The 72,089-nt window shown below is 42.1% G+C and overlaps 1 protein-coding gene across 1 annotated transcript; it reads right to left on the bottom strand.

The window, feature by feature from the left end:
- Positions 1-20,293: 20,293 nt before the first annotated feature.
- Defb1 (defensin beta 1) lies at positions 20,294-35,122 on the bottom strand. Its single transcript, XM_013122443.3, has 2 exons — positions 34,886-35,122; positions 20,294-20,523 (listed from the first exon to the last, which is right to left on the bottom strand). The coding sequence occupies exons 1-2, from the start codon at positions 34,941-34,943 to the stop codon at positions 20,375-20,377; spliced, it is 207 nt and encodes a 68-aa protein (XP_012977897.1). The 5' UTR covers positions 34,944-35,122; the 3' UTR covers positions 20,294-20,374.
- Positions 35,123-72,089: the final 36,967 nt, after the last annotated feature.

Here is a 72,089-nt window from a genome sequence, read left to right as displayed (position 1 = left end):
GCTCCCTCCCCTCCTCCCTTGCCCCTCCACCAGCCCCTCAGACCCCACCCAATCCCCACACCATCCCCAGGGAGGGTGAGGCCTTCCATGGGGGGAATCTCTAGAGTCTGTCATTTCATCCAGGACAGGGCCTAGACCCCCCCCCCACGTGTCCAGGCTGAGAGAGCATCCCTCCATGTGGAATGAGTTCCCAAAGTTCATTTGTACGCCATGGTAAACACTGATCTATTACCCAAGGCCCCAGAGATTGCCCAGGCCTCCTCACTGATACCACATTCAGGAGGTCTGGATCAGTCCTATGCTGGCTTCTCAGAAATCTCTCTGGGGTCCAAGAGCTCCCGCTTGTCAGGTCAGCTGTCTCTGTGGGTTTCACAGTTTTGACCCCTTTGTTCATCAATCCTCCCTCTCTGTCACTGGGTTCCAGGAGTTCAATTCAGTGTTTAACTGTGGGTATCTGCGTCTGCTTCCAACAGTCAATGGATGAAGGTTCTAGGATGGCATATAAGGTATTCATCAAACTCATTATTAGGGAGGGCCATTTAAGGTAGTCTCTCCACTATTGATTAGTTTGCCAGTTGGTGTAATTCTTGTAGATATCTGGAAATTCCACGAGTGCCAGATCTCTCCTCAAAACTATAATGACTCTCCCTATTATGGTATATCTCATCCTGCTCTCCTCTATTCTTCCCCTGATTCAACTTTCCTGCTCCTCCATGTCCGCCTCTCTCCTCCTCTTCTCCCCCTCTCTTTTTCCCGGCTCCCTTTCCCCTTCCCCCATGCTCCCAATCCCCTCAGGATAGCATACCTTATTCCCCTTCTCTGGGGTACCATGCATATCTCTCTTGGGATCCTCCCTCTTTCTCAGGCTCACTGGCAGTGGGACTGCAGGCTGGCACCCCCCTGATCCATGTCTAAAATCAATATATGAGTGAGTACATACCATGTTTGTCTTTTTGTGACTGGGTTACCTCACTCAGGATGGTTTCTTCTAGTGCCATCCATTTGCCTACCAATTTCAAGATTTCATTGTTTTTTATTACTGAGTAGTACTCCATTGTGTAAATGTACCACATTTTCTCTATCCACTCTTCAGTTGAGAGGCATCTAGGTTGCTTCCAGGATCTGGCTATTACAAGTAATGCTGTTATGAACATAGAGGAACAAATGTCCTTGTTGTATGAATGTGCATCTTTGGGGGGATATGCTTAAGAGTGGAATTGCTGGATCTTGTGGTAGACTGAGTCCCATTTTCCTAAGGAATCTTCATACTGATTTCCAAAATGGCTGTACAAGTTGGTACTTCCACCAACGGTGGAGGAGTGTTCCCCTTTCTCCACATCCTCTCCAGCATAAACTGTCATTGGTGTTTTTGATTTTAGCCATTCTGACAGGAGTAAGGTGACATCTCAGAGTTGTTTTGATTTGCATTTCCCTCATGGCTAAGGATGTTGAGCACTTTCTTAAGTGTCTCTCAGCCATTTTAGACTCTTTTATTGAAAATTGTCTATTTAGTTCTGTACCCCACTTTTTAATTGGATCCTTTGGTGTTTTGGAGACTTGCTTCTTGAGTTCTTTGTAAATTTTAGAAATCAGCCCTCTATCAGATGTGGGGTTAGTGAATATCTTTTCCCATTCTGTGGGCTGCCTTTTTGTCTTGTTGACTGTGTCCTTTGCCTTGCAGAAGTGTCTCAGTTTCAGGAGGTCCCATTTATTAGTTGTCGATCTCAGTGCCTGTGCTACTGGTGTTATGTTCAGGAAGCAGTCTCCTGTACCAATTCTTTCAAGGGTACCTCCCACTTTCTCTTCTAAGAGGTTCAGTGTGGCTGGATTTATGTTGAGGTCTTTGATCCATTTGGACTTAAGTTTTGTGCATGGTGATAGACATTGATCTATCTGCAGTCTTCTACATGCCAATATCCACTTATGCCAGTACCATTTGTTGAAGATGCTTTCTTTTTTCCATTGTATAATTTTAGCTTCTTTGTCGAAAATCAGGTGTTCATAGGTGTGTGGGTTAATATCAGGGTCTTCGATTAGATTCCATTGGTCTACCTGTCAATGTTTGTGCTAATACCATGCCGTTTTCAGGACTATAGATCTATAATAGAACTTGAAGTCAGGGATGGTGATGCCTCTGGATGTTGCTTTGTTGAACAGGGTTGTTTTAGCTATCCTGGGTCTTTTGTTTTTCCATATAAAGTTGATTATTGTTCTTTTAAGGTCTGTGAAGATTTGTGCTGGAATTTAATAGGGACTGCATTGAGCCTGTAGATTGCTTTTGGCAAGATTGCCATTTTTACTACATTGATCCTAATTGTCCAAGAGCATGGGTGATCTTTCCATTTTCTGGTATCTCCTTTAATTTCATAAAGTGTTTTTTAAGACACCTGAGGATACTTGATTTAGTTGTTTTTGTGCCTTGATGACTCAGGTTTCATTAGAACAAGACACAAAAAAGTCTTAGGAAAGACAATTTAAAAACCTGATATTCCTCTTAAGTCTTCTTGTCTTCTCTGGCTCCCAGGACAGAAAGTATGGCACAGTGGTGGGCCCACATGGCCAGATATGTGAGCAGGAAGCAGGTTTAGAATCTGGAGGAGGGAAGCCAGGGAGAAGGGAGCCACCATCGTTTGTATAAGCATGGCTGGCACATGTGTGGTTTATAATCTACTTTGCATGATTTCTGTAGACTTTGGACTAGGGATGGTCATTTGTTGCTTGGTAACTCCCCATGGAATGAATAGAGCAGGACTTGGATTTTATGCACACGAGTTCAGAAAAGCCTAAATATGATAAGATTTGTGAATATATTGCATGACTTCTTTCCCCCACAATGTCTGTTCAGGTACTTTGTCCATTTTTTATTTGATTTGTAGCTTTCTTGCTATTAAGTCATATCAGCATCTTAAATTGTTTGGTTATTTATTGTATTATATTAGATATGTGGGTTTGTTGATAAAAATGTAATGAATACGACATTTTAAGCCTTTGGCAGCCTTGCTTTTGACCAGGTTATCTCTGTGCAGTGACCCTTCATTTCCAGCCCCACATTTGTTATTCTCTTTTGAGTTTAGTCAAGAGATCCATTTGGTCTGAAGCTGTTTGCTTCTATGGACATTTTCTTTTATTAGAGCGGTGGGTTCAGGTTGCTCCATTGGCTTCTGAGTTCTGTCCTTACTCTCATTTAATTTGCACCAAATGGTTCAATTATGACAACAGATGCCAGCAGCTACCTTTAAGACACATTCTAACATATCAGAGGCCTCTGATTGTGACATAATCAACTGGTCTGCAGTGCATTGCATTATAGCTGGTTGTGGTTTGGATCTGGAATACACCCTGAAATCATGTGCTTCTGCAGACTTGATCTTTAATGAAGTGATGCTCAAGGTGCAGCTCCTTATACCTGATTGGATCAGAGGATTCCAACCTCAAAGTACATTAATTCATTAAGGGATGCAGAAGAGATGTTAAGTGGCCCCAATTATGTGTATTCATGTTTGAGTCTTTGATTTTGGTCCATTAGGTCCAAACATCTGTTTTTGTGTCAGTACCATATTGTGACTCTGTAATATATCTTAAGATCTGAACTGGAAACCCCTCCAGCATTTGTTCTTTTTGCTCAGGATTGTTTTGGCTATCTGAACTCTTTTGTGTTCCTTATAAGCCACAAACAAGCAAATGACACCCCACCACCCCCCAAGAACCATTTAGGGTAGTTTTTCCTATTTCTGTGAAGAATGATGTGGGAAATTTTTATTGGGATTGCATTGAATCTTTAAATAGCTTTTGCTAAAGTGGTCATTTTCCTAATACAGTTTTACCAATCCATGAGCATGAGATGTCTTTCTATATTATAGCATCTTTCTTTATCTCTTCACATGTTTAGAGCTGTCATTGTAGAGGTCCTTTACTGTCTTCTAAATTTTTTCTTTTATTGAAATAGATTTTTCCCTCACATAATATATAATGATTATGGTTTGCCCTCCCTCTACTCCTTTCAGTTCCTCCCCACTTACCTCCAATCCATGGTCACTCCCTTTCTGTCTCTCAGAAAACAAGCAGGTTTCTAAGGGATAGTAAAATAATAAAATCATATGGTAAAACAAGAGCTAATACATTGAACTTGGACAAAACAAAGAGAAGGAAAAGACCCCAAGAGAAGGCACAAGAAACAGAGGCCCTTTCCCTTTTGGTTAGGTTTGTTTCTAGACATTTTATTTTCTTTGAGGCTATTGTGACTAGGAGTGTGTCCATGCTCTCCTCTGTGTGTTTGTTGTTGATGTATAAAAAAACTTATTGATTTGTGCACTTCAATGCTCTGCAGATTGTTCTTATCAACTGCAAATGATAAGATGTGTCAGTGCAGACGGGAGAAAATCAGAACCGTTAAACAAAAACTGTGAAACTATTTATTGCATGGAAGTTTTTCCAAAAGTTGTTGTACAACAATATCATACTAATAACACCATGTGTTGTAATTTAAGAAAAGCAGCATGTGAAAGAAAGATGTTATGCAACAGGGTTCAAGCAGAGGGATTTTTTATTAGGGAAAGAGGAAGGGGAGACTGGCCTCCAGGGACAGGAGCAGTAGGAGAGAGGAAAGAAGCACAGAGAGAGAGAGAGAGAGAGAGAGAGAGAGAGAGAGAGAGAGAGAGAGAGAGAGAGAGAGAGAGAGAGAGGATCAGAGAGAGAGAGGGAGAGAAAGAGAGAGGAGGATGGAAGGTAGGCAGGGCCCTTTTTAAAAGGGAATATAGTGAATGTGTACATGTGGTGCTCTTAGTGGCTGCAGCTGAGGTCAATCTCTGGGGCCTCTGGTAGTGGCTCAGTATTTATCCCTAGCATACGAATCGAATTTAGGAGCCCATTCCACATGGAGGATGTGCTCTTGGCCTGGACACATGGAGGAGTGCCTGGGCCCTGCCCTAGATGATATGACAGACTTTGGGGATCCCTCATGGAGTGCCTCAACCTCCCTGGGAAGCAGTGGGAAGATGGGATGGGGGGCTGGTGGGGAGTGGGGAATGAGGGGAGGGAGAGGGAGCTGGGATTGACATAAAGCAGGCTTGTTTCTAATTAAAATAAAAAATTTAAAAAATGTTGTTACCCTATTAGGGGAAGGAGGGGGGGCAGTGCCTCTCTTAGGAATTAAAGGCTATCAATAAAAAGCACAATGCCAAGTATGGATTGCCTCTCTTCAAGTTGTTGGTTGTTGGGGGATCACAGACCCTCCAAATATTACAGTTGCTCTTGATTACTCTCTAGGACTTGATAGTAAGACCCTATTGTTGAATGAAGTATGTCATTATATACTGGAATCATAGAGCAGAGAGAAATCAAGCTAGTAAGCACTTCTCCATGGTTTCTGTATCAGTTTCTTCCCTGCTTGAGTTCTTGCTTTGACTTCTTTGGATGATGGCCTATAAATCATAAGATTAAACAAACCCTTTTCTCACCAAGTTACTGTTAGTCTTGTTTTACCACAGCAATAGAAACCTTAGCTAGGACACTATTTAATCTCTTAATTTGTCATGGGTCTGTTTATATTGTTTAATCTCTTCCTTGTTTAATTTGACTAAGTGTAGAAATCCATTCATTTCTTTTAGGCTTTCAGCTTAACAGAGTACAGGCTTTTACTAATCACTCTGAAGAAGGGCTATTGCTTTCAGGTAGCAGATGGAATCTTGCTCTGTTTTATTCGTAAAACATCCCCCTGACTCACCTGCCTCTGAATATTTCCAGTTTGTACTGTTACAAGTATGCTTCCCATTTGGTGCTCTGCTGTTTCCAAATCCATATCAATATTCTTTAGAGATCCGCTTTCTGTTAAAAATATTTATATTGATATGTGCTTAAAGAGAAAATGTATAAGTTAAATGACTAAAATCTTATATGAATAATAAAACAGAGTACTGGACTCCTAGTGAATTTCAGAACAAAACTAGTTATTAATACTGGAAAGGTATCTTCAAAGAAAAGCAAAATCAAGTCTTTCAGAGGAAGGGACCCATAACTATTGAAAAGTTTTACTGCTAATCTTTCTCCCTTATCTATGTGCTACCATATTGTCATGTTCCATGAGCAGCTATCATGAGCTGGCTGTTATCAAAGCAGACCATTAACAGTGAAAGGCCTGAGCAGGATATCTTTACAGTGCATGAGTCCTCAATGTCATAGGTCCTTTCCCCTCCTACTTGTGATTCCTCCTCAGGGTACAACGAACCTAGATTGTTTCTTACATTTTCAAGTGAAGCAAGGCCTTAAATGTGTGTAATTCAAACCGTTGTTTGTAGTTTACCCAGAATGCCTGGCTCCACTTTTCCTTGGAACCAGTACCTCCCTCTTCCCAGTCTTTCCCTGCAGGGGGTAGATTTGAGTGAAATCTGCCACCGGAGTCTTGAAAGGACTTCTTTTAGAAGAGATGCTGCTGCTTTTACTTAGTCTTTACAATTGGTGGAGGTGAAGGGTAAAGTAGCTGTGACAGATTAAGGAGACAGCAGTTTTGTGTGCATCATCAAGATCTGTAGAAAAGTCACCCGAAGAAGGGATAGGTGACCCATTCTCAACCTCTCATGGGTGTCTGCAGGTCTAATAGCGAGGAAGGGTCAATGCTTGATGTGACTGTGTCCTTAGAGAGATCTATGACACATACCCAAGCTATGGACTTTTGAGAGCGAAAAGTACTGATCTAACAACCGAGGCATGAGCTCTAGAGACAGAGAATCAGGTAGGACAGCTTTAATGTGTATAAATGAGAGACCAGTCCTAAGGCTAATAACCCTGCCTAAGTACCAGAAGAAGAGGTGGTAGTCACGCCTCTTCAGATGATCCCTATCTGTGAGCTCACTACTGAGAGCTCATTACTGGGGACATTCTCTGCCAGGCCCCAAGAGGCACTGAGGTTTTGTTTCGCTGGCCGTGTCGGCTATCCCAGGTGCCACCCAGACTCTCATTACTCCCACTTAGGGTTATTCATAAAAATCCACTGGTTGTGACATTGCTCAAGTGCTGGTATCTTTGCCTTTGACTCTGCTCACATTTCAACCCCTCATTTGTTATCCTCTTTTGAGTTGAATAAAAAGACCCATTCAGTTAAAGGAAGTAATGTTTCAGAGAGTACTTTATTGGAGCAGTGGTTCTATATTATTCAGTTGGCTTCTGTCTTCTGTCATTTATTCCCAGTTGATTTGCAGCAAAAGATCAATCTGTCATAACAGAAGCCTATCTGAGGGTGAAGACTGTCGCACCCATGGGGAACACACCTGCCTCCTTGAGAGGAACAAAAGTCGGCGTTTCCAGAATTTTGGGAGTATGTTTCTTTACTTCCACCTGCAAGGAGAGAACAGTTACCCCAAGATTTTTGACCTGTGACTATAACCATGTCATCATATATTCAGAGGCAAAGCCATACATATTCTATAGCTCACAAGAGAGTTTCCAGAGGAATCTATGTATACGTATAGTGGGGCCACTTAGGAAAATAGACAAGCATACCATTCCATCACCAAGAATGAACGGAAGGGCGCTGCTTAGAGTGTTCTTGTGTTGATATACACCCAGTTGTAGAGGGAAGTTGGGTTATTTCAAATATGTTTAGTACTTCATCTCACAATCCCTCAGTGCATAAACCATATGCTCAGAATGCCACAGTGGGCACTCCATCATTAACATACTGTGAACTGCCCTGTTTCCTTCCCTTCCATTACACAGATCCTTCTCACTTGAACATAATCGTCACATAGCCTCAAATGCTATTTCTGAAGAATCTTCTGACCCTTTTCTTCAAGGCAGGCTACCTGTATAAATGCTACAGGCATCTCCAGTTGGAATTTATTTTGTTTTCTGCCCTATTTGACAGAACCTCATAGTTAGATAGTAACTAAATCTCTCCTCTCCTGAGTTCAGTGAGGAACAAACCTTTGCATGGTTTCATGGTAAGTGACCTCCACACAACCATTTCCCCAGCCTTAACTGCATAATGGTTCAGTTGCTGTGGTTTGGATCTGGACTGTATCCCATGTCATGTACTGAGGGCCTGAGTGATTGATGATCAGGGGCAGGGCTTAAAATTTTAATACACTGCTTAGAGCTGACAAAAACTTAGTGGAAGGAAGAACATCCATATTAGTGTGTCTTTGGTAGTTACACTTCTGCCACATCTCTCTCCTAATTTTGCCTCTTCTGATCCATATCCATCATGAATTGAACAGCCTCAAGCAACACACTCCACTGCCAGGGTGTACTGCCTCTGATGAGACCCAATGAGATGGAGCCAGATCAACTTAGACCCAAATCCCTGCTACTCTGAGCACAAATAAATCTTTCCTTTTTTATTTTCTATCATGTATTTATTCAGAAATCAAAAGCTGGCTGACAAATATGCTCACCCTTCTCTTCTCTAAATTCCTGAGTGAACCCCAACATGAAACTTACTCAGAATGTGACAGTACTTGGAGATAAGGTCTCTAAAGAGGTTATTAAAGTTGAAGAATAGAATGGAGTTGTTAGTATACACCCTAATCCACAGAGACCAGGGGACCCATGGGAAGAATGAAAATGCAGTGCAGACACACAGGAGAAGTCAACTGCATTCTGTAAGCTGTGACAAGAAGTTGTAAGTGAGAGCAGCAACATGGAGGTCACTTGGCCTCAGGTTCCATTTAGAGTAGCAGTTCTCAACTTGTTGGTCATCCATAGGGGTCACCTAAGACCATTGGAAAACACAAATATTTGCATTACATTCATAACAGTAGGAATTACAGTTATGAAGTAACAAAGAAAATAACTTTTGATGTGTGTGTGTGTCTTCACCACAAATTGAGGAGGAACTGTATTAAAGGGTCGAAACATTAGGAAGGTTGGGAACCACTGGTCTACAGAGAATCAGTGACAGCCATGTGGAGAAGGCATGACTCCCATTTGTTTGCTTGTTTGACCTGTTCTCAAAATCACTTCTGTAAGCACTGCGTTGAGGAATTAGTTGGCTATCTTCTTTTAATCCAATATCAAATTTGCAGATTAATATCCTGTAGTTTAATCTGTTTACTTAATACTGCTCAATGATTTTCATGGACTAAAAGAGCCATATATTTTTAGATTCTATTACTAGTTATACAAATCTGAAAAATATAATTAAAGAATTTCTAAACAAACAAACAAGCAAAAAAAAAACCAAACAAAAATCAAAACAAGAGAAAAACTAAACTAAATAAGCCTCCATTGTAAAAGTTTTCTAGAATATGGCATTTGTTGTGGTGGCCTCAGCTGTGGGCCATCCTCACCCTGGGAGACATGTGCCTGATGGAAGGACAGTTCAAACATTTACTGAAGTGTTCCTCTTGGAAACTGGCAGCGAGGGCCTTTTCTTTGGTGAACATAATCATTGAAAAGAAGATGGCCGTTTGGATTTTTTTCTTTTAGAAACCTCTCATTTTCTCCTCTATACATTCTCCTAATTTTGGGTATCTCTTGAGGCCCAGAGTAAATACGGAGTAACTTAGCTGCATCCTAGCAAAAAGGGCAAAGGAGACCCCGCTGCTTTTTTTTCAAGATTTATTTATTTATCACATATACTGTTCTGCCTACATGCTAGAAGAAAGCACCAGATTGAAATGTAGATGATTGTGAGCCACCATGTGGTTGCTGGGAATTGAACTCAGGACCCCTGGAGGAGCAGTCAGTGCTCTTAACCTCTGAGCCATCTCTTCAGCCCTGACCCCACTGCTCTAAAATGTGCTTACTGGGATCTAAACCTGACCCATGGGGCAACCATGAGCCAGACTCCATGTTCACATCATCATCATCATCATCAATATTTTGCTTCTCTTCACTAGGGTAACACTGGAATAGATAAGAATGCAGAGAGAGAGAGAGAGAGAGAGAGAGAGAGAGAGAGAGAGAGAGAGAGAGAGAGAGAGAGAGAGAGAGAGAAGGAAATCAAACATCAAGTATTGCTGTGTTACTCATCATCCATGGGTACTTTCTAGACCTGAAAAAAAGCAGGAAGGCCCCAGAGGTACCCAAACTAAGCTATCATCATTGTTCCCTTATACCCACCAAGACTAGATAGGAAGGCCCTTGCTGAAGGCCCCACAAATGTTGCTCTTAAGACACAGGAAAATAAATTTTAAAGTGATCAGGAAACTCCCTTCCTGATGGCTAGCTTTCATAGTGCTACAAAGTGCTATGCAAGCTGTTGAGTGAGAAAAGACATCCGTGGTTTTACTGAGTTGAGTGTTGGGCCTTACATACTGCTACAAGAACTCGCCAGACAAGTTCTGTGCCTGTTGGTACAATAGTGGCAAGATTGATTTTGGGAGTAATAAGTCACTCCCTTGATTGTATTTGAGACCCAATCCATAGGAGAGAACTCATGCCTGGCAATGTAAACATGGTCAAAATTGTGGTTAATGAGGTATGGGCCCTCGGTGAGAATTCTCTGTTGCTGTTTTGCTAAGTGGCCATGTTGTTAAGCCCTTTGTAGATATTTCTATCTACACATTTGAGTTGCTCTTAAATGTGGTCGAGGAAGCATCTCATTGAAAAGATCAGTGGTTAATGCAGACTCATAACTCTTCAAAATACAATTGTGAATACCTAGCTATAGATGGAATGGACACCTACCAACTTCCATGTCCAGGCTCAGGGAATATCATGAAAGACGGGGTGAATCTAAAGTAAGGCCCTGAGGATGTACAGTAGTGCGTGTGAAATGCTGGCCTCTGGACATGACATGACTGCTACACACATGAACTCACAGAATCTGTGGTTATCTGTACAATGCTTGCATAAGATTAGGAGAGTTAATAAATCTAGCAATTAAGATGGAGGGTCTCTATATGTACCAAATCTAATTGAGTATTTAATGGTAACTAATGAGTACTAAAAGAGGGAATGTCACTTTTGCTTGGAGAGGCAGGCTTTGGTAGGCTTTTCTTGCCTTAGTGGATGATGGCCTTATTATACAAATTGGATTATGGACCACACTAAGTGTACTTAATGTGTTACTTAAAAAACAACAACATGAAATTTGGAGGGAGATGGGAGACATGCTGGGGGTACAGGGGCTGCTGGAGGAAGCAAACAGCAGATAGTTATGACCAAGATACATGATATGCACCAAGTCACCATGAAAGACTGACCTGGGATAAATAATTCCTTGATTCCTCCTGCAGGCTTGTGTATCAGGGGTATGGTGCTTAGGCTTGGAGGATCTTCTATCCTCTGACTAGATGATGATATCATCTGGACAGGAGAATGTTGAGTAGAGTGTCCTGTGGTCCCCTGAATGCCACCTCATTTGGTGAGTTGCATGTCCTGACTAACATGGTCTGTTGGACCTGCTTTAAAGTGCCCAAAGAAGCAGCAAATAGGACAACTTTCTCTCACAGTGAGGAGTCACACTGAGACTAAGCAAACTCCTTTCCATAGAGTGTATTTCCTTAATGTCCAGGACAATGATGGGCACTGGAAGATGCCAGTATCTTCTTGCAGCTAGGGCTGCTTTCCAGTGGATACCTTATGGACTCTGAAGGGCACTGACTCAGGACAGTCAACAATGGATGTACTCTTGTTGGTCCTATGGCCTAGAACTAGCTTCCATCGATTTTCCTTAGTCTTGTACCCAAGAACTGGGGCAGTTGCTCTGGGAATTTCTGAGACTTACCCTGGATCACCAGGAGGGAGCAAATGTAGAGCATCAGTATCAGAAAGTAGACAATCTTCATGGTTACTGCAGGCTAAGCCCAGCATGCAGAGATGACAAGAGACCCCTTGGGATGAGTGGACAGAAGCTTCCAGACAGCTGTTGTTTACATGGGTTTTTGGGGTTACACAACCCCATCTATAAATTGAAGGGAGATGTTGCAATTGAGAAAAGTTCCAACAACCAATTTACAAATGTTTGCCTTGAGTAGTCACGGAGCACTGTGTGCTCCAGGTGATTGATTTTTCATCCTTGTTATTAAATAGATACATCTTGTGAGGCCTGTTATGTTTTCCTTGTTAGGAGGAGTTCCCGGTAAGACACCCATCCCATGATCTCTTCTGTCAGAATGGTCATACAGCCCATGAGAGAAAGCCCAGCAGTCCAAGTGGGTGACTTCCTGTCTCTAGGCTAGTGTTAGTCTCCTGTATAGTACTGTTATGGTGACCAGATTGAGGAAATGGACCTTCCTCCAGTAAAGGCTATTTTCTCATCTCTATGTGTAGAACTTTTCTGTTCAGGATCAAATAGAAGTTTCTTTTTTACAACTGCCTATGCATTTCTGAGATATTTAAACTGTCTTCCCAGAGGCCATCCCATAGCACATTTCCTAGGGGCTAAATGGCCAAGTAGGAGGAGCTGTCACTGAGTTTGTTAGTGTTTAATGTCCTTTATAGGTTCATTAAAATCATTTTACATTGATTTCCAGTATATTCTGTGAGTATCCATCCCAGTATCTTAATGAGAGATCCAATAATACACAGTAGTAACTGCTCTTGTGCATTCAGAAAGTGATGTGATTATTAAGAGGACAATTAACTTGCAGAGTTAAACATGGGGCCTGGAGTCTGGAGAATAGGATTTGGAGCTCAGAGACCAGGAAGGACATCCAACCTGTGTTACAGAAATGGTTTGGTCAGGCCCCCAACTTTTAGCCACTGTGCTTGAATCATAATATATCCTATAGTATCTGCTGCTACCAACAGCAGAGCATCATGATGAAGCAAGTGAACTCATGCTACTACCTTCCCTACAATAGAGACATGAAGAGGAGGGGATGGGAAAAACAGAGAAACAGACAGAGAGATCATATTGACATAGGGGTAGAGTCACACTGAGACAAAGTAGTGCTATCAAAGGGTAAAGGGGAATTATGAAACAAGAAGAGTCAAATTATTAAATTGGGGTGGGATGGCATGGCAAAACATCCAACTTATTAAATTGGGGGCTATATGGGGTAACAACACTGCTCCTAGATACACAGGCTAATAAATATAAAAGCCCAATGGAAGTGCAAGGGCCAGGAAGGTGTTTTCATTTTAGGATTTATTGGCCAGTGGGGTCTCAAAAACTTCCTAAAAATATATACTATTGCCATTGCTACTGTGTATCCACTGGAAATTGAAATTAAGACCCTAATGCTGAAGATACCACATGGCTCAATCATAGAACATGGAGAGATGAAGCTAGTAATGGCATAGCAGGTTATTGGAGGAAAAAGTAATCATCAGCCATACCCATTTGTGAACTCTGGAGCCCAATTAATGATTGGCCTGGCAAGACCTGCCCATTGGTGCAATAGTGACATGAGTATCATGGGAATAACAACTGCTCTCTGATTGGATCAAAGGCCCAGTCCACAAGAAGAAACACATACCTGGCATTATTATGGAGTCAAGAACCTGTGTTTACCCAGGTCACAGACCCTAGGGGAGAACCGATGACTGTTACTCTACTACAAAAGCTTATTATTAAGCCAACTTCAGATGACTTATTGTATCTCTTGGCCCTCAACAGAGAATCCTCTGTTTTTGGAACATGGTGATTATCACAGAGACCCACAGAGGGCCAAGGCACAGAGAGTAAGAGATTGAGAATTTCAGGCATAAGTGAGATGGTTATATCACACCTCCTCCCAAGACTCAGGTATCATTGTGAAGAGAATTTGGAAATATTGGGTAACTATGAAGGAAGCATTTTCTAGACACAGCAGGACAACTGTACACATGAACATACAGTGGTTATGACAGTAGACACAAGATTTGTGTAAGCTCTAAGAAGGTCAATTCTCATGATGGAGTATGGGGAGGGCATGAGATCCCATTGCTCTCTAAAGATCTTTTGGCATTTGATAGCTCCTAGGATAGGGAAAGTCAGTTTTCCCTACTGCGAGTATGGCCCTTGGTAAATTGACCATGCCACACATCCATAACTATATAGACAACACAAATTGGACTCCATAGGTTTATTTTTTAAAGAATGGCACAAGATTGGGCATGCAGAGAAGGGAGTAGGATCTGGAAGGAGTTGTTCTCCTAATGAATTGTCCAATCCAAGTGCTTTAACTAGAGACATAAGATACCATGCTTGGATGTTTCATCAATGCTTTTTAAATAGTTGTTGTCTTCTTTAAGCTCTCTGCTATTTTCCTAGAACACTTTCTTACGGCCTTTTGCAGCAAGCATCACAGCACTTCCTATGTAATGTGACATTTTTCATCAAATAGTGGTTATCCTCAGTTTCCTATTGTTCTTGGTTGTGTATTTACTTTTGAAAACAAAGGCCTACATTGTGTTCTTAAACAGGGTGCCTTTCCAAACTGTTCTATTGAAAGATGTTTCTTTCATAAGATTTTATTTGACAGGCAATCCCAATAGAGGATTTTTATGCGAACAAACCATGCTGATAAAATTTTAAGGTGCAGTGTATTGTGTATGGAGATTCTGTCCCTCAGTTGTCTTTAGTTCTATGTGTAGAGTGGAGGCCTCTTAGGCTGTTCCATACACAGTTGATATGTTTATTGCTGTCATCCTTGTTCACTCCTTTTTGGTTGGGGGTCTTTGGGGGCCCCATTGGTCCAGGTAGGAGAGGGTAGAGTGAGCTGCTTGCCAGTTCCACAGACCAGGAGACAATCAGACACAGTAGCGAGTCAAGTCAAGCAGAATCTCCAAGTCAAAGCAAAGGCCCCTCAATGTAAAAAACCGCAGGGCATGAAAAGCATTACCCAGTAATTTCAAAGGTATTCCCTTCATGTATCTAGTGTCCTGTCCCTCTTGGATAAGTCTGCTAGTGTGATGACCTCATCTGGTGTGAGTTTGGGCAGCCAGTTGGTTTTCTTAGTAAACACTTGAAGCCTTGCCTTCATAGCTTCCTCCTTGTTCTGGTTGTCAGCTTTGGGTCACTCCTTCTTTTGATGGGACATGATCTGTGCTTCTCCACACTTGTTTGTGTGGCTATGTTGGTGAGACTTTAGGGGTATTGTTTCTGATGATACTAGGAGACACAATTTCACACCACATTCCATAACCCTCTGGCTCTTCAAATCTTTACACCCATTTTTCTGCATTGTTCCCTGAGCCTTAGGTGAGGAAGTGTTTTTTAGCTGTAACCATTAGAACAAGGAAGTCTGTGTCCTGTAGTCTATGGGGGTGTATATCAATCAAATGGTATAATATATATTCATATATATATCACATATGTATCACATATGTATTTTAAAGTAAATATAAAATGTTTCCATATCTCTCATTTATACCTATTTAGTGTTATTTTTGTTCATCTTCTCCCTTCCTCTTCTACATTACCCTGATTTCTTATTCACTAGTCGACTCCCTACAGTTTCTCCAGTTTTTTTCAAATTCCATGTCAAAACACCTATCATTCTATCATCTTCTCTAGAGCTCCTCCCCATGCTCATGGTCCATTTTTACATTCCTGGCTTTGGTAGTTATTCCAGACATATACTCACATCTACAGATTAGAGCTGTGATCCACAAAGAAGACAGAACATGCGGCATTTGACTTTTTGAGTCTGGGTTACCTAAATTAGTATACTTTCCAGTTTTTTCCACTTACCTACAAATTACATTATTCATTTTCCCTTTAGCTGAATGTAATTCCATTGTGTATATTTAGTATAGTTTCATTATCCATTCACTATTTGAAAAACATTTAGGTTGTTTCCATTTCTTGGCTATCCTCAATAGAGCAGTAATGAACATGACTTAGCAGTTATCTGTAGATAACTATGGCCAAAGAGTGGTATGACTGGGCCATGTAGCAGATCTACTATTAGCTATAGTTTAGGTTCTTGAGAGCTGTGAGTTTCCTACAAGCTGTTTTGTTTATATTCACCCCTAACTTTTCTCAGATCCACCCATATTCATTTCCTTTAAAATACTGTCAATGCTTATTTGTGATGCCCAAAATAATTTTGGATGTGTGGTCTTCCACTGGATCATGGTTGATTTATCAAGGTCAACACTCTTAGAAAAAAAATTGACCCTCCTTTCCCCAATGCTGACAGTTGTCAGTTGTTCCAAGGACAGTGATAAGTTTGTGTTTCCAGCTTACCTTTCCGTGCTGAGATTGGTCTTACTTGTGCTTGCCCAGATTTTGTACATGGTGTCACTGTGAATTCATGTGTGCAGCTGACCTGCTGTTTTCCAAAGATGGTTCCTTGAAGTCATTCACCACCTCTGCCTCTTACAATTTTTCTGCTACCTCTTCTGAAATGAATCCTCAGGCTTTGGTTGGGTGAATACCACATATGTTTTCCCTTTATGGCTGAACATTCTATAGTCTCATAGTCTGTAAGTATGGGGTCTCGGCCAGTATGGGGTCTCTCTGCATTAATCATCTACTACAAATACAATCTTTTGAGATGAATTGATCTATGGGTACATTGATAAATATTAGTAGTCAAATTAATACCATGTATATTTAGAATAATGAGAGTATGTTCTTCCCATAGTCTCTACCAATCTATGAAAATGGGATGTCTCTCCATTTCTAGTGTCTTTCACAGTCTCTATCATTCTGTGAGCATGGGATGTCTTTCTGATTCTTAGTGTCTTCCATAATCTCTTCCCTCAGAGATTTAATGTCACATTATAGGAGTCTGTGACTTCCTTGGTTAGATTTATTTCTAGATAATTTTTGATACTATTGTATATTGGAGTATGTCCATGATTTCCTTCTCAGCATGTTTGTTATTGGTATACAGAAATACCACTGATTTTGTGAGTTGATTTTATATCTTGTCACTTTTCTGAAAATGTTGATCATTTCTAGTAGATTTCAGGTAGAATTTTGGGGCTCTCTTATGTATACTATTATATAATCTATAAGTAGGAATAATTTGACTTCTTTTCTTATTTGTCCCCTTTTGATTTTCTTTTATCTTCCTGACCTAGCTAGGGCTTCAAACACTATAATGAAAAGGAGTAGGATTATTAGACAGCCCTGTCTAGTTCCTTATCTTAATGGGATTGTTTCAAGTTTTCTCTATTCAGGGAAATGTTGGCTCAGGTTTTGTCCTATATAGGCTTTATTATGCAGACTTGTTTTCTCCAACCCAACTCTTTCTGAGACTTATATCATGAAGGTGTGTTTCATTTTTAAAAGCCATTTTCTGCATCTATTAAAATGATATGTCATTTTTACCTTAAACTCCACTTATATGATTAATATTGTATTTGTTGATTTATGTATATTGACCAATGCCTACAAATTGGTGATAAAACCAACTTGGTCATATGACAATCATTTTGACATATGCCTGTATTCAGTTTTTAAGTATCTTACTGAGAATTTTTTATGCATGTTCATCATGACTATTATAGTAACACTAACTTTGTAGAAAGGGTCTGGAAGTGTTTCTCTGTTTCTATTTATTAAAATAACATATGAAGTCTTGGTTGAATGAATCTTAAAATTTGTTCAATTCTTTTAGATTTTATAGTTTAATGGAGTATAAGTTTTACAGTATTCCCTTTAAAAATTGTGAATTCCTTCACTGTTTGTTGTAATGTTTCCTCATTCATTTCTTAGTCTATTGATTTGGGTCTTCTTTGCCTTGTTTAGTTGAGCTAAGGGTCTGTGGATCTTCTTTATCTTTTCGAAGAATCAGCTCTTAGATTCATTGATTCTTTGTATTTTTATTTATATTACATTAATTTATGCTTTGATTTTATACATTTTAGGCATCTCCTGGATTTGGGCTTTTTTTCTTGTTTTTACAAATCTTGAGTTGCATCATTAAGTCATTTTTTCCTAGTTCTGATTTTCTTGTTGTAGGCATGCATATGTTCGAAGTTTCCTTCAGTGCTTTGGTGTGTCCCAGAGGCTTTGTTCGTTGTGTTTTCATTTTCCTTTAGCTCTAGGAAATACTTAATTCATTTCTTGATTTCATCTTCAATTTCTTCATTTTACTAACGAGTTAGTATCTATGAGTTATAGTAATTGATAGAAATTTATTTGCTATTTATTTCAAGGTTTGTAACATTGTGGTCAGAGAGGCACACAGAGTTATTTCATGTTTTCTGGATGTATGAATATTTGTGTATGCGTGTTCTGCATTTTACTTAAGTTTCCATTGGCTAATGAGAAGAATATGTACTCTTTGGTGTTTGAGTATAATAGTCTATAGATGTGCATTAGGTACATTTAATGTAAGATGTAATTTAATACTGATATTTCTATGTTCATTTTCCTCAGATATATAGGAGAAGAAAGGGGGTATTAAAGTCACCTAATATTGCATAATTGGAAGTAATATGTGTCTTAAAGATTAGTAATGTGTTTTTATGAAACTGAGTGGGCCAGGATTTGGTGAACATGTTTAGAATTGTAATATCTCCTTGGTTAAATGTTTCCTTGATTAGGATGAAGTGTCTCTGTCTGTCTCTTTTGATTAACTTTAGTTTGACATCTACTTTTGTCAGATATTCGGAGAGCAATATCTTTTTGCTTCTTGGTCCCATTTTCTTGGAATATTTCCCCCATTCTTTCACTTTAAAGTGGTATCTATCTTTGAAAGTAAGGTAGATTTATTACTTAGGCAACAGAAAATATGGATTTGGTTTATTAAACAAACATGTGCCTTTTGATTGGAGGCTTAAGGGCCATTCACATTTAAGTTATTATTAGTGTGTGCTGATTGTTGTCATTTTGATTTTGTTGTTGTTTGCTGTTTGTGTTCTTAGTCCTATTCTGTTTTTTCAGCAATTCTAAATTTATTTGTTTTCTTTCCATAGTCTATTGGCTATGCTTATTCCTCTCTTCACTCCAAAGTATTGTTCCCCCATAGTCTCTCAGTAGGAATAGTTAGGTGGATATGAATTCTTTTAGATTGCTTATACCACATGCCCAAGTTTTTCTTTCTTCAATTATGGCAGATATTTTTGATGGGTACAGTAATCTTGCTTGACAGCTCTAGTCTTTTAGAACTTGAAGTACATTGTGTTCTTCTTACATTTAAAGTTTCTATCAAGAAATAAGGTATTATTTTAATGTCTTTTTGTGTACATGTGACTTGATTTTCCTCCTGCACCTTCAATATCCTCTTTTTGTTAGTATATTTGGTATTTTATGTACTTAGAATATGTCTTATCTTGTCTACTGTAGTTTGGTTCTGTATGAGTGCATACTTCCTCAATTTGGGGGAAATTTTATTCTATGATCCTGTTGAAGATCTAGCCTATGCCATTGACCTGGTATTCTTCTCCTTTATCCATGCCTATAATTCAAAGGTTTGCTCTTTACACAGTGCCCCTCAGTTTTTGTATATTTCATTCATGCTATAAAAATTCCTATTCTTTGTTTGAGTGGCCTTCTTTCTCCATTTTGTCAAGTCTTGATGATCTGTCTTTTACTTGATCCATTCTACTTGTAATGCTTTGCCCCTGTGTTTTGTAATTGCGTCCTTTCAAGTACTTTTCAATTTCAACTTGAGTCTCATTCAATATTCCTATACCTTTACTCAATTCAGTTTCTAAATCCTGAATCTTCCTCTTCATTTCATTCAGTCGTATGTTTATATTATCTTAGTCACTATTCAGGCACTTATTTTTGTCCCCTTTAAGTTCATCGAGGTGCTTGGTCATGTCTTCTTTAAACTTGAATTCTCTGATAAGGTTTATTATTGCTCCTTTAAATTCAGTGTTATTGGGATCATCTAGGTTTCTCTTTAGGAACCTTCCTGTGGACCTATGTTCCTATAGACTGGTAGACATGGGGATGCCTTTCCTACTGCTTGTGTTTTTATGATGTGACCTGGGCACGTGGATTTCTATCATTGGTTGTGTGTCTGACATAAGAGTCTAGCCTAAGAGTTTGTTTGGAGGTTCTAGCAGAGGAGCACAGTTACTCATATACCCTTCACTGAAGACAAGTCCTGCTCTTCGACTGATTGCGCAGCTTTGGGAGGGGCACACATGGAGCCCTAAGGGAGGAAGGGAACACCCGCCTAGCCAGCCACATCAGCCAAATCAACCCTGGCGTTCAATGGGGTGACAGATGTCTCAGCCAGATTGAACTCACATGCGACCATGAAAGAGTCATCCTCTGTTTGGCCCCAGGAGGTCTGATGACTATGTTCACTGTCCAGTTCTCTGTGATCTTCTTGTGCTGGGTGCATGCAGTTTGGTGATAAAAATCAAATAAAATCATTTAATTGTGATCATTACTCAGGGCCAGGCAGGTGTTCTGGCTTTTCCAATCTCTTGTTCTAAGCCCTGTACTTCAACCTTATACTTTAAAAAACTTCTTCTAAACTGAGACATGAAATTCATTTTGATCTGATGTAAATAGGCTTCAAAAGTATCTCCTTTATTAAAACACTAATTGTATATCCCCCACTTGTCTTTGTGCTCATTCTTCAAATCATTGTCAACTCCTACAGCAGTTGGGCTTATCTGGTTTACAGGTGCCCTGTAGCCTGGTATGGGAAGGGCAACTGGAGCGGAGACAGAAGCCCCCATGCTGGAGGCATCGGTATTGGTCCGTTCTGCGTCCAAGACTTGTGAGAACACCCGCACCTGCAAGGGGAGAACAGATGTGTTTAGACATTTAGTTTTAACCACGAAGATTGGAGAATATTTGGTAAATGCAAGGCAGACAAATTGGTAGTACATAAGAGAATTCTCTCTCACAGGCAATTGCTATGAAATTAATCTTGAGGCCAGTAAGGAAGCCACACTGCAATAGTCCAGTATGAAGAGAGGCTCATAAGCTCCCACCCTTAACCAAGGAACTATTGACAGTTGATAGTTTCTGGGGAAGAAAATTCATTTTTTAAAAAATATAGCTCCTTGTAGTCAACTATTCTCCAGTAGATGGTACCAAACCCATAAATATATGCCACCATAAATTGAACTCAGTGCATTATTTAAAAGGGGATCATGGATGAGAAGTCGGGAGAGATGACAACATGGAGGTAGACCTAGGAGGAGTTGGGGGAAGAGTAGGAGGGTGGATATAACTAAAATACATTGTTTTAACTAAAAAACAATGGAATCCTGAAATTTGCAGGCAAATGGATGGCACTAGAAGAAACCATCCTGAATGAGGCAACCTAGTCACAAAAAGAGAAACATGGCATATACTCTCTCATATATGGGATTTTAGACATAGATCTGGGGAGTGCCAGCCTACAATCCGATGGCCAGAGAGTCTGGGAAACAGAACCTTCATTCAGTGGCTGATGGAAGAAGAGGCAGACTCCCACGGCTAAGTACTGAGCTGAACTCAAGAAAGCCAGTAACAGAGAGGGAGGACTGATGACCAAAGGGATTAAGACTGGGCTGATTTAACTCCTAGAAACAGCTGACCTGACAAGGGTTAGCTTTCGAATTCCAGGATGATGCCTGGGAATCCAGCATGGGACTGATCAAGAACCCCTGAATGTGGGTGTCAGTGAGGAAGCCTAGGTAATCTATTGAGCCTTGGGCAGTAGGTCAGTATTTATCCCGGGTATACAAATGGACTTTGGACTCCCATCCAACAATGTGAGATGCACTCTCACCTTGAACTCTTGGGGGGGGTCTAGACCCTGCCCTGGATGAAATGACAGACTATGGACAGCCCCATGGAGGGCCTCACCCTCCCTGGGGAAATGAGGGGATATTGGTAGGGGTTGGGGGGAGGGCACGGGAGGAGGGGAGGGAAATGGAGAGGGACCTGGAACTGACTTGCGAAGCAACCTTGTTTCTAATTCAAATTTAAATTAAAAAATAAATTATAAAAGACAAAAACGACAAATGTTGAAATATTTTTGCATTTTCGTCAGCTTATATTAGAATAAAATTGGGAATTATTAATAAGAGAACAGACACAAGTCCATGAATATACTGAAAAATATGAAGTTTGCCCTTGAAACATCAGTATGTAACTGGAGAAATGAGTGAAAGTATTAACAACTTCATAGAAGTAAATGAAACTGAATCAACTAATTACTGTAGCCAAGGCACTATAAGGACTTTTGTAGTTACCGTGCTTACAATAAAAAGACCTCAAGTAAGCCAAAGACACACCTTAGCATATTAAAAATGTAATATCAACAATCCAAACATTAAACGAGTACAATAAATGCCAGCCAGAGCTGGAAGTAATGAAGTTTAAACCAAGAAACAGTGCCAAGTATCAATGAAACAGAATTGTTTCTTCAAAAAGTGTTGGGTTCCAGCCCCCATGGATTTCTGTGCATTGCTTGTCAGCTGATAACCACAGATGCATCCTGTTCTCTAGTCCTGACTTACAGCCCTGGCCTTGCCTACCTGATGTCAATATCTAGCACGAGGAAAACATGAGCTCTTACACCTGGGGTTTCTCCACTGTGCTGTAAGTCTGTATATAAGGCTGCTCACTCCTTACGGCACACACACAGGCAGACATACAGACATGGCATATTCTCTCTCTCTCTCTCTCTCTCTCTCTTCTGGCAATAAAGGCAGCAGATGTTCTTTTAGCACAAACAGCCAGACATCTCCCCTTTCATTTCCTGATATCTCAGATTTGTTCGTGGCACAGGCACCACAGAAAAGATAATCAAGATAGAGAAATTCATTACCACATTAACTAGAAAATGAAGTTAAAAAAAGTGAAAATGAAAGCCAATAATATTCAAGAAGAATAAAGGAATAATATATCAGATAATTCTGAAATCCAGAGTGCCACTACAGAACATCTGGAAAATTATACTGACATAAATTATATAATATAGAAGGAATGGCTATATTATTAGACACATTTGACCTATAAACATTGAATGAGATAATGTAGATCCACAGTGAGCAATAAGATGGAAGATGTAGTTAACAAAGAAAAACTCAGTACCAGAAAAAATTAACCATAGCTTTCTACCAGGTCTTTAAATAACCTCACACTATTCCATAAAATAAGGAAAAGAATATTTCCAAATTATGTAAAGTAGTTATTAGACCAGTACAAAATTAGATAAAATTTAACAACAAAAGAAAACTATATACCAATTTCCTTCATGAACATTAATTACATCCTTGAAAACTGGCTTTAATTACACATTCAAAAGTTAGTACCGAATGATCAAGTGTATTTCATTCCATGTGTGTAAGAGTGGTTCAGTGTGTGTGAAACAGACATAGTGAAGCCCATAAATACAAGGAGGGGAAATTTTTTTCATGATCATGACAATAGATAACTTTGAACAAACCCTGAAGAAACCAGGAATAGAAGGATCATGCCTCAGTGTAACAAAGTTTACATGTGACAAACATCATACTGGTTGGGGAAAAGTTGTTAACATTTCCTTGAATAGCAGGAATGAGATGACTGCATGTACTCTCACCATTCTTATATAATACAGTATTTCTACTAATGACTTCTCTGTTGCTGTGATAAAATATCATGACTTAAAGCAACTTAGAGTATAATGGGATTTATTTTGGTTTATAGTTGTGGGATTGGGGATAAAGCCCAAGACAATGGGAAGGCCTGGCAATAGTCGAGAAAAGCATGGTAGGAGGAACAGGAAGCCAGCTGATCATATTTCATGACACAGGAACCAGGGAGACAGAACAGGAAATGGAGTGAGGCTATAAACCCTCAGAAGCCAGTGACTTATTTATCCAGCAAGGCTGCCCCTTCTGAAGCTTCCATAATCCATCCCTCCAGCGCCATCTGCTTCTGACAACATGTTAAGATTCATGAGCCTATGGGGGAATATTTCTTGTTCAAACCATAACATCCTCCCTATGGCCCCCTAAGGCTCATGGTCATCTCATGATGAGAATTCATTTAATCCAATTTCAAAAGTCCTCATAGTCCTCAAGAGTCCTAACACTGTTCTAATACCCAGAGTGTCTTCTGAGACTCGAGCCAATCTCTTAACTGTGACCTCTGTAAAAATGACAAAACAAATCATACACTTTCCACATTGAACAGAATATACCTTGCCATTCCAAAACCGAGGAATGTAGGCATAGCAGGAAAGGCTAGACGTGTTATGGAAAAATTTAAAGCCATCATGGAAAAACAAAATTCTGTAGGTCCAAGTACAGCATCTGAAGTCTCAGTTTCAATAGGTTTAGAAGGATCTGGTTCCCTAGCTTTGCTGCCTGCAGCATACATTGTTCTCTTAGACTGACTTCTTATCCCATTCCCCAAACACAATTCTCCTTGACAGATAGCTCATGGCTCTGGCATCTCAAGCATCTTGGGATCCCTGCTGCAACCCAGGTTTCACTATGACAGTCTCATGCCACGGCCCCTTGGGAATTCCTTGAAGGAACTCTAGCCCTGCTTCACATTGCCTGGTCTCCTTAGTTCTCTGAAACTTCAGAGGAAAAAGCCATGACCTCCTTCATTTGCAAAGTGTTTGTCCTCAAAACAAGTACCACATAAACAACATTGTCAAGTTCTGATTCCAGTTTGAGATGGCCCTAGCCACTTGGATCTCAGTTGCAGAAGCTTCTGAATATAGCTCTTTAATAACATGGAGGCCCATTGAGTGTAGTCTCACCTTCTTAACATGGAGGCCCACCCAGTGTGGCCTCGCCCTCACAGAACCTTTCCTGTTGTTCTTGTGCAGATAGTGCAGCTTTTCTTTAACAATTACAAGCTCCTTTTCAGCATTTGACTGAAGTCTTAGGTTTCCCAGTGACCCTTTCTTCCTAAACTGCACACTTTTTATTTCTTCATACAAAGTTTGTTGCTCCCTGATTGTAAAGCTGCATAATCGTCGTCATTAATAACAAGGCTGCAGACTCAACCTTGTCCTACGTTGAAATTTTCTCCACAACAACAAATCAGTCCATTACTTTTTAAATTAGCGTCACAGAAATTCTTGGGCCATGGGCAGAATGCAACCAGATTCTTTGGCAAATTTTTTTTATGAATGACCTCTATCTCAGGTAGAATTTGAATCGTTTTCCCCTTTGAAATCTCAAGAGCCAGGCCTTTACTGTCTGAATTTGTTTCATTATTCCAGGATTCTGAATTCTTCCAGGATTCCATTAGAACAGCTCATTTATCTCTGTATACAAAATTAAGTGACTTTTCTAGTCTAAGGTTCCAAATTCTCCCATGCTCTTCAGAATATGACCTGGTCTTGTTCTTCACAGCAACAACTCTACTTTCCTGGTACCAACTTCACTGTAAGTTACTTGTCTGGTGGGAGACCAGGACAAAAATAATTTAAGACGGAAAAGGGTTTATTTTGTCTTATTGTTTCAGAGAGATAGACTCTATCATGCTTAGGATGGCCTGATGTCTTGGTTATGTTCTGTCACTGTGACAAAACACAGCACCCACGGCTTCAGCAACTGATATGGAGGGCCCTGAGTACCCAGATACAGAAGACTTGATTCTGCCACTCAATCTTTACAAAAATGGACCTGAATTGTACCAAAGACCTTGATAGCAGACTTAAAGCTTTAAAGTGACTCCATCAACACAAGGAAGTCATGTAAAGAGAAAAGGCAAAGACTTTCCAAATAGTACTTAGTGATACTTGGCTTCCAAATGTCCATCAAAAGGCTCATGGTTTAAGGGTCTGCTCTCTAGTTCATGGCTCATTTGGAATTCTGGAAGCTTTAGGAGATTAGATGTATCTGGAGGGAGGTAGGTCACAGGGGGCAGTTGGCATCTTCTCCCTGTCCCCTCCTGTCTGTCTCTTGGACCGATCATGATGCAAAGGAGATTCATCACATGTTTCCCCACTGTGTTCTTCAGAAGTGTGCGGGGCCCAGCAACCATGGGTTGAATCCTCTGAAACTCTCAGTCATAATGAGTATTTTCCTTTCACACTGTTCATACTGTATATTTGCTCACAAAAGCAACCCAACGGAGATGCCAGTAGCTTGGAGAAAAACAGCCCTGGTTGCTAAGTAGGATTTCATGCAATTGCAAAGCTTTGGCATGGCAGAAAAAGCAACAGAATTAAGAGATAGCGGCCAAATCAGAGAATCGAATGGTTCATCTAGCAGGGGATTAATATGCTGAAAATGTGACATCCAATTCAACACCAAATATTAAATGCTGAAAGAGAAAATCACAGTAAATAAATGGATAAATGAATTACACAGATTCTTTTCAAATGAAAAAGAACAAAATGCCAATGATTTTACACACACACACACACACACACACACACACACACACACACTGAACTTCATTTGCTAGGGAAATGCAAATCAAAACAACACGTTTTTCAAAAAACAAACAAGCAAACAAACAATAAGCAATGCTGGGGAGGACACAGGAAAAGAAGAACAACATACATTTCCAGAGAGAATGTAAAGTAGTGCAGCCACTGTGACAATAAGTATGCAATAGCCTCAAAAAGTAATGCTAGAACTACGGTGTGATGCTACAACACTAGCTAACCCTGGGTATGCACCTGTAGCACATACGTTAGCACACAACAGAGGATCCATGCTACTTCAGGCACTATTCACAGCGGGCAAGGCATGAAACCATCTTAGATGTCCTTAAACAGGTGAGTGTACACGGTGGAGTTCTCTTCTGCCACAATGGACAGAGAAAGCACCATGAAGAGAAAGGATAGGAGTGATGAGCATCAGAGTGAGAAGAATAAACCAAACTCAGAGAGTCAAGCATCATGAGTGTTTTCTCCTACATGGAACCTGGGAGCATAAATGAGTGTGTGAAGAATAAAGGGAATTAAGAATATTATATGGGAAGGGGGGTAAGGATGGGGTGATAAAGGGATGAATTTGATCGAAGTCGATGATATTCATGAAGGAAAAGGTAGTTTGAACCCTATCATGTTATATATTTAATATGCACTAGTTTGAAAAGGCAGGAACTAATTATCTCATTAGTTTTAATCTCTTTTTTATTTTTGTTTCTCTATTTTTTTCCTCTCTCCTCTCATCCTGTTTCCCTCCCTTCTACCTTTAATCATCTTTTATATCAAGGATATAAAGAACTATGAGCTTAGTGTCAGGTTTTTCTTTTTAGTTTTCTCAAAAAAAACTTAATTTTGGTTCATTTTACATTATCAAAAGTATTGAACTCCATAGTAATTTGCTGTTGCATTTATGAAATTATACTTTCTACATATGTCTTAAGGACAGAGATGTTTCCACTTTCTGGAGAGTATTTTATCTGTGATTTCTCTTGATGTCTGATAGACTAGATAAATAATCCAAGTATGTCTTAATAGTGTGATCCAATCCTGTGTAAGAAATCTTCCATCTATATTTGTTAAACATTTTTGAACAGTGTGTATCCAGATTTGGCTACACATCTACAAATTTATTCTAGGAACCATAAGCTATAGTATAACCCAACTTTAGAGAAATATCTATTTTTTTGAAGTGCTGGATTCAAACCTAGTATGTATAGAGCCAAAGATGGTCATGCTAAACATTTATGAACACCATGTATCCAGATTTGGATACACATTTACAATTTATTCTAGGAACTATAAACTAGAAAATAACCCAACTTCATAGTAATATATTCTTTTGACGAGCTGGAGTCTAACCTAGGGTGTATGGAGTCAGAGTCTGTCATGTTAATGAGAAAAGCCAGTGCTACACAGGTTAAATATTGAATGTTGTCTCTTCTATGTGGGATGAGGGCATCATGGGAGCAAGAGTGGTGCTATTGACAATGTAGAAAGGGAAAAGTGAGGAAGGGTTAGGAAGAGTAATGGGCTTTGAGTACAATCACAGGACATAGCATGTATGTACAGACATGACACAGCAGAACCAGTTTCTTTGTATAGTTAGCATAACCTCAGTATTCCAGTTACACTCTGTCGTGGAACAAGCTTCTAGTACGCCCCCTCATAGAACACCACACCTCTCAAATTGACAGTCGAGGATCCCAGATCATCCAATCTCCCCTGTTCTCTTATCCCAAGGCTGCTCATTTTCCCTTCATGGTTGACTAATACAGTTGAGCTGTTCTAGCCACCCAAGAATATATCGCTTTCCATGACTTACAGACAGGGAAACCAAGGCTCAGAGAGTGTGAATGAGTTGACCATTATCCCATCACAACCAAATCAAACTCAGCCAAGTTCCAAAAGTCATGTTTCTGCCATATCCACTCTCAAGAGAATGGACTGTCCTTTAAATGACCTTCCTATGGCTGTACAACAGTCAATTATACCAACTAAAATAGCTATACAAAACAAAGTGAGTGAAGAGACATGTTCCAGCTTGCAATTTTCTTAGCTATCAGTTTTGGGGAGAAAGTTCACATTTCTGCACTTTGGAGTCTCAGAATGTCCTCTGTGCATCATGTGGCAGGCAGCAATCTAGGACTGTGGGGATCTGCTATGACTACATAGTGATGAATTTTGGACACAAGGTTCTCGGGCACAGCTGAGCAGGTAGTGTGGTTCATTTCCACTGTCAGCTGGACCTAGACTATATGATTTACAATCTTGCTCTTTATGCCTGACATTCTAAATCTCTACCCAGTATATATTCTTTAATTATTAATACATTCTTTGACAAATCCTTATTTTTGTATAATACATTCCAGTGACATCTCTCCACTCCCACCTTAACCACCTGCCATGGGACTTAGGTCAAGTTAATCGTCCCCCAAACAGTTCAGCAACATTTCATTTTCTGGGCTTCAGGATTGTGCTAAAATTGTGGCATTCCCATCGTGTTGCCTCAGTGCCCTATGACCCCAGAAGCTTTTCCAGGCAAGCACCACAATAGGTGGTGGCTGATGGAATGGCAAAAGTGATTCTCTACTAGGAAATGAAGAATAAAACATGTCCTGAGGACTTTGGTGGGAGAATGGGGGAAGAAGGAAAAACGGTTTGTGGCGGTGAGTGGGGCAGGGTTGGTTTTCATGGAATCATTGTTAGTATTCACACGTTTGTACTGGCCTGTCCTTGGGGTTCCGACAGGATACGTGTCAGCTGCATTCACTAAGAGCACCAACTGTGCATATTCACTGATCCCTTTTAAAAGGACCCTGCCCACTTCCCATCCTTTCTTTCTCTCCCTCTCTCTGTCCTCCTCCTCCTCCTCTCTCCCTCCCTCCCTCCCTCTCACCCTCTTTCCTTTCTCCTCTCTCCTTCTGCTCCTGTCCCTAGACATCAGTCTCCCCACCTCCAGTTTCTCCTTTTTATAATCTCTTTCCCTAATTAAAAAATTCATCTGCTTGAACCCCTGTTGCATGGTGTTTTTCTCTCTCACTCTGCTTTTCTTAAATTACAACGATCATCACAAAGTAAATCTGCATAAGGAAAAAGTGACAAGGGCCTTTCATGCCACTGAGGACAAACATAGCCTAGCACAGAGCAGAGGCTTATAGATTCAAGGAAGAATGACCAAAAACGCTAAAGAAGAAGATGCATTAAAAAACTTGGGTGTGATCTTTGATCTTTAAATAAGAGATCTGTGAAAATAAACTTTCTTAAGGAGACTTCCGGGTGCTAAGATGGAGGGGGAGTGAAAATCTGAGAATAGACATGCACTGATCAGGCTGCAGGTGTTGGGATTTTGTGTCCTCAGTCTCTCTGCTTTAAATACACCCTGTGCCCCACAGGTGGACCCTGAGGTAGTATGATGTAATTATAGGCAAATGTGAAGTTTGGAAAATGCAAAGGAATAATGAAGAATTTCTGATGAAAAGATAAAAAAAATTAGAGTAAAATATCTTCAGGCTGAAGTGGAATGGATTCCCAAAAGACCACGGTTTGGGAAAAGCTGAGACCCCAATTCACCCATCTCTCCCACCACATCTACAGGTAGACTTAGCGTTGAAACACACACACACACACACACACACACACACACACACACACACACACAGGCGCACGCTTGTGAAGAGAGGTTGGGACCATGGCACAGAGATTAAATGTTAAACATGAAAGAGAAACTCAGATGCAGGGGAAACATCTAGATCTTCCTAGTGGTGATTGGGTACCCACACTGAGGGCCTGACTGTGAGCAGAGAAAAAAGCTCAGGCGAGAAAGTAGCCTGTCAGAGGCCTTGCTATCTTGCTCTTGGGCGAAGAGAAAGTCTTACTCCAGGTCAGGGCAACAAAATTTACTGTCAGCATGCTGAGGGAGGGGCCCAGGAAGAAGCAGGTTCCTCCAGCTAGAGGTGTTAAAATGAAAGTTGATGTTGACTTGGAGGTGGGGTGTTTGTGGAGGCACGAGTAGAGGCACGAGGAAAGGAGGGAAATCAATTACGTTCGCCACTCCCAGAAAAAGCAACAGAAGTGCAAACCAACTGAGACATAAATCACTCTCTCTTCTGAATTCGAGTAGCTCCCAATAGCCCTGTGCAGCGGGAAACTGAGGCCTGCTCCAGTCCTCAGCAGCACCTCTCTCCAACTTCATGGAGCATGAACACACTGCCCATCTAGGCTCTCCTTGAGAGGGGGTGTGTGACACCTGATCTCTTCAGGGATCTTGGGAAGTGAGTGGAAGAATACAGGGCTGGGGATCTGAGTGGCTGTGTGTCCTTGTCATCAACCTGTCTGAGTCACAGAAAGATCTGTAGAGCAGGCCTAGCATAATCTCCATGTAGAGGACATCCTTGGACTCTCATGACACTTGCAAAGCTGTCCCTATAGCTGTAAAGATAAACCTATGACATTGTTTTGTTACTGCTTTGGAGTATGTCTGTTGAATCCCACATCCTGCTAACTAGGGGCCCTCTGTAACCACATGTGGAGGTTGCATGGCTGGGTTTTTGAGCTAAAGGGATGTGTGGTTTCTAGATGGAATATGGAGACCATAGCAGGTGGATTTCTGTTACTGAAAGCTTTTGTGGGAAATAGAAGAGGCAGAACGAATTAGGACAATCAGATCAGAGTAGAGACTTCTGGATGAGACCCTTGAGAGGAAAGGATGGTAACTGGGGTACACATCATTTTCCTATTTTCATACAAGGAATTGGCCCAACATAGCAGGGTTGTATCTAGAGTTTTGGGGGAAGGAAAGAGGAGCTTGTGCAGCTATGAATGCCTGCATTGGTAAGCTGAATTAATTCTCCGATTTTTCATTAATTGTCCCAGGTACACTAGGAGGAGCTATGGCTTTGATGGGGGGAGTTCCTAGTGACTGTGTCAGCCACATGGGATTGGTCTGTAGTCACTCTCTAGACAAGTCAGTGTCTCAGATAGCCATTTTCCATTTTGTCCCTGTCCCAACACATACCAGATATGTTCTGTCTCATAAAACATCTCGATCTGGTCTTGACCATATCTGGATTTGCTCATAGGATTTCTACCCTATCAATGATATTCGATGCTATATGGAAAACAATATATTTATTTACCAGAGAGAGAGAAAGAGAGTCGCACAAACCAGGAGTTAGAAACGTAGCTGGCTTCCAGGAGAAAAGGGGGGTTCCTTTTCCTTTCACTTCCTTTTATATCTACCTGTGTCAGTTTACATGTCCCTGCCCTCATGGGCGGATAGCTTTGTGGGGTTTACTCCTACACTACCCCATCTCTCAATGTTTCTTTACATAGTCCTGATATACTGCCAAACCTTGAGAGTCCCCATAAAGTCATAGATCTGAGGTCTGGGAATGAACCCCTGACCTACTTTTGTCTACCCATAAAATGTAGATTTTGATTCTATGTTCCTCTTGGGAATATTATAGGGACTCAATGTAAATGTGCTATTGATTTATTTTTTATTTTATTTTTTGGCTGTTCGAGACAGGGTTTCTCTCTAATGTTTTGGAGGCTGTCCTGGCACTCACTCTATAGATCAGGCTGGCCTCGAACTCACAGAGATCTGCCTGCCTCTGCCTCCAGAGTGCTGGGATTAAAGGCGTGCACCACCAACGACTCTCCATATTTTTACACATGCCATCTATCCCTTTGCCTGTCACATACAATGTCCTCTGCAGCCAGGAGCCTCAAAATCCTGTGTCCAATGGTTTGAAGGAAAGTGATAGATTGTGATAATGTCTGCAGAGACTTGGGGTAAGGGACCTCTGGGTAGAGTAACAGTCCCTAATCAATCACATTCCTCTGTGGTAAAGAGAATATAGCCACATCTTCTGTGTTTGTAACAAGACCCAAGTCTAAATTTTTTCAAAATGATTTATTTATTTAACGTACTTTGGGGTTTTGCCTGCATGTATGTTTGTATGAGAGTGTCAGATCACCAGGAACTGGAGTTACAGACAGTTGTGAGCTGTCATGTGGGTGCTGGGAATTGAACCCAGGTCCTTTGAAAGGGCGGTCAGTGCTCTTAACTGCTGGGCCATCTCTCCAACCCCTATTTTTGGATGATCGGAGTTTATTCCCCCCTCCACACTGAGACAATGTTTCTCTGTAGCTTTGGAGCCTGTCCTGGAACTTGCTGGCCTCAAACTCCCAGAGATCCACCTGCCTCTGCCTCTCGAGTGCTGTGATTAAAGACTTGTGCCACCAATGCCTGGCAGGAGTCTAAATTTTATGTGGCATATTTAACTGTTGAGAAAGAAGTAATGTTTTTAAACATTTCCACCAAGTGACATGTTTCTCCTTCTGTCTCAACCTCTTTAAGGAAATCTTTCTTGATGTCTCAGAAGAGGTTAATTTTTTTCTTACGAGGTCTCTTGGTAGCTGAAATCAGCAGCATTTCTCAGGGCAGACAGAGTTACCCACGTGCACAGTCAGCTTTTTGTGCTATGTTTTCTTCTAAAGTTTAAGGCTTACAGGCAGTCAGAGACCTCTCTCTCCCTGGCTATCCTTCCTCTCCCTGGTAATAATCTGTACATGCTTGTTTCTCACTAAGCATTCTCTCAGTGGCAGCCTCAATCACCCTTCCTTTCCAAAGACTGAGGCTGAGGTCTTGCTATGTTGACCTCATTCTGTTTTCACAGACTTTACAGGGGGGTTGTGGGAGCCCATTTCTTTATCTCCCAGGAAAACAAGCTGGCCAGCTTGAGGGTCCTGTCATGTGGGATCCTGTGGACCAGCCTGATAAGGGAAGGTATAAGGAGTCTGCCAGAAATGAGTGGCAGGGATGATACCTGTGAGGGCTCAGATGGGACACGAAAGCAGGCCAGGGCCATCCAACCTTCCAGAAACAGAACCTAGCACCTTCCACACTAAACTGAGCTCCACAGGCAGTGCAGGTCTAGAGACAGTATAGACGGAAGGAACAAAGCAATGACATTGACAATGACAACGAATGCACAAGGTGATGGGTACAGTATCAAGCTGGATATAAGTGTTTCATAGTGTATGCATTCCCCCAAACAGCATTTGGTGTGTTACAAACCTACGTGATTTTTTTTACCTACGATCTATGAGATCTATGACTACAGCCAAGCAAAGCCAAACAAGAGCTCTCAAAATTCATACCCCAAAACCTAAGCCAAGCACATGCAAGACCCACCTGCAGCCTGGTTCTGGAGACACAGGGGCCTGCATATTAACACAAAGATACCTGGGAAGTTTTGTTATTCCTCCCCATATACAGCCAGACCAGAAATCAATCCCAGAGGAAAACACTTTTACTAAACATCATTCTTCCTTTGGTCAAATAGAACCTTGCAGTACAGCAGATGCTCCTTAGTGGTCCTCCTTAGCCCTTGGGATGATCTGAACATCATCATATGGGCTTTGGGGGTGAGATAGATTCTGCTCTTTGTTATTTCCAGAGAAGTGGTTGGAGAATTCTTATACTGGAAGATTATACAGAGAGGATATTTGTATCCTAAAAGAGTGCAGTAGAATGGATCTACCTAGGAGTTTCCAGCAATCCTGGTAAGTATGCCCAGATCCATTCTTATAATGGAGGATCAGGAAATATGGCTGAGCCTATCCACCTTGAGAAGTGGTCCTGTTTCTATGATTTGAATGAGTTGCTTAGCATTACATTTTGAATACTAGACAACAATAAGTCTTCATTCTGAAAAAAAATGCTTGTAAGTTTTCTTGAATTTGGGCCATAAGAAGGAAATTTCTATTTCTTACTCAGTGAAAACATTCCCACCGCACCCCCAATGCATGCCGAGTCAGGTGTATCAAATAGCATTGGCTTTGCAGTTGGCACGTGTTGGCATTTTCTAGGCCCTAAAAATGTGTAACTTATTAAATACATTTCTTTATTTCTCAGATGGGCCATTACCTTGCCATGAAAAGCAGTGTGTTGAGAATGTGCCTGGATCCGGATTTCACATGAGAAAACCAGGCATAGCTATTTTGAAAGACACATCTCCAGAGGCTAGCATGATAGCCAGGAGCCAAACAAAGCAGGCTTTTCCAGAGGACCTCACAACAAACATCAGAACCCTCCTGATACAAGTATTGAAATAAAGCTCAGAAATACACAACTTTGTCAATGTCACCCTGATATATGGCTTTGGAGAAAGTATGTCCTGTATCACTAATTCAGAGGCCTCCTGTCTCCCATGTCAGGGACAGGCTACTTTGGCCCAGACAGAGTGGGCATCCTTTGGACAGATGTGAAGTCCTTTCTTTTGACTGGTAAAATCTCCTTGCCAGAAGAATGTGACTACCAGGGAAGGTGAAAGGTCACCTACTATCTCTTGACTGCTTACCACGTTGTTTCCAGGCATTTACAACTGGCTGAGCTGGCCTGGCGAAGGGGCAGTGGCCCTTTGCCTGCAGCTCAGGGATGCTCCACCCAGGGACTCAGTTGAGGCCAGTGTGTCAAAAAGCTTGTCTCTCAGTGTGAAGAATCTCACACAGGCAAAGCAGACTCCCACACAAGACCTATCGCAGCTGCTAGGGACAAGCATCATGGCTTGGAGAAACCCACCACTCACTGTCAATCCCTACCAGGATCATTTTGCTGCTGCTTCCCAGGGCTGTTGACCACAGGCCACTCAGGATGCTGCCCTAGCACTAGGCTTGCAAAACTAGGAGGTGGCTATTACCTGTTCCCCCTTAGCCTCTGTGTCCCCAGTCCCAGTCAGGGCCATCAACAAGTTCCCAAAGCTTACCTGGCCCCATCTGGGAGAAGAGAAAAAATATCACCAGGAGAAAGTAATGAGTTTTCATGGCGGTGGCAGCCAGTGTCCAGAGTGCAGAGAGGACGAAAGATCCCAGGTAGCTGAGCTGACAGATGCTTCCGGAAGCCTGAATGAGCTTGTTTTTTTTTTTTATAGGAACACTGGTTGCATAACCTCATAAATGAGCTAAAGGGAGGCGTTGCAAACCACAGTGAAGTTCTAACGACACCTCATGATATTCGCCCTGAGAGGAGTCCAAGTCCTGTGGGCATACTGCCTCTCACCAGCTCGAGCTGGATTTTATTTTTCAGCCTGTATAATGGAAATAGGCATCTCTTGTCAAGCCGGATTCTCAAGTTGGGATTCTAAGGACTCCCGGCAAGGCAGCCCCTGCCAGGACTTCCTGGGTTAGGTGGGTTCAGAGAGCCTAGGAGGCACCCAGCAACCCAAACTGACTCTGGCTCCGGGCTGCTGGGGTTCCCTTGTGTTTAGCTGTTTCCCTTTACAGTGCTGGGGGATTATCTTCTGGCTCCATGGCGAACTGACTGCAGTGAAGGAAGCAGCAGTGGTGGTTACTTTCTCATCTCTCTGAATTTAGACCCTCCTCCCTGAGGGTGGCTAGTGTTTCTAATTGCGCATCCCTTCCTGGGGTTTTCCAACTCTGGCTTCCTAGACAGCATCTGAGCTAAGTCCTGGGAAGTGCAGCTGTCCACCTGGTGTATGGCCTTAGCTGGGCTCTAAGTATTCAGTTACTGTACCATTTAAAAATATCTTATTTGGTATAGAGTTCCCATTGTGAATCTATGAGTAGATTTCCTAGAACCTTATAAAGGATCTTATTTATAAGTACAGAGTTTCTTAAAGGGACACTGAAAAGCTCATAGAGCCATTGTTGGGGCTGGACGACCCGGCTGTGACTGAGCTGCAAGGAACAAGGTCCAGTCTGTGCCACTTGACCTCATGAGGATCCTAGGCTGTAGCCACCTCGCAGGAGACACCAGCACAGAGTCTACAGAAACAACAGCCATCACCACCAGAACAGCTTTCTATACTAAGACATGTACTTTCTGGATACAAGCACACAAATAGCCACATTCAACCACACACAAACACCGCAGAAACATGCACATACATACAAACACACACATACACACAAGCATACACACGTATGAGCATACACACATATGAGCACACACACACAAGCACACACACAGAAACACATACACATAAGCATGCATATGCATACAACCATCCATTATCTCTCCATATATATCCATATATATATGTATATATATATCTGTGGTAGACAGAGATAGAGACAGATGGCAGAGACAAAGGAACTAGAAGAGCACCAGAGATGAAGAGAGATTGAAAACGGCATAGACAGAGAAAGACACAAATCTGCATCCAGAAAGGGAAAAGCCAGAGGAAAGGGAAAGAGAAATACACAGAGAGAAACACACAGAGAGACAGAATGAGAAAGATTTAAGTGGAGAGATTTGTTTCTCTCCCAATCCCAACCTCATCCCTTCTCTCTCTGTAGCCATGCTCTAAGTCTGGATACTTCCCTGGCTGCTACAGCCTCAGCCATAAGGTCATTTACAAGAGATTCTGGGAAAGCAGGGCCGTGGGGTGTTTATTCAACAGCTTGGAGGGCTGTTTGTGACTTCCATCAGTTTTCTGAAAAGATGCTTAAAGAATGTAAGATGCTGGGTATAACGTAAGAATTACTAAGTACGTGTTGTAACAGGATCCAAGTCACAGTCACATACACAGGTACATTTACTTGATTCCTGTGTGAGGCAGGAAGCCTTCAGCATCTTGGAGTATGGTGAGAGAAGAGTTTCCTTTGGAAGTTTTGCTCAGGGTATACACGCATGAAGATGACTGAGGATACAGCTGGGTGGGTACTCTAATGGTGTCTTCCTGAAGGAAATAAAAGCACCAGGAGGTCAAGAGTCCAAAGCTTGGCTTGTACTTGCTCTGTAAGTAGGGTCACTCCTGCCTAGTTTCTAGGGATGCCCCTTCAGTCAATTTGAGGGTTGGAGAGCAGGGCATTTCCGTGGAGTAGAAGGGAAACCCAGTCTTCATTGTTCTTACTCATTATGGGAATCGCAATCCCATCAGGTGGAAGTTGACATGGAGACTCCACTCTCTGGGTGACAACACCACCTGTCTTTATGACTGTGTGGCTTCAAAGAAATGGATATAGCATTGTGTACTCATGCCATTCTGCAGGTGAAGCAAGATAGGAGTTTTTAAACAAAACATCTCAAAATTCTATAGTCAGTTGTCACATAATATCAGTTTCACTAGTAATTCAGAGAGCGTGCTGAATCAAGAAGATAGGTATAATTTTCAAAAGTGACGTTTTCTGCTCCAAACCCTGGAGACGCTTTATACTTAAGGCTGTGTTGACAGACCCTCAGCTATCCTGTGATTAATTTTCCAGCTTATTTTTTCATTCTAGCGTGGAACCCTCTCTGTTTCCCACATCTTGCAGGTATGATTGTAGGGAAGAATATGGGTTTTGCTTGGTCCCTCCATGAGACTGAGGATCTATGACTGCCCTGATGGCTAGGTGCAGAGGTTGGGAGGTCTATACCATCAGGGTGTTCTGAGGGATCCACTCAGAACTTGATACAGCATCTACATTAGCAGATAGTGTCACATAGCTTCAGATGAGGTAGGATTCTGGTCCTTCAACATCAGAGACTACAAAATCATGGCTTCTGCTATCAGAAATCCCCAGTCAGGGGAAGGTAACAAAGGGGACATTCATCATGGGCTTCTCCCGAGGAATCCTCGCATTTGTTACAATGCTTCTAATTTTGAAGCAACTCTCACTGGCATGTGAACATACTCCATAGAAGATAGTCTCATAACTCAGAACTGGTCTATTGCCTCCGCTCCAAACTGTGACTCCTGTTTGTCTGATAGTGTGGGTATCAACAGTGCACAGTTTTGCCCAGAATCAGCACATACTGACAACTGGAATCATAGACTCACAGTATCTGAGCTGGAAGACACTTAACCAGCAGCTATTTCAGGGAGTTCCTTTACCCTGTGGGAACCTAGAGGTCCAAGGACCAATCAGGGCCTCTCATCTTGCCCCATCATGACCCTGAACAGTTGTGATAGATTTATGCCATTTGCCAGGCTTCATGGATGAGCTTTTGCGGAAGAAAGGAAAGGAAAGAGAAAGTGAATCTAGTTCCAGAGGAGTAGGTGTTTTGTGGATACAGAAAATAATTGCAGGATGAAGAGACTGGCTCAGTGTCACGGGGGGGGGCGCGAGGGGGAGGGGTGTTGAAAGGTTTTCCTGAGCTTCCAGGTAAACAGTTCATGAGTCATCTATCTGTTCCAGCCCTAGGATTGGGCTGCTCCACCTGGGCTAAGGTTGGATAATGTCCTTAAGAGAGTCCTTCAGCTACTCTTCACTGTTGACCCTGACCCTAGTTTCTCAGGGTCATGGGATTTGAGCATGCATATGGCTCTCAGGGCCCTTGACTTATTAAGATCTGCATTTGCTTCCTGCCACTGAAACTATTTTAAGGTTGTTGTTAAGGTATTCTTTAGGGATATGTCCGTATTACCTGCGTCTATCTTCACGATGACCTCTTTAGTGCTGGGGACTGAGTACACTTCATCTTTCAGGTTGCCTGAGCCTTTGGGGGGGTGTTTCTGGGTCGAAAACAAATATACTTGGAAGCATTTCAGAAATTCAAATGGTGATTTCTTTGCATTCAGTTTGAGTATGAAGGAGCGGGTTTCATTTCAAGGTTTCTTTGCAAGCCCTCAGTGAAGAAGCAAATCTGATTGTATGTTCCATCAACCCTGGCAGAGTCCCCCCAATCTGTTGTAATTCCTTCTTCTCTGCTGATGTGTTTGTTGATTAAATTTACAGAAATGGGGAAGTACCAGGAATCTGGAGCTGCTATAGTTGTCAGCACAGGGAAAGATGGTGACCTGGAGGGGAAGTGGGAGGGGGATTAAGGGGAGAGAGGAGGAGGGGGGAGGGGAATGAAGGAGGAGGAGGGGGAGAGGGAAAGGGAGAAGGGGAAAGGGAGGAGGAGAAGTGAGAGGGAGGAGGAGTGTGGGAAGGAGAAGGGGGAGAGGGAGGAGGAGTGGGGAGAGAAAGAGAAGGAGGAGGAGGAGGAGGAGGAGGAGGAGGAGGAGGAGGAGGAGGTTGCCTAATGAGAAGCCCCGGGTTCAGATTAAAAGTTCAGCTCTGAGGCAGGGCTTTGGCAGAACCGGTCAAACAGGATCTCAGACAAGTCATGGGTCACCTGTCATCCTCAGTTTCAATTTCAAGACTTTTACAATATTTTCAGAACAAGTGTACAGGCCAGCAGCCCCTGGAAAGCTGCCAGCAGCCCCTGGCCCTTTAACACACTCCCACAATGACTGAACCATTGCACACACATCTTACAATGTGTTTCTGAAAGCAAACACTTTTCCAATTTTCCCATTTTTAAAGTTAACGTGGATCTGACAGCCTTCTAAACACTGTGATCCAGGCCTCTCCATTGTTCCCTCTCCCAATTCATAAAACTGTACTGTTTTTAGCTGAAAGAAACACTTCATCTTGATTCTTACTTTATTGCAATTTAGGAAGTAGTCTGTGCCTTCATGGGAGAGGCGGGCCTCACTGAGTAAAGCTTACATATTTTCCCTTTATTTATTCAACTAATCAGAAACGGGTACCTTCTGTATGATAACCTAGGCTGGATCTAAGAGATCTGAGAGAAATATGGTCCCAGTCCCTGTCCTCGGGAGTTCATAGGCTTGAGGAATCAGTTAAATGAGTAGCTAGTCATGTCAGGAGTTGGGTCAAGGGTTGGCTTTCTACATGGGACCTGGAGGAGAACAACTGTTTCTGTGGGGACGGAGCAGAGCATTGTGGGTGAGGTCTCATTCATAAGACGGTGAGCAGAAGGTCCCAGGATGTGAGGCACCTGAGTGCCAAGAGCGTCTTCAGAACCTGAAAAGACAAAGGAGCACATCGTAGACTCAGCATGACTCTGGGCTCCTGTACCTTGAAGGATTTGCTAAGCATCTTGAGTCTCTTTCTGTGGAGGATGGAACGCTGTTGTGAGCAATAGGTAAAGGAAAGCTGGACAAGAGCTGGTTCAGGTGGACTGTCTGACTGTGCAGGGAGGTGATTTCAAGCCCAGGATATAAATTATCTAGAGAGAAAGGGAGAGGCTGAGTGGATGCGCTGTCCAGGTTCCGCATAGCTGGAGGACAGGCTGGAGCGAGAGATGTCTGGTGATCATTCTTCGGGTCACAGCACCTTGCAGAGTCTGCCCTCTGACCGTAAACTTGCTTTTGATCTATACCCCAGTGCTGTGCTGTCATCTTAGGGAATAAAGGTTGTATAGGGGCGACTTAGAGTGGTCCAACAGCAGGCAGGACAGATGTGAGCTCTCATCCTTAGCATAACTAACACTGAAACTTTAGTTGAATTCCAAGTGCCAAATTCCATGGCGAAAGAACACGCAGCATTTATACAGACAAGGGTTAGCTTCACTTGTGTTAGAGGGAAGTTTCTTCAGAGTTTAAAGAAATTAAAATATCCTAAATTGTACTTTACATTACTTATTGTGTGTGTGCCCATGTACTTGTGGTTGTGACTGTGCTTGTGGGGGTATGTGCCACAGTGCACGTGCCGTGGTATTTGGATGTCAGGGGACAACTTTCAGGAGTTTGTGCCCGCCTTCCTCCATGTATCCACCATGTGCTTCCTGGAATCAAAGTCAGGTGTGTCATCACGTGTCTTCACGTGCCGAGGTGAACGTGTTAAAGCTGGCATTTAAACAACGAGTCAACCATTCCAGGTGAAGGAGTAAAGACGCAGGGAGGAGACTGTAGTTGCCTGTCTTCAGGATAGAAGACCCACCAGTGGCTGCATTTCAGGGGCAGATGGAGGGAAAACTGGAAAACAAGGGACGGGTGAAGGGAGATGACAGTATGTAAGGAGGGGTCCCTGACATGCCTCAGATACTTCGTCAAATGTCTGAGACTTCCTTCCAGGGACAATAAGAAATCATTTATATTTTTGAAGGATATGTATAATGTGAAAGTTACCATTCAACCAATTATGCTGGCTCAGTGGTACAGAGTACATTCACAGTATGTTGCAACCATCCCCACTAACCAGCCTCAAACCAATGGCACTGTTCCAAACCAAAACCCTGAACCCATGGAGTGCTCTCTATTTCCCTGTCCCGGTGCCCAACACCATTTTTCTCATTTTCTGTCTCTGTGATTCTGATTACTGACCCATGTAATGGGAACCACTGCTGAAAAAAAAAAGAGGTCCTTGGCAGAGAAGCTTGCAGCCATTCCCCAGACAAAGAGACATCCTTCTCTAAGTCAGATTCTTGGCAGGGCTGTCATTAGAATCAGTTCCCAAAGCAACTCTGTGAGCTGGGTATTGTTAATCCAGTTTAATTCCTGGGGACACCTGGTTTGAGAGTCTGAGGACTTGCTCAAGGAGAGAGCAGGACTTTGCATTAGTTAGCAGCTTTGTTGGGCAGGAATCATTGTAAACAATAACAATCACCTCCTCTTCCTGGAAAATGAATAGGTTGGGCTGGCTTGTGTCTGGAAGGAACTCCAATGTGCTTTCCCATTCTGAGAGTGAGTCATACCCTTCCTCCACGCTCAGCTGGTAGATGGGGGAGCCATTCTTTAAGTCTACCCAGGCTTCCACTTTTCACCAGCCTCCAGCTGCGACCAGCTCAGGTCTCCACGCTCTTCTCCGGGTTTCCATTCCTGCTTCCCACCACGTGAGACTGGTTCCCTAGCCTGGGTGTACATCCCTCACCACCGTGTTCAAGATCTGTCCACCTGAGACCTGGACCTGTGACTCTTCTAAGCCACCAATAATTGGTCCGTTTTGAATGTTGCATTTTGTATACATTTGCTCCGTCATCTCCGTCTCTGCTTTGAATCATGGGCACCCACCTCCTATCACACTTGAAAATGTAGGCTAGTGTTTCTGTTCCTACGGACTAAACCCACAAGGACTATTGGTGCAGCACAACAGCTCCAGGGCTTCTGGCTGATTCCAAAGGCTTCCCTCCTGCACTGCTCGTAGGGCTTCTTCACGGGGCCACTGAGTGATCAGCTGGCTGTGCTAGGTCCTCTGCTAGGTGTGATGTCACAACATGTAAGAAGCTGTACTGACCCCATCTTAGAGAAGACATCTGGAGTGCCAGGTAGCAGCTATCTCTGCCGTGGCTCCCAGTTTGGTGTGACTGCACAGTGAGCAAAACCTGTTGGACTCATGCCCTCCTATGACCTCTGTGAGGTTGGTACAGTGCACTTAGCTTCAACATGTCCCCACTAACTACATAAGGAAACTGAGGCTTAGAAATGAGGTTGGACATTTTGTGGTGTCTGGCAGTTCCTGGGTCTACAAAGGTCACCGATCTTAGTTTCTGGCCCTGTTGTGGTGTTTACATGAGTCTAGAAGGAAAAGGAAGAAACAGTGAGTAAGTGAGGCCACCTGTCTGAAGGTAGACACGACAAGTCTTCATGTACTGTAAGTGACACTTGGAGGGACAGGTCTTCTCATGCAGCACAGGCAAGAGACAAGTCTTGTTCCAAACTGCTGCCAAATTTCACCCTTTAACTTCCACTAAAGGTGTTCAGAATCAAAGCACATTTTAGTTTTTACATTATCTAGTTTCTGAATGACAATAGAGTATCAGCCCAGCAGGGAAGCACAGGAGAGGAGGAGGTATTGTCTTTTGCAGCCCACAGATTCCTCCCCTAGCATACCTCACCCTAGCTCACAGCTGCCTCCCAGTTAGGCCCCAGCAGGCTAGGCTAGGGGTTGGAATCCAGGGCCCTGGGGAGCTTGGCAAGTAATCAGACAGAGGCTTTCTGTACTCACTCTGGTACCAAGCCAATCTTTCTAGTCAGGGCAGACTGCTGGTGCTGTCTCTGCAAGCTCTGTGCTTCTAGATAGGAGGGCCATTCTCAAAGGTGAATTGTTTGTCTCCAACAAGGGTGCAGTCAGAATCTTCAATAAGGCATTTTCAAGGACTCAATCTTCCCCCAATCCTCTCTCTCTCTCTCTCTCTCTCTCTCTCTCTCTCTCTCTCTCTCTCTCTCTGTGTGTGTGTGTGTGTGTGTGCGTATCTATTTCCTAGATCAAGGTCTCGCTCTGAATCCCTGGCTGATGTTGAACCAGAACCTCCTACCTCAACTCTCAGTCTCTCCAGTGCTAGGAACACAGGGGTGTACAACCACACCTAGTATGATCTGTCAGTTATGTTCTCGAGTGCTTTGTTTACACCACGTGACTCCTGAGACCCTACATACCTTCCTGCACTTGAATCTGGGATTCAGGATGGATGGCCTTCTTTCACATGAGTGACATCATGGCATCTTTTCCCATTTGACTTGGGTTACCACCAGGTTAGGCAGTGAGAGCCACATGACAGGCTGGACCTGCTGACTTGGGAGGTTAAAACCTGACGGTCCTTCCTGAGGAGCTCTGTGGTTTCAAGAGAGGTGTTTAACTCCCTATTACTGGGTCTCTCTGTGACTCAGTCTACTTGAGTGTTAATTGTCCCCACTGACTCAGATCATTGTGGGGATTGCATATATCATGGAGTTACAACCATGCTGGGCACAGCAAGAGCTTATGGGTTGTTTCTTTCCTTCCTGCAGGTGCCTGGCTCCGTGTCTAACTTGAGATGGGAGTTTCATGTGAATCCATCCACGTGATATGGCTCTCACCTGCACATTGTGTGGACTACACTAAGCTTCCAGAGCTGTTCTCTGACCTGAGGTCCATGGTTCTCATTCTACTCCTGGACCAATGTTTCCCCAGCCTTGTGGTCAGAAGGTGACAACAGCATTGGAGCTGGTGCAGGTGTCAGCTTCCTGAACACATCACTGGCTCTGGGTTTGGGTGAGTGTATTTTATTCTCATTGAACAAGTAGTTAAATTGATATATTACCTATAATTATACTACATAGAATTTTTTTCAATTGCAGGTGACCCTGAAATTTTCTAACATGAATATGTATCTAAACAGAGGATAGCCAAACTTATAAAACTGATTTAGCATTAAAACTTTTGGAGTAATGCATGCCATCATGCTCATACAATACAATACACTTGAGGAAACCCAAGTGTAGGCAGATTTTTCTGTCTCTCTTGTCAGCTCCCAAATAATCATACCGAGACTTCTTATTAATTATGAAAGTTCAGCTAATAGCTTAGGCTTGTTTCTAGCTAACTTTTTTATTTTAGAAACAATCCTATTTTACATATCAATCTTCCCATTCCCTGGCCCTCCCATCCTCCCATGCCCCCCACCAACCCCCCAAAACACCCCCACCTACTCCCCAAGGATACTGAGGATTTCCATGGAGGATCATCAAAGTCTGTCACATCATTTGGGGGAGGGCCTAGGCCCTCTTTTGTGTATCTGGGCTGTAATAGTAACCCTCCATAGGGAATGGGCTCCCAAAGTCCATTTGTGCACTAAGGATAAACACTGGCTCCACTGTTAGAGGCCCCATAGACTGCCCAGGCCTCCTAGCTGGCACCCACATTCAGAGGACTTGGTTCAGTCCAATGCTGGTTCCCCAGCTTTACGACTAGGGTCTCTGTGCTCTCAGTGGGTCAGGTCAACTGTTTCCGTGGTCTAGTCAGCTCTTATAACTGAAATTAACCCATTTCTATCAATTTACTTCCTGCCTCATGGCTCTATTACCTTTCTCCTGCCCACACCGCTTTCATACCATGTCTGGCTAGTGACTCCTCTCGATTCTGCCCTTCTTCCCAGCATTCTCTCTGCCCTGAAAATCCTGCCTAGCCATTGGCCATCTAGCTTTTTATTAAGCCAATCACAGTGAACTATCTTCGCATAGTGTAATGGAATATTCCACAATACCCAGGTAGGTTTTGATTCCTTCTCTGTTCTTGAATGCCCCTCTCCTCTCCTGGGAGAGGTGGGGCAGGGATATTGATAGTGAAACAGACTGCTTTGCTTTCTCAGGCACCAGGCTGTTGGCTCTGTATTTATGTTTGGGGATGAGCACACAGACCTGGACTTTCTCCCTTTGTGTTTCGTTTTGTTTGTTTGCTTGCTTCTCCATGTGACTCTGCTGGGCCACAGCAGACTCTATGAACCACAGTTTTCACTTGACCTGTAATGTGGAGAGCTTTTGTTAACTCATTCCCACCCATTCTGACATCTGAGGAAGGGACCTAGTGAACTCACTCACTACCAGCCCTGACTCCCAACTAGACATTCATCCAGGATGGCCCAGGAAAGGCTAGGGTTTCCAGAGGGAGCCTGGCTATGGAAGGCTCAGGAGAAAGAACCTGTAATGCTAACATTTCTACAAATGTTTTTCAGAATATGATGCCATATTCAAAAGGTTTCTCCAGTCTGTTGCTCATACCTGAAAGAACACGCTGTTATGATTACACAGTCTATGCAAGAAAATCAAATGAAAAACTCTGACTTGTTAGGAGAACCTGAATCCTTGTCTTGGAAGTTTCAGTTTCTTCTTGTTTTTAGGTTTGTGTGTGTGTGTGTGTGTGTGTGTGTGTGTGTGTGTGTGTGTGAGAGAGAGAGAGAGAGAGAGAGAGAGAGAGAGAGAGAGAGAGAGAGGTACGTATATATGTGAGGGGGGGTTAAACATACACATGTAGGTTGGGGCCAGAGGTATGTGTTAGATCTCTTTCCTCAATTGCCCCTACAATTATTTCATTCTATTTTTTAAATGAGTAACTTTTTAAAATTGCATTTTGTTTATTTATTTTGCATGTACACATGACACACATATGGTGGTCATAGAACAATTTTTAGAAAGCTAATTTTCTTCCACCATGAGGGTCCCAGGCCTCTAGGGTTGACAGACTGAACAACAAGTGCTTTAACCACTGAGCCACACCACCAGCCCATCCGCCTTTAGTTTCTGAGGCAAGGTCCTCTCTCTCAATTTGGGTAGGCTAGTGCCAGTGAACTTCAGGAACCCCGTCTCTGGGCCTTCAGTACTGGGTGATAGGGGTGCCCTGTCATCTGGCTTTTTATGTGAGCTCTGGAGAACTCAGTTCTTAGGCTTGTGAGGCCTAAGAACTTTACGGATGAAACCATCCATCCAGCCCCAAGTCTGGTATCTCTTTTAAAATTAAAGTGGGCTGACTTCAACCTCCAAGCATCCTGAGATTTTCATTGTCTGTCTGTCTTAGAGTTTGCGCTCCCAGGAAATGCTGGGTAGGTTGGTTGCACCTCCAGTGTCCCTAGACATGCTTTTTCTGTCCCTCCACTTCCACTCTTCCAAGCAAGCCAAGCCAGACTCTTCTTTGACCAGACTGTTGGCATCATCATTGAAAGGAATTTTGACAGGCAAGAATAGGCCCAACAGAGGGTTGTTGACCTACTGAGGAGACTTCAATGCATTTCTTCCAAGAAGATTTAATGGTCAGTACCACTTACATCCTGGGCTGTGTAATTACTTGATATGGAGGCTGCCTGAACATCATAGGGCAGGGTAATAACCACCTTTCCTGGCCTCTAACCACCAGGTGCCAGTAGCATCCTCCATCACAAAACCCTGCCAAGTGATGCCAGAGTTGTGAGGCCAGGGCTGAGTGGGTCCGGGGAAAGACGAAAGGTACCCAGTGCTTCCAGATCTTCAAGAGTTCTCAGGGACTCTTTTGGCAAGTGTGCAGAAGAGGGAGTGTCGGTGGGGACGAGGTATCTTCTCTACTGTGCTTCACAAACACATCCCAACCTATCATAGTTCCCTTAGGGCGTTGTGGGGATGCTGGCCTTTGAACAAAGGCTGGGGACATGGACTTGGATGGTAATCTTACCTGGGAAAAGAAACTTTCTTCCTTCAGGACCCTGCTTTCACATATGTCTTTATCAGGGGCATCTATATCTGACGTGTTCGCGGAAGCTATGTTAAGCTCTCTCCTCAGCAGGCAGATATATAAAAGCAGGCACTAATATATCCAGTGCTTATGATGCCAAGTAGTGTTCTGTTTTTAACTTGTGGATATATATATATAATAGAAATGTCCCTATCCTGAGCAGTTCTAAATGCACAGTTAGTATTTTAGCACTGTATTAGACCACTACATCCACCCAACCTCATATATATTTCCTCTTATGTAGTTGAAATCCAGTACCCACTAAAAGCTGCTTCTCCATTCCCTTTCCCCTCAGCCCATGGCAGACTCTATTCTTTTTATTAATTAGTTAATTTATTTTACATCCTGGCTGCAGTTTCTCCTCTCTCTTCTCCTCCCAGTCTCCCCTGCCCTTCTGTTCCCACCCTTCCAATCTATTCCCCCTCTGTTTCTGTCCAGGAAAGGGCATGTATCAACAAAACATGGCATACCAAGTTGCAGTAAGACTAAGCACCTCCCTTCGTATTAAGGCTGGGCAAGGCAACCCAGTATGAAGAATAAGGTCCCAAAAGCCAGTAAAAGAGTTGGAGACAGCCACTGTTTCCACTGTTCTCCATTCTGTTTTTAATCTCTATGAATATGACCAACTCTAGATAACTCATATAACTGGATTCATCAGGCTTTCTTCTTTCCTGACTCATTTCACTTAGTGCCATGCCTTCAAGTTTTGTCCATGTTGTCATATATAAGAGGGATTTCTTCCTTTTCAGGGTTCAGTAATTCTCTATTGCATGTGTAGACCCTATTTTGTCTATTTCTCTATCAAACTGGTATTTGAGTTGTTTCTACTCTCTGGCTATTGTGAACAATTTTGTCTGAAGCATGACTGTATGAATATCTGTTTCCCTGACTTCAGTTATTTGGGGTGTATACTCAAAATTGGAATTGCTGAACTTCATGGCACTACATGTTTAATTTTTAAAAAAATTGTTCTGGGTTTTGGTGGTGCATGCCTTTAATTCCAGCACTGGAGAGGCAGAGGTAGGTGGATCTCCATGAGTTCAAGGCCAGCCTGATCTACAGAGAGAGTTCTAGGACAACCTCCAAAGCAATACAGAGAAACCCTGTCTCAAAACACCAAAAAAACCCCAAAACAAACAACAACAAAAAGAGTACACAAGAATTCTAATTCCTTCACATCCTTGCTGACCATATGGCTTTACACACACCTTATTCATCCCAACATCCAAACAACACAAGTCATATTGCCCACATATAAAGGGAACCCAAGTCTTCAGAGCCTTCTGAGAGAAGAGCAGCCAGTCTTTAAACTTAGACTTTGTCCTCAAATGCATACCTTTTTTATCCTATCATACCATACCCCCAATAGCTTCTAATTTGAATGCCAATGTTACGTGAATTATGGCTATCCAATCTAGATATCTCATTTAATTGCATGTCTCTTTCAGTGGTGTAGGTAGAGTCTCTTGGCTAGACAGTAAGCTGGTAGACAAGAAGTGTACATAATGTTAAAGATCAGTTTCCCAGCTGTGAGCAGAGAAGATACTATATCACTACAAACAGCCCACGGGGGAGAGGATTCTCCCAGAGACAGAAAGCACTCTTCACTTCAACAGGAAGATCCTCGCTTTCCGAACAGTGAGTGATGGCTGCTTCTGACGTTTTGTTCTCACAGCAGAAACACAGGCACTAGAACAGAGAGCAGACACAGACTTGGGAGGACAGCAGGGTCTGTCAACCAGGGGAGCCGTGCTTCTCAGGTCACTGGTCCACTGGCATTGACTGGTTACACCTCTGTCGCCTCATATTGCAAGTGACAGCAGTGATGCTGCCCAACACAGAGCGGTGGACCTACTCAGTGAATTGCTGCCGGAAAAGACTCTAGCACAGTGTGTGTGGTGAGCTAAGAGCTCAATTAATTTATTCTCTGGAAAGTCGCTACCAAATCCTCCCAGAGGCCAGTCAGACAGATTTACCTCCAGTACATTTCACCTCATTTCTTTCCAAAAGAAATGCTTTCTTAAATTGACAAGTGAAAAGATACTTGTTTATGGTGGTTGATAGAGGGCCTGGGTAAAACCAAATTGCTATAGAATTACAGATGACCTTGCTGGGCCACCCCAGAAAGGAATGTTTATCGAGACAACCTATCTCTCAAGATAATCTGGCTTGCTTGAAACAGATAATTCCAGGGAAGAGAGACTGGCTGCAGAACTACACTCATGGCTGCAACAGTTTCCCCATTCTCAAGCCTCTCACCCAACCCCACAAAGGATCTCAGCCAGCTTTTCTCCTAGAAGACTTTTCAACTTCCTTCAGGAAAGACGCTGTCCCTCACTGTGTGCACCATGAGCACAGTCCCGTCTGTGGAAGGTCAGACTACTGCCTCCTTTCTTTCTTCTGTCTCTTTACACGTCTAACGTACGTGTACCTCAACCTAATGTGCCCATCACCTCAGTCATTAAAAACACTTAAAAATCACTCTTTCTTTTCTATAAGGTAAAATATAATTAAATTATCTCCCCCCTTCCCTGCAGAAGACTACTTTCCCAACTCTCAGCACTCTACAGTTGCCTGTAGTTTTTGTTTAGGGCTGAGGCCCTGGGAGATTTCTCCCTTTCTTTTTTTTTTTTTTGGGTTTACGAGACAGGGTTTCTCTGTATTGTTTTAGAGGCTGTCGGTCCAGCCTGGCCTCGAACTCACAGAGATCCGCCTGCCTCTGCCTCCTGAGTGCTGGGATTAAAGGCGTGCGCCACCACCGCCCGGCGATTTCTCCCTTTCTTGTTAGCATGCCTTTTGGTATTATTCTTGTTTAGGCAGCCGTGTTGATGAGACTTCATGGCTATAGCTTCTCTGACATTGTAGGAGACACAGTTTTACAGCCTCCCAGGGACCATCTGGCAATGTATGGAGGCATTTTTGGCATACCATCTGGTAAGACAGTGCCAATGGCACCTAGTAGGGTGAGGTCAGGGGTGCTGTCAAGCATCTATGAGACAATGGGCAGCTTCCTACCACATAGGATTGTCTGATCTGACATGTCACTCTAGCTGAGGTTTGGGAACCTCAGCTGAAAAGATGGGCATGCAATAAGGTATGACCCTGTTTCAGTGGGTGTGACAGTCACATCATCTGCCACCTGTGTCATGACAAGCCTGGATTCGAGAAGAGCAGATTCCAGTGTGTCATGGTCAGAAACAATGGAGTCTGAAGAAGTCTTATCAAAGAGGATTAATAATGCAACCAGCTGTGCATAGTTTGCAGTCTTCTTACTCACTCGACAACTATGGGGCTTCAGCTTGAGAATTTCCAAGATAAGAAGTTTTGGTCCCTGCCCACAAGCAGCTGAAGCCCACAAGTGCCTGAGAACAAAAACAAGCCTGCCCACCACACAGTGAGATAAGAACAGGTTGAAGGTCATTGCACAAGGTTGTTGTCTTTCTTTTAGAGAGAATAATGTTCAATTAAAAAAATAGATGGTAAAGCTTGTGCATTGAAATGTCCTACTAAGGAACTATGCAAACTTAACAACAGGCATTTGAAGGCTATATATGCTACATGTTTTTAAACAGTCAAAGTGACTAAATGTTGAATATCAAAGATATTAATGTTTCTGTTGCATTTTACCAATCTAAATGCTTCTGCGCCTATCCTTTCAGAAATACCCATTCACCAATCTTTCCTATTGTCCTATGGTCCCTCTGCCCATGCTGAATGAGGTTGCCAATGTAGGGAGTGCCAGGTCCAAAGGAAACTCCCTTTTCCCAAATTCTGGCTGTTAGACAAAGCCTAGAATTCCCCAGGAACCTGTGAAGCCATTTACCTTATCATTGGCAGAAAGAACAAATGGCTATCCATTGTGCCTATTATCATACCAAACTACAGGCTGGCCACCAGCAGCTGAAGCCCACAAGTGCCTGCAGCTACTCATTCTCCTTATAACCCTGCTGTTCTCTCTGTCTCTGTCTCTCTCTGTCCTTGTCTCTGTCTCTGTCTCTCTCTCTCTCTGCTCCTGATTGTCTCCTGACTACTTGGCTGACTGTGTCCAGTCTACTACTTTCTATGCTCCAGACTTTTCCAGATGCCTCTGTCTGTTCTCTCTTTCATATCTACAGTAAACCTTTCCCTTAACCATGGAGTGATGGTGTTGTCAGTTTATATAGGGAACACTCGAGAAATTTGGAACGAGTTAGCAAAAGAAGACAAAGTTCCTTGACCCTTTTGTGAACTTGGTGTCTTACCATACAGAACTCCAGGCCTGGGCTGTTCAGGATACTTTGTTGTACCAATCTAGGGAATGGCTTGAGGTTTGCTCGCCTCCAACTCCCTTTCAGGATAAGCTCACCTTCTCTGAGGCAGTCTTATCTTATCTCCCCAGGGCTTTTATTTGTATATATTTAAAATTTATATGTGTTTTCCTGTGTGAGGGAGCAGGAACTGGTGCATGCATGTTGCAGTGTGTGAGAGTGTGCACACGGTGGTGTGCTTGTGGAGGTCAGGGGTCAAGCCTAAGAAGCAGACTCTCTCCTCACACCATGTGGGCTCTAGGAATTGAACTCAGGTTCTCAAGTCTACATATAGGAGCTTCTACTCTACCCTCTGGGCCATCTCACTGCCCTTTTTCTCTTTTATTGGAAGATATTAAGCTAAAGAGAAGGACTGCAACATAAAATACTATGTGTGTGCCTGAGTGCACCTGTGTGCATAAATCTCTCTCTCTCTCTCTCTCTCTCTCTCTCTCTCTCTCTCTCTCTCTCTCTCTCCCTCCTCCTCCAGTGTGTGTGTGTGTGTGTGTGTGTGTGTGTGTGTGTGTGTGTGTGTGTGTAGAAATGTAGTGTTAAGTTGGGGGAGTGTTTGTGTAAAAGTTAAGTAAGAAAAGCACAGGAAATCAGTCTGAAATGTGAAGGATGCAACTAAGAAAGACGTTTGAACAGAGAATTTAGCAGTGAGGAGGGTCCTTGTATGGGAATGACCAGGGTTAATTAGAAATTGGCTGCCAACAATTGAAATGTAGACATACATATAGAGACATACATGTGAACACTCGCACATACATATCTATAGTGCATACATGGGAGTAATGTGTGTTTTCACACACACACACACACACACACACACACACTGAGACTGGTGTTTCCTATTAGCTTCAGCTTTATTCAAGCATTCAGCCATTGCTAGTGCCTGCCAGTCACCTCTAGCCAATGGCCCATAGTGAGCAACTGAGGGCAGTGTATGGGCTGGTTGTACATCCTGAGGTGGTTGAAGAAGGAGACAATAGATAGCAGAACTCTGTTTCCATGTGTCTCTGATTCCTTCTGGATAGATAGATGATAATGACATCAGCTTACTGGTGATTTGTGTTGCATTTGTGATAAGTTGAGGCCAGCTGTGTCTGTGGTCTGCTTTCCTTCGGCCAGGCCCATGTCCCTGACAGGTCAGAAAACCCAGCTTCCAGGACTAGTACACCATATCAAACATGTAACTCAGGTGTGTGACTGGAGTCCTAGTCAGGTTTCCTCTCCTGCTGCATCTGAGACCGGTGTCTTGGCTCTAGAACATAATGATAAAGCTCTTTCTATCGCTTGGGACAGGTGACTTGGTCTGTAATGTTTACTAACATCTTTTAGGTACCGAATTCTCTTTGAAGATTCAGAGATTCATAAAGTTCTAGGCATTCACTAGCTGAAACGCCTCATCCCCCCCTTTCTGTTTGTTCTTCTGTTTAAGTAAGCTAACTCTGAAGCTGGGACTTTGTCTCCCAAGGACTTGGAAACATGACTGTGTGTGCCTGGTATGAAGACACTACAGAGTGTGACATAGGTGGAAGTCATAGCAGAGGTCACCTCCTCTACTTCATTTCACTGAGGAGGCCTAGGAGGGAGGGAGGATCTTGAATCAATTCATGTCCTTATGTACTCCTCTATGATTACTGAGCAAATGTGTTTTGGATATATAGACTTAAAAACAAAATTAAAACACTGCTGTTAAAATTTTTGAAGTTTAGGTGCCAGAAAAGAGGTTAAAAAACCCATCAGGATAGAACATGTTATTCTAGACAATTTCATAAATTATTACATAAGTGTGTTGAGTCAGAAACACTGCTTCCTCATTAATGTCAGTCTCTGGGCTAAACTTAGGAACATAACAAACAAGTCAGAGATGTCCCTGGTGCTGGTAGAGTACAGAATCAAGGGAAAGATTTAAACAAGTCCAAGGAAACATTGTAGAGCAAAAGGTGCATCCTTGCCATGTTTTCTATGCTGTCAGGAATAAAATAGAGTTGTTTATAGGGAAGTCATGGTTGAGGTCATTTGGGTTCCGCAGAAGGTCTTCAAGAATAATGGGTAAGAATCCAGAGGTGGGAGAGAGAGAGAGGGAGGGAGAAAGGAAGGGAGGCAGGCAGAGAGGGATAGAGAGAGAAAGAAAGAGAGAGAGGGGAGAGGAGTATTGCCCATCCACCACATAATTTTAGACCTGGAATTGGGAGACAAGAAACATTCATGTAACAGTAACAGTTTGATCATCCGTTCTCAAGAGACATAATATCTTTGAAGATGGGCCACCTAAAAGGCCCCAATGGGTTTAACATGCTCATAGCTCAGCTGAGGCAGCTGAGCTTCATAAGGAGGAAGCAAGGGCATCCAAGGACATGTAGTTACACTGTTTTTCTTCAAACTTTGAAGAAAGTGTCCATGGAGGTGTATCAGTCCTACAGAAACCTGGGTGAGCAACATCTGGGGAAATACAGAAAGAGGGTGTGTTGATTCAGGGTAGCCTAGATGCATACCACACATGGAGCACTACAAGGAACTAGCACCCACAATATATGAGCCACTTCAAGCCATTTAAGGAGTTTGAAATATTTCCAAAGGTCAATGGGATGCTGACAGAGATTCTGAGAAGGATATGATCCAATATTTTGTTTTAACAAGTATGTGGGAAATAGTTTAGGAAAGGGGCAGGAGACATAAGGGACAAATTGCACAGCTGCTGGATGTGTTTACAAAGCTTTCTTTGTTCACAGTTTTATTCCCTGGACCAAGAAGACATATGCTCCACAGGGGGTTAAGGGGTTAATATTTCAATTTCTGGCTTGAAGGAAAAATGAGATGCAGGTCCATGCTAATGAGGTATCAAACACTTGACCAAATGTCTCCCCTTAGAGCTCAGTTTCCAGTGGCTGGAGATGCAGTCTTGTCCTATACTTAATTGGCACAAACTGGAGCGGTAGGCATGGCAGAACTCTGGGGTAAAAAGGGAGTCAGCTCAGCATACTCCCTAACCAGCTTGTCAGGGCCTGCTGGATGCTATTAAAATATGTCCCTGAAAGGTGACTTCATGCATGTGTTTTCTGTTTGGGGGGGGAGGAAGTGTGTCTGAGAACATGCTTCATCCTTCATTCAGTTCTGGGTGTTCTTGAAATCCTAAATGGATTAACCCAAACAAGGCTACATTTCATGGTGAACAGGCTTCAGAAGCAGGCAGGGTGAGTTCCAAGCCCCAGTCCCACTTTCAAGATGAAAACACTGACAATTTACCTACTTATGGTATGAGTCAGGCTTTTCAAAATATCTATAGAACAAAATACTCCCAGAGCCTGCACTGTAAAATTGTCCTGGGGAATGGATCAATAATGTGCCAACTGAAACTTGGCATGCCTAAGCATGACCTAAGTGTGAGTGATCATCACATCCCTCATTATTAAGTTAGAGGATGGAGTGGTAGTGAGAGCAAGGACACCCCAGCAGGAGCTAGCTATGCTTACAGAACAATCCACAAATCCACCTAGTCTGTTCTGCATCCACTGTGTTTCAGACCTCATCCCTGGACCACAATCAGCCACCTGCAGACCTAATGAAGGTGACTGGGCAGCCCCTAGACACGGAAGTAGACGAAATTTAGGAAAAGGGGCAAATATGACCTTTGTCAAAAGGAAGATAACAGGTGGTCAAAAGGTCAGAGGTCAGCTGGTTGCTGAGTAACCTGCTTCCTGTTCTTTAGCATAAAGCATGCTTCCTTTGCTACAGTTTCCATATTGTCTGTGTGGTTAGTTCTCATGGGCAAGTGATGCTGGGACATTTCATCCACTATAAGCCTTGTTACAGTGAATGTATTCTTTGAGATCTGTGCCTCCACCTCTGCCTGCTGTCTGAGTGACATCAGGACAACATGGAAGTCACACATTGAGAGTGCTGAGTGCTCAGGAGGAAGTATCCTGGGTTCTGCAATGGGATACAGCATAATCAAGAAGGAAACTCACTGTCTGCAGCCACATGGTTGCCAAGGAGCTTGGTAGTGTCTGTCCTGATGTGGAGATTCTGGCAAATCTGCAGGTAAAATCTTTTCTCTGATTTCCACTTCTGAGGGATCACGAAGCTGGATAACATAAGAACCCTGGATACCTAGGACATATCAATAGGTAAACTAAGAATGTCCTGAAGTCACTAATCTCTATTTTTCTAAATGAGACATGATAGGAAATAGCAATCAGGGGAAACTCCGAGAGGAACTCCTGCTTCTGAAATGGAACTTAGCTCTTCATGTGTTTGCAAAACAGCCTCTGCTCGGATGGAGAGAGAAGGCTCAGTCCCAAGGTGCTCCCGGAATCAAAGGCAGTAGACCAAAGAGGAACTCTGTTCGTGCTGTGAATTCTGGGGGATCTCGTGTCCTCTTGATGGAACAATGACATTGCCCATAGGATGAACGTCATCGGTTGTCTTCCCTCCAGATGCTCTCATAGTCTGTCTGCAGACAGTGCTTTTTCCAGTCCCTCTAGGTTCCTGTGAAGGGATCTTGAGGGATGCTGCTCTGGGCTGCATTGTCTTCCCTTCCCTTCAAATGTTGAAACCCTAGCTCCTGAAGTGATGGCATTGGAGGTGGGGCCTTTGGGAGGGGATTAGGACTAAAGGAGGTCCTGAGGGTAGAGTACCATGATGAAGAAAAAGACACAAAAATCTGGCTCCCCTTTTACCAAATGAGGATATAAGACGTAGGTTCCAATTTCAATTCAGGAGCCAGCCACGCTGGGGGGAATCAACCTGGAAAGTTCCTTGATCTTGGACTTTCTAGCCTTCAGAACTATGAGAAACAAATCCTGTCAAGACACTCACTATATGGTGTTAAATGACTAGACACTCAAGGGTCATCCTTGGAAGTAATGACACCCAGTGTTGGTCTGTAGGCCACAAATGACTTGCAAACTCTTTGCCTCTGGTCCATGTAATGTGTGGGTTCGTTATGACTAATCGAAGAGCTGATGAGTTCACATCATGAATCACACATGACACAAGCTGTTTATAGGTCATAGGTGGTATGACACTGGGGTTAGTTTGTCAAGCAGTGTTTATAATGTATGAATTTATTTTCAAAAGAACTAGTTGATAATTTTAATGTTTATCAGATATTCCCATTAATCTTAGTAATTTAACATTGAGTCAGTGAAGTAAGATTTGTGTATTTATTTTTAGTCCAGTATAAAGATAGCACTACTGAGTGATTTGTCAAGAGGCTTCAGAAGGTTTTGAGCAGTGCATGGGGCTAGCATAGTTGCGGTTGAAGAAGGAATGCTAATTCTCTGTTTGAAGAGGGTAGAGGTGCTTGCCACACAATCCCAGTGATTTAGGTTTGCTTCTCAAACACACATAAAATGGAAGGAGAAAACTTACTCCCCGAAGTTGTCGTTTGACCTCCATGTGATTCCCCTCCAACACTAATAATAAATAAAAGTTAGGACTCTTAGGGGAGTTCCTGGACCCTGCCCTGAGTGAAATGACAGACTCTAGATATTCCCTATGTGGAAGGAAGTGGCGATAGGGTGGGAGGCTGGGGGGATGGTGAGGGGGTGCGGGAGGAGGGGGGATTGATATGTGAAGCAAGCTATTTAAAATTAAAATAAAAAAACAAAAACCCCACAAAAATAGGGAAGGTATTTGGACAGATATTGTTTTGCCTTTCTCTTTGTTATATTTTTGACCATATTTATTGAAGTATAATTTTATGCTTATTGAATAGAACAATGAAACAAGACTATTCGCATGCATTTAAACAAAATTTGTAGCTGAGGACATAAGGGAGGGAAGAAATAAATAAAGAAGAAAAGGTCATCATCTGGGAAGAAGTGAGCAGCGCGCTCACAGAGTACAGCTGTGGAGCAGAGGTGGGTGGCCGTGGGGTCTGATAGTGACAAGGACTAGTGGGTGCTCCCAGGACTAACTGGTTCTCTTGAGACTTGAATTCCACTGTTTTCTCTAAAAGTATCTGGTCTTCAGTGAAGTCTGTGGTATTTGGATAACATCCTTGGGTAGTATATAACAAGGCTATTTCAAGAGACAGCCCCAGCTCCCCCAAGTCCTGCTCATATGCTGAGGTATTTTGCTGTCCCCTGCTGGTAGGATAGAGCATGGTCTCTAATGCCTCCCTCATTATTCTTCAAACTCACCCTTGTGTCTTTTGATTAACATAAGCTGTGCACCTGCCTTACGTATGCCCCTTCCTTATGCCTCTCTCCAATATAATACCCAGGTTCTCCTTGAGGTCCCTGCCTTGGAATCATTGAGTTTGATGCATAATTTGATCAGGTAAAATTTGGTCCAACCTTTATTGATACTTGTGTAATATAGCCAATATCTTCCTGCCTACATCCATTTGACGTATATAATACTTCACTATAATCAAATAAACATTACCTTTACCTTTGTAATTCACCCAGAGTGGTGCTCACATTCCTGGTCATGGTTCATTCTTTTTTCCATGCTGAAGACCACAGGGGCTTTCATTTTCTCATTATTTTCAATTAGATACACAATTTGTCAAGGCAGTCGTGGGTGTTTCTGGGAAACAGTCTCCATTTCACTAACCCTCTTCAATTCTCAGCCTTTCCCTGCCCCACTTGCTCATCTATTTCTTGCACATATCTCATCTCCTTTCAATAAGAGTGATGATGACACAACCCTGATCCCCATAGACCCATGTTCCATGTAAGTTTCTTCCATCATTCTGTTGAGTTCATCCTCCAATCTCAGATGGGAGGAAAGTACTAAGTCAGGAGAAGTGCATTCACTCCACTCGGAGAAAATTCAAGTACTGGAGGCTATTTTGCAATGGAGGCAAGGGTGACCACACAGTCACTGGCTAGCAAAGGTGTCAGAGACATTCTGACACTCATCGCCGCATTCTAGGGTTCTTCATAAGTGATATCTGGGGCTTTCTCCCTAGTCAGCCAACAATTCCCACAATTCCTGGCCTCCCCAAAATCTCCCATCCTTCTGCTCCCAACTACAGCCCACCTTCTTGATACCCAGGGTTTCAGGGACCCGGTACTTTGGTTTTTAGCATGTACACCACAGCTTTTGTCCATTCTTTGGCCCGGCTTGTCTCTATGTAAGTCTGAAGTGGAATACAGGCCTGTGTGATCCGTGTTGTTATTACCAAACCTCATCTACAGACTGATTAAATTTCTGCGAAGGAAGCGCATGTGGGAAGCTTGGAGCATCTCGTGGACTGTCTCACTGAATGCACCATTCAGAAGGCCAAGAGCTCTAAGTCAGACAGCAGCAGTCCAGTCCTGGGGTGAGCCCCACCACCGTGCCCTCATGTCATCTGCTGAGGACTAGATGAGTTTCAGTCAGGGCTGTCCAGAGACACAGAACCTGTTTGTTATGGGGGAATTAGGCCATGCGATTGTGGGAATGTGAAAGTATAAGGACTGCAGGAGGAGGCTGAGGCTAGAGACCCAGAAAAGGGTTGCAAAACTGAGATGAAGAACTTTGACTGAAAGACACTCTTTCTTTGCTTGGGCCTGGGTATGCTTGATGGGGAGCTGAAAGAAAGATAACCCTGGGCACCTCTGCCTTCCTTTTGTATCAGTCTCTCTTACTTTGAGCCAGATTCCTGCTCAACTCAGTACATAGGCATGCCAATCATTTAAGGTACATTCAAATAAAGTAAGTAATCTTCCCTATTTAAAACTAAAGACACTGAGCCAGGAGTATGCAAAGGATTTTACTCTCAGGTTTTACAACCAGCCCTTCAAGGTGTGTGGAAGTCTATAGTGATCAATGTAAATTAACATCACACAATGACTGTGACAATGACTTCTCCAGAGCCACCTTCCAGAACCTTCTAGAATGAGGATGACAGTAATCAAATGGACCACAGTCTAAGAATAAATATAATGCACACCTCTTAATTTCTTCCCCAATTCTTTCTCTGTGCAAGACCAAATTTAGTGTCAGTGACCCAAAGATGAATTGGGTATGCCTGATACCCCTTGTCTTCTTGATATGGGCACATTGATTAAAGCCCCTTTCTCCCTTGCATAATGACTTCTCTATTTGAGCCCAGGGGTGATAGGCTAGGCCTACCTAATTTGTTTGATGTCCATGAAGAATCCAAGGAAGGCCCTTTGGCCTGGAATTTCAGTATGCATGTGCAATTCAAGTTGAAAAGCTCTCTGCTAAGAGAACCACCTCTTACTTTGTGCTATGTGGGTGTTGAACTGTTGGAAACAGCCAATCCACACTGTAGAGGAAAATCTGTTTTCCTCGAATTTCATCAATTAAACATTAACCTTATTTAAGCAAAACCGACGCTTTGAATAATGTTTAGTCAAATATTTGGGCACTGGGATTCCCAAAGCCTGACACCTATAATTAGCTATCACAGGATGTTTTTGGGTGTGGATATTTTCTATCTTTGACACCTCAAATCACACTACTCCTTTTCATTGAAAGATGAGTTTCCACAAAGTCCAGATTTTAGAAGTTAATCATAGCACCTTGGGTCCTGGTTTCAACCTGCCAGGTTAATTCAGAAACAGTGGCGTGTGGCTCTAACAGACCTAAGAAGGAAATGATGGGGCACAGGGTGGCGTGTGGCAAGTGGTAGAACACTATCAGACACTATACTGAAGTTGCCTCCTCCTTACAGGGGCAGAATTTCTCTACTTTCTGATGGTTCAGAGCAGGTCATATGGACATATTAGAAAAGACAGGACAGTAGGGGACCAGGACTTCAGGTGAGGATGCAGAGGAGACTGTCTACCAGAAGGTGGAGAAAAAAAGCTGTGTTTGTTCATCCATGCCTGTCCTAGGAGCAGGTTGGGAGGTCCGCTCCCTTTTGGAGGGACATCCACCTGTCCCCCTTCTAGCCTAGATCCACTTTCAGCTGCCCTCCGAGTATAATCGTAACCTGTTAGCTGCACTTGATTCTACCTGTGGTTTGGTTTCATAATCCCAGAAACAAGAATCAGAAAAAGTTTGGCCCTTCTCCTCATGTCATAGGCTGAAGCTAGAGGTTTCTGTCCTGCCAGGTCCTGCCACCCTTCAGTCCCAATGCTTCTGGGATCAGACAGCTGAGGTTGTCCTCTGGCCTCCTCCCATGTGTAAACACCACACACACACACACACACACACACACATACACACACACACACTCACACACACTTCCATTTATTAATTTTCTAAAATTTTTAATAGCAGTAAAAAAAAACCCTTTATTGTTACCTCTATGAGAATTTCATTGCACAGAGTTTTATATTAGTTATTAAACTGTTTGGCCGATGGCTCAGGCTTCTTCTTGGCTATCTCTGTCTTAGTCATTAACCCACTGCTATTAATCTATGTATTGTCACGAGACCATGGTTACCTGTAATCCAGCATGTTACTCCTTTGATAGCATGGCGTCTCTTCCCAGCCTTTCCCTCACTCCTTACTCTTGTAGCCCCACCTGTCTTTCTGTCTGGCTACTGGCCAAACAGTGTTTTATCCATCAACCAGTAAGAGAAGCATATATACAGAAGGACAACCCCCCATCAATAGGCAGCCGAGAAGGCTGACGCAAAGACAGCCTAGACGGCCCCATTGACTAGACTAGCTGTCCTGTCAGGTGAAACAGGAGCACTAATAAATGTCACATTTGCATCACTTTTAATTTTTATTAATTTGTATTTTAATTGTAAATATTTATGAAGAGGTAAGAATGATAATTTGACTTATGTAGGCCCGATGTAATGATTAAATCAGGGTGGTTGGAATTTTCAATTCAGACGTTTAGAAAATTTTTAGCATAGTAATCGTAGCTAGTTTTGAGGTACAAGATGACCTTTTAATATGTGCACAGGGCATACACCGGCCATAGCAGAGCAATTACTGTTTCTGTATCCTCATCATTGCTTTGTGTTCGGAGCTTTCAACTTCTCTTTTAATAAGAAATTCAGATTTATGGAGACTGTAGTTTCCCTACAATGCTTTAGAATCATAGAATTAAGTCCTCCTACTGGTGTGTTTTGTGATCATTATCCATTTGTCCCTTGTCTCTCCCTTTCCCAGTTTCTAGGAATCACTATTATACAGTCAGAATGCAATTTTTATATGTGTAAACATGGGTTATTTACCTTCCTGCATGACTTCATTTAATACAATTTTCAATTTCATCCATTTTGCTGAAAAAGAAAGGATATAATTCTTTCTGTATATATGTCACATTTTATTTGAACAATATTGTTTGGGACATATCTTTGTCTATTAAAACTCTGTGCAGTGTACATTACTGTATATTATTGCTAAGAGATGTCTCTGACTTCCATGTTCCACAGTGGATGAATTGATAAAGAGTATTTGGTATACCTAAACACATGTGCATGTGTTGGCTTAAGTACATGTGGAAAACTCTTCAACCGCAAACACATGGAATTTTCAATAACTGACATGATCCAGGAGGATACTTACTGTGTATCCCAGGCGCACAAAGGGAAGAACAACATGTTCTCACATGTACAAGACAAAAATCAACATAATGGAAAGTTAGAACAGAGTACTTGCTATTGGAGACTGGCAAGGTCAGAGGATGCTGAGATGTTGCTCAGTGGATGCAGAATTATATTTAGGTAGGAGAATTGAGTTCCAGTCTTCTATTACACAATAATATGACTGTAAGCAATAACGGATTAGGTATTTCAAAATACCTCGGACAGTAGAATTTTTAGTGTTTCAACATAAATTATAAATGTCTGAGGTGATGTACATGCTAATTCACCATTTTAATCATTTCACAATCTGCATGTACATGTATCAACCCTTACCATTGTGCACCTTTAATTTTACCACTATAATAGGTCAGTTTAAAACAATGGACTTTTTCATTTTACAGGAAAATTTCACCTCAAACTTCAAAAGTGGGAAGGAAGAAAATGTGAGATTATTGCATCCCGGGTCAAGAGTTTGCAATAGGGAGAGGGTTTGGAAGTAACTTCTGGAGACAAAGGCAAGAGAGGCTTTCAGCTCTGTGATTAGTGCAGAAGCCCTGGAGAACGTTAGTGGGGAGGTTGGTCAACGTGATTGTGCCATGTGTTTGCTGATTGACATTTATTGCAGTTATGCTAACACTACCTGAAAACAGATGGCCTACACCCTTAGATAATTACATTTCAAAAAGATGACCCCATGTTTGATTAAATCATTAAATTTATTTTGCCCAGGGCATGAATTGATTATTTAAGATGAAATGTCTTCTGGGACTTTGGTAACTGCATATTAGCTTTGCAATCTGCTAATCAGCACTCCATGACATATGAGGCTACAAGAGTTGTACTGGCTAGATTTAAACTTTCTCTACTAGTTCAGTTGGTAGAATTGATGACTATCATGGCCCAACACAGATTGTTGTAGCAACTACCAAGTGAGATGTTTCTAGCATCCATTCTTCCTCAAAGAGTGATGGGTACTCTATTCTTCCAGCATGCCTCCTTCCATATTGAATGCACACAAGAAGGTCTGCTGTGAACCCATATTATCTGTGCTACAGCAGTCTGCAATCAAAGAGGCCACCATTGCTGTCTTTCCATCAGATATCATACATAATACCCTTGAGGCACATATAAGAAATAGAAGGAAGTAAGAAAGAGTTACAAAGGGATCAAGATTGCTCTTGACATGATTCCAGGGCACATATTTGAGCCTCTTTCAGGAGACACCGACCCACTATCATACTGGGAATCACCACTCACCTGAATCTTGAAGAACAGAGGTTTCAGGGCCTCCAAAGGAGATGGATACATCCTGGTCCTCTGCTCCTGACCACTCCTTATTTTTAGTCTCCTCAGTTGCTTCTGGCAGAGGATCAGCCAGGGCCTGAAAGGCCAGCAGGACAAGGGTAGAGAGGAGGACAAGTGTCTTCATGGCTGAGAGTCACGTGGAGGAAGGGTGAGAAAGAGCCTAGTGTGTGGGGAGTGAGGAGGCAGCCTGCATTCATAGGTCTGTCATGAGAAGGTGCAGACACAGGCTCTGTAGGGAGAGAGAGCACACACTGATGGGAACTGGAAAGACCTTTGCCATCAAGATCCCTTTGATGCTCCTCTGCTCTCACAGCTGCCACCATGATGCTGGTCTCTGTCCAGGGAGTTCACTCCCTTCCAGCTGACAATAATGAAGGGGCCTTGCTATTTTCTCCTGTTTCCCATCTGCTGGATTATTTACCACTCTGTGGTCAGGTAAGAAGTAGGCGGGTATTTTCCAAGTTATTAAGCTCATGGAATGAGGGGTTTTGTGTTCTGAAGTGGGAGCCTTCTGTTTTCATAAAGTGTGGACTCTGGAGCAGACCTGAATACTGGTGAATTGGAGAGTTAGTTCTTTGAGTGATTTTGGGGTCTTTTTACCCTCATGAAGAGAGACTTTGTAAATCCCTTCTTTTGGGGCCATAATGGAGAAAGTAAGATGGCCCTGGTGAATTTAGCTTAAGAGGAGCTGAGAGACAGAGTTGGTCAGACTGAAGTTAGAGCAGGTTGTTGTGAAGAAGCCAGTGTGACCTGAACACATGTCATGAGTGCATTCCAGGTGCCTCTTGACACTTTGGGAGCCATCAAAGGATGTGCTATGGCTCATGTCTCAGATTCTACATTTTTTAACTTTTAGAAAATTTTAATTTACTTCCAAGAAACAATATACAAAATGTAGAGAGCGCTTCTACTCCAAGGGCTACTGCCATTCATATATGAACACTGTTCTGTACATGTTCTTATACATTTCCCTCATTATGTATATGGCAAAAAGATAGAGAGCTTTCTGCTAATTCTGTCAGCATATGGTGTCCCAGTGTTATAAGTGCTAGCTCATATTTACATGTAGATGAGTACTCTTCTATTATTAAAATGTCTTTATTTACAACTGTGTGCAATAACTATCAAAGGATGTAGAATATATCACATGCATATATATATATATATGATATAATATTCCCTAATTGGTCATGACCTCTTCAGTAGCTTTTTAGACTTATATTTCTCTGTCAAAACATATCTTATATTTAAAATAAATTCCTCACTATCTTCCTGATCTTCAGAGTTTGGCTCTGTAGTACTTAGTAAATTTGCATACCCAAGAGACCACCATGCTCATTTGAATTATTTATGTCCTTGTGTCTTCACTTGCCATTATTCCTGCCAGTGTTCAGCACAGAACTGATCACTGAAGTCCAAGAGAATCTCAGGCCATCAAAATATAACCTTTAAGAGGAACGCCCTTTTAAGTAAGGCAATCAAGTTTTGTTATGCACCTTCATTTTCATTTTCCTGTTATTTTACGTTCTCTCCTTTGTTTCTTCCCAAGTCCTGGCTGCAGCAGCTATCTCACCTGAAGAAACACATCTGGTAATGTGGACACAAGAGAAGGTAGAGACCAGAATCCTCGCTCCCTGAAGTTAATGTGGCTGCTTCCCTACTTCAAGGTTTGTTGAGCATTGGGGGAAAACTGTTTGACTTTGTGAGTTTATAGTCTGCTGGAGTTTTTGTGGACTTTGTCCATATTGATACATGTACTGTGAACTTGTATCATATTTCCTACACTCAATCTAATAGGAAAAATTTGACATTTCTTTATCATACTAGTTTAAATTTTTCTCATGAATTGAAGGCAGAAGTGCATATGCCTAAGTAGTGTGTGAATGTGCTTTTGGTCAAATGCTCCATTGAGGGAGTGGTTGACACATTCATTTTACTTCTTTAGAGAAAATATTTATTCATTTTCATTTCATAAGTGTAAGCAATTTGCCTGTAATATCTATGCCTGTGGCTTGTGCAGACCAGAATAGACAGGCAAATCTCCTAGAACTGGAGTTAGAGAAAGCTATGAGCTGCCATGTGGGTCCTGGAACTGAACCTGGGTCCTCTGCAAGAGCAGCAAATGCTCTTAACCACTGAGCCATCCTTCCAGGCCCACATTTTCTCTAATTAACTTTTGTCTGTTGTCCATAAATTCTGGAACGTACCTCTAGTAACAAGTTAAAAAGGTTCTTAAAGATTGTCATTTTCTTTCCAATTTTTGTTTGCTATGATAAACAAACTGGTTTTTATGTTTCATTTAATAATGTTTCTGTGTTTTCTTTCTTTCAACTTAAATTTATAAAACTCAAACTTGTGTGTTTTAGTGATTTAGTGGAATTAGCAAAATTCCTTTCATATCCTGTGATTGAAACACTTTTCTTTCTTACTCAGTGCAACAATTCTGAAATTTCTACCTTCCCAGTAGGGTTTCAGTATCATTAAAGTTTTGATATTTAGTATCAGATGTGGAAACCCCATAAGCAGTTAGAAAGTAGACCTGTGGATGGAGTTGGTGGGTCAGAGACACTAAAGTGATGGTGGAGAATCGACGGCTGTTTCTCCTACACAGCATTGCACTAGATCTTGTCCAAGTATTACTCATAATCAATGATTGCCTCTAAAGATTGGAAGTTCACCTCCAATGACCTTTGAAACTTCAGTCTTACAGCTGATCCACTTGTGGTCATGGGAGAGCTATTCCTCTTCATTCTCAAAGGCACTCGAGTATTGACCTGCAGGAGGTGCTGGCAAAGATGGGTCACAGCCTTGAGGACTTGTTCTTCTTAAGATCTCCTGTACTCTAAATTGGGTGGGGGTGTGATCACTCCTGCAATGGTTTTGTGTCACAAACCAGTGTGCAAACTGTCAACATAAATCACAGGTTCCCTTAATAATCAACTCTGTTTCTTAAGCAGTGATCATATTTGTGATTTTTTTAGGCTTGTGATAAGGCAAAAACCATTTTTTAGGTATTTCTAGGGAGTGTAGGTCATTCATTGCTGGGTTCACATCTAATGCCAGAGGAGGAAATTTGCAGAGGTCCAGATCAAGGAGAAGCTGTGGAGAGACCATCTGCCAGCAGAAGTCTTCCAACCTTGAGCCACTATCAGGTTCTAAGCAAGGAAAACAAAGAGTCCCAATAAATGACAGAAATTAGGACTGTAAAATGCAGAAGTTAACATGAAATGTAGGGCAGTGATGAAGTACAAGGGATTTGGCCACAGCCCTCTTGTGTAATCTTTAGTGTCTCTGAGTAAGGCAATTAACCTCCTCAAAGATCCTTTGGAAAGCCACAAAATGTTGGTTAACAAAAGCAGCTATTGTATTGGGCTGTTGTGAAAGCCTCTTATCAGAATAGATAAAAAGACCTCAGCAAGAATTGCATAAAGATCAGCTAATACAAACGTACTGCATATGTTATATCCTTTGAGAATGTTACCTGCTATCATAAGTCTTAAACTATCATGATTCCTATGAAGTCACACAAGGCTGCCCTGGCTCTGTACTAAATGAAATTTAGTATTTTCACCTCATGTAAGAAGTAGTTAAGTTCAATAGTATTTCAATGTTTCATCCAATAGTTAATAATGTATATTTGTGAAACCAGGAAGGTTCATGTTTTCAAGTTTCAAACACTTCACAAACTTTATGGCTTTAGTAATCTCAATGTTAAAGAGATATCACACAAAATAAACATCCAAGATAAAGTAAAAGAGGTTAATATAGTATTTCTGCTTCTAGATATGTAGTCAAAACCATTGTGGCTTTTAGGCTATATGTTATATTTATATGCATTTTTATTATACATGTATCCATACGATGATATATATTGATGTTTGCATACTTATTAGAAAAGCAGAGAAATCACTAAATTCTACAAATTGGAAAAGGATCTCTATTTTATAAATGAATTCAGAAATAGAACATACCATGAATAATTTAAGGCAAGAGAAAAATCTGATAAGCTTCTTTCTTTCCTTCCTTCCTTCCTTCTTTCCTTCCTTCCTTCCTTCCTTCCTTCTTTCTTTCTTTCTTTCTTTCTTTCTTTCTTTCTTTCTTTCTTTCTTTCTTTCTTTCTTTCTCTCTTTCTTTCTTTTGCACACATGAGTACTGGGGGAAAGTTACAAGTATAGTACGTAGCAGTGTTCTGGTGAACACTGCTGGTTTCATGGAACACCAGGAAGAGCATTTCCTAACATGGCAGTAGATGAGAAACAGCTTGTATCATTCTTTATTGTGTGGTTTTGTTTATTGTGCCTTAATTCTTGTCTCCTCAAAGTAAAATGACCATGATCGCAGATATGATCCGCAGTGGAATGCACCCATGAGCTGTGCTCAAGTCACACTGGCTTCTTCACAACAGTGCTCTAGGTTCACTCTGAACAAGCCTGTCCCTCAGCTCCTCTGGAGCTTGATTCACCAGGGCCATCTTACTTTCTCCGTAATGACCCCAAAGGAGGGGATTCACAAAGATTTCCTTCATGAGGATGAAAGTACTCTAGAATGACTCAAAGAACTGACTGTCCAAAAAAAAAAAAAAAAGGTATTCAGGTCTTGTCCAGGGTCCATACTCTCTGAGAACTGCAAGCTCCAAATTCAGAACACAACAACTCTTCATTTCATGAGCTTAGGAACTTGGAAAATAACAACTTCTTCTTTTTTCCCTGAGCACAGAAAGGTAAATGATCAAACAGATGGGAAAGAGGAGAAGATAGTAAGGCCCATTCATCACTGTCAGCTGGAAGGGAGGGCTGTCACTGAACACACAGACCAGCATCATGGCGGCGGCTGTGAGAAAAGAGAACATCAAAGGGATCTTGAGGGGAACAGTCTCTCCAGTTCCCATCAGTGTGTGTCCTCTCTACCTACAGAACCTGTGTCTGCACCTTCTCATGACAGCCCTATGAATTCAGGCTGGCTCCTCACTCCCCACACACTAGGCTCTAGCTCACCCTTCCACTAGGTGACTCTGAACCATGAAGACTCTTGTCCTCCTCTCTTCCCTTGTCCTGCTGCCTTTTTAGGTCCTGGCTGATCCTCTGTCAGAAGTAACTGAGGAGGCTAAAAAATGAGGAGCATCCATGGGTAGAGGACCAGGATGTGTCCATCTCCCTTGAAGGTCCAGAAGGCTCTGCTCTTCAAGGTGTAGATGAGTGGTGATGCCCAGTGTGATAGTTGGTTGGGGTCTCCTGAGTCAGGGATGAAGAGGTACCCTGGAATCCTGTGGGGAAGCTGTGTGATTCAGGAAGCATCGCTGTTGATCTTCCACGATAATTACTGTCTTATTGATAGAAATAAATGCGAGAGCAAAAAAGTATAAGTCTTTTGATCTAAAAATTTATCTGTGTAATAGTTTCAAAACATAGAAAACATTGATTAATCCTTTGTCTATCCAGTTGATAATTTTGTCATAGAAAGAAAAATCTTCTTTGCTTAAAAGAATAGGTTCAGATTCAGGAACCAAATGGCAGTGTATGATGGTGTTCAGTCAGAACAGCACAAAAAGGTGAAGGAAGCAAAATGCCTTTCAAGTTTGTCATGTGATCGACACTTGCTGAATGCATTATTTCCCAGTGTTTGTAGTTAGTCATAGTGTTGGGTGTGATATCACCAATATAAACAAACCTCTGTACCATATGCCATCCATCTTCATAGTATTGTACACAATTTCAAACAGCTGGCTATTTTACCTAATGCCTGTTGTTGTCTGTTTCCTCAGCAACACCAGACCTGAGATGCAACTGTAGATAAAAAAATCCTGCAGACGTTCCTAACAGGTCTCTGGGATTTGCCTGAGAAGTACAGGAAACGTACTCAGCTGCCACTGAGATCAGAGCAAGATCACAGTGTGCTCTGAGACCTCATGATGTCATTACCCTTGTACTTAGCCTCAAGAGTTTTCCTTCTTCAACAAATTTCCTTGCAAAAAAAGAACCTGTTTTTATGTCTCTTTGGTGCTGTCTATGTGACTTATTCAGGACTCTTCTGAGCTATGCACAGAGTCTTCAATTAATCCCTATACATGAAGTCTTGGTTACAGTTTAGTAAGGGTGAACAGGAACTCAGACACTAAGTCACATCTCAGGATATCCTTTCAATCATAAAATACATTTGACTTGCCATATCTTCATTTTTTTATTACTTTACACTTTCTTCTCTGTTCATTCCTGTATTGTGAGTTCAGGAACCCTGGACCAGGACTGGGATTTAAGGTATGTGACTCCACCACCCACCTAGACAATTTTAAAAATACATTTTCTAGGGTGATAGGCAAAACTTGATATTCCATTGAAATGCTATTTGCATTTTTGTATGAATAGTGCTTTATATTTATGGAAAGAATAATTTTCAGTTCCTTGTATACTCTTGTTATTGCTCATTTTGCATTTCCACTAATATGCAGTGTTAAGTTCTTCATAATTTAACAGTTATTCCTTGGCTTCACAAAATTTTTGAAAGCTTATAAGTTTCTCTGGCATTGATTTCATAGTTCATGAGTTCCCTGTCATTTCTACTGACTCTTGTAATGCTAGCACATTTTGTTTGCGTGGCTTCCTGTCATAAACATAATGACTTCTACATCATGTCGTGGCTCAAGGTCTTTCTCTCCCTGCAGTGTTTAATGAACTTGGGCATTCTGACATAAACATCAGGTGTATTTGCCCACCAAGTACACAGGGAACAGGACTGGAAATGGCACTGATGAGTCACAGACAGCAAAGTGACTTTGGTGACACCAAGTACATCTTTGTGGGCTATCATTGCTTCTTCCTGCCCTTCTCAGGCACAGCCTACTTTCCATCCTCAGCTAACACATAAATCTTTATTTGAAGTTCCCTAGTTGATCCTGAACTATGGCTTCTAATCTTGACCTGACCAATTTGTAACCTCAGGATGCCGTTGTACCTCACAGACATTCACACTGTTGTTTTCAGCAGTGCAGAACCCCAAGATGACCACAGCTTTCAGAACTTGTTTCTTCTTACAGTTGCTTGTATACACAAAAGTCAACATTAATTTTTTTGTTTCTGAAGATTTTCTTCAAATTGGTCTTTTCCTACAATGTACTCTGATCACTCTTTTCCCTATTCAGTCTCCTCCCTGATCCTCCCCACCTCTCCCATTTGATGCCTTCTCTCTCTTTAGAAAACCAGCAGGCAAAACAAAAATAATTTGAAGAAACAATAAAAGAAAAATCATGAGTCATGCAAACACATGGAGTGACACACACTTACACAAACAAACCCCATAAAAAACCCACAGCATTGGAAACTGTGATGATATTGGTTTACTATCTAACCTAGTTTGCCTTAAGATCAAAGTGCAAATCCAACCACTCTAGTTGGCCATGGAGGCCAGGCAGTTTTGGTACACAACTATAACCCTTGCACACACACTTGTTAGCCATAGAGGCCAGGCAGTAAGTCAAATTCTCACACCCTCAAAGATCAACAGCTTCTCGCTACTTGCTCTGATGTAGCCAGCATAACACCCCCACCAGCTCAGAAGTGGCTTCTCTCAGATTCTCCACTGTTGTGTAGTAAACATATTATTAGTGTCTAATGTTGTCTATGTCTCTAGGTCCAAAATTTCAATTTTTTTTCAAGACAGGCTTTGTGTGTGTGTGTGTGTGTGTGTGTGTGTTTGTGTGTGTGTGTGTTTATCCCATGATGTCCTGGAACTTGTTCTGTAGACCAGGTTGGCTTTAAACTCAGAGCTCTACCTGCCTCTGCCTCCCAAATGCTGGGATTAGAGGTGTGTGCCACCACCACCCAGCTAAGGAACATTGCCTCATAAAAAGGTGCCCAGCAGAAGAATAAAGACTTGTATGAGTCACAGCATGAAACTCAGCTTTGTGTTGTGTAAAGAACGTAGAAAAACAAAAGGTCCTAACTTTCTTTGTTATTACAAGGGAATTGTTAATACATTGTTTTCAATTTACTTCCATCTCAAAGTCCCCTCCAGAAAATTCTTTCTTTTTCATTGATATTTACTTCTTACCATGTCATTGACATTTGGTTCGTGTCTTTGTAAAGCTCTTGGGTTCAAGCATCAGAATCTTATTTCAAAGACTTCTTAGAAAAAAAATCCTTACTCCAGGGTTATAGAATCAAAAAACACTAAGAGACCATAGACTCAGTTTAAATAGAAATTAACTGAATGTTTATTTAAATTGCAACTATCCTTGGTTCCCATGTTTGGAATTGGAACTGACACCCAACTGAAAGAGGAAGATGGCCTTTAAAGACAAAGGCCACAATGTACTCTTAAGGAGTGAGTTTCCTCAGGTCTGAGAGACTTTCTCAGGTCTTTTCATTCTGGGGTTCTGGTATTGTCTTCAGAGCCTCAGGTTGCTTTTAGGGCTGACCTCTAGCTGGAGTTTCACATTCCCCACTGGCTCTAGATCACATGATCAAATCATAGATTCCTGTTGATGTAGGAGTTGATACTGAGCCTGTATGACTAATATTTTAATAGAGATGATTCTTTTTATGAAATAGCATGATTATCCTTTAGTAGCTTAACACATTCCCACTGGCTCTAGGAATGAGTCGAAACTTGGAAATTTGATTTAAGTGTTTATACAGTTTGTCCTTGACACCCACAAAGGAGCATTAGAATGTACAAAGCAGTAAAGGAAAATTTGGTAACCATGGGGTAAACCATTCAATCCTGTCCCAGCCTTCATCTTGAGTAGACTTTTTCCAAGTTTTATTTTAATATGTACTTCTGCTACTGAAGGAGTCTGGAGACCAGGATGGTTCCTGGTATGCCAATAGGCACCACAGGTAGGCATTTGTCATTTTGCCAGAGAAAAGGGAAGGGAATCCTTCTGGTAGAATGAATAGTTACTTTGGGTGTAACGTTCCACCCTTTTGTTGAGCATAATGGGTGATATACTCTCTTCAATAACTGCTTTTCTCATGCAATTAGGATGTCATTGTCAGGGGTAAAGAAGGTTGAAATGCTGCTCAAGGCTGGGATAGGAGTCAGGCAATGGGGACATCCAGACTAAGCATCAGCGGGACCTGGGAGAACAGAACCAATTAAAGAGGCAGACTCAAGTCTCATGCCACAGCCAACTTTATTCAGAGTACCAGACAATTCATACTCTCAGGGATAAGAAAAGCCACATGAATAAAGTTCTCATGATTTCCAGCTGTTCACAATCAAAGGACATGCCC

Source organism: Mesocricetus auratus, unplaced genomic scaffold, assembly GCF_017639785.1.
Source record: "Mesocricetus auratus isolate SY011 unplaced genomic scaffold, BCM_Maur_2.0 Super-Scaffold_100031, whole genome shotgun sequence".
Taxonomy (NCBI): Eukaryota; Metazoa; Chordata; class Mammalia; order Rodentia; family Cricetidae; genus Mesocricetus; species Mesocricetus auratus.
The sequence above is the reverse complement of the archived record's forward strand: the minus strand, read 5'-3'. Positions and strand labels throughout refer to the sequence as shown.

Bases quoted from the DNA above. Each gene is read 5' to 3' on its own strand.
- Defb1 (XM_013122443.3), bottom strand. From the start codon at position 34,943: ATGAAAACTCATTACTTTCTCCTGGTGATATTTTTTCTCTTCTCCCAG. The intron at 20,524-34,885 runs GTAAGCTTTGGG...CTCCCCTTGCAG, and splicing joins CTTCTCCCAGATGGGGCCAG to GTGCGGGTGTTCTCACAAGT.